Here is a 72,089-nt window from a genome sequence, read left to right on the forward strand (position 1 = left end):
CCAGGGCCAGTGCCCCACACATTCACCTTGGGCAACATAAAGGGGCTTTACAGCCCAGATGCTGCCTCCGATGGGGGAAGTTTGTCCTTAAAAGCTCTGAAATTCCAGAGAAGAAATTACAGCATCAGATTTTAGCCTTGCTCCAAGCACCCGGCTAACACTGCTCAGCATTACTAGATGTGCACACATACAGATGCACCCATACACAAAGGTTTGTATGGATATGCATACATACATGTAAACAGACATAAGCATCCATACATACTTATGCAAACCTGAAAAGAGAGAGAAATATACAAACATGCAGACATATACACTTAGAACAAGATATGTGTGTATACATAAAATGTCTATTTTAATACATAAAAATAGGTACTGATCTATATAGACCCACAAAAACAAAGATAAAAGTTAAGTAGACGTAGATGTCTACCCTAATAAAATCTCACTGGGCACATGGTTATACTATCATAAGGTACATCCATTGGACTACATGTCCAACAGCTTCAAAAAACAGAGAACCTAGGAAACCACACCCCCAGCTTTAATTCAGGCTCAAAGTCAACACTGACAGCCCAGAGTGGAAGGCAGAGTCAGGTCGGAGGAGACAGTGTCCCCAGGCTCTGAAAAGATCAAGCTGTCAGACATTTGCCAGCCCTGAGACTCCATGGTGGTGAACACTGGGAGTTAGTGGCTCTGCTGACCAGAGGGCTAAGCACAAGTGCTCTGTTCTCAGAGCTCTGAGCCCAAAACTCAGCTGCTCCACAATATGAAAAGGAATTTTAAGGAGCTCCTGAATGACCATGGGAGGAACCAGTCAAGAATGTGGCAAACTCCAACCTGATTAGATTCATTGAGAGGAAAAGAGGAAGCACAGATGTTCCTCTGGCCAGAGTCCACCAGGAGTGGTGGGTAGGGAGTGGCATGGAGGATGACTGGGGAGGATCATGATCCTGTGGAGTTGCTGCATTGCTGCCCCTGCTCCTGGGAGAAAGTTCTGCCTGTGACATTTATGCTGTATTTCTCCCTGAGACTTTTTTGATTCTGTAACACCCATGACTCACAGTTCCCAGATGCCTCCCTTCTGTCCCTTGCTTAAGGCTTATTGCCCCTAGGACCAGTGTTTTCAAGGACACCTATTGCCTCCTTCAAGATAATAACATCTGAAGACACCAGTCACCATCAAGAAAAATAAAAGGTTTGAAATGGTGGAGAAAATAACCAGTATTGTTGCCCTTTCGCTGAAAATTCAGCCTTAAATAATCTACATTGCATGTTATCTGGAGGTGCAAAAGGAATATGCCACATCTTGATACCCTAAGGTAACTCAAAGAGAATTGTCAGCTCTCAGGAACTCCTCAAGTTGTCTGCCACCATAAAAAATCATTTATGGGAGCCTTCCATTCAAATGTACCTGGAATGAGTAATATATCTACTACTAGGAGCTGTTACCACAAGGAGAGCTCGTGGAATAGATGAATTTTAATGGGTACTCCTTGGATCTCTCATTCAGCTGGGCTCCCAAAAATGAGTCAGCTCAAATTCCCGTCCTGCCCAACTGCAGATGGAGAGTCTTCAGGCAGAAAGCTAAACAACCCACCAATTACAAGGAGCTTGTGGCAGGATTATGCACCATGCAAGGGCTGGTTTGAAAGCCTATGATGTCCTAACCAACTTTGGGAGTTTCTGAATCAATGGAAGTGATGAAAGAGGCACAGGATTTTGGAATGGAGTTTGGCTCAGGAATTGGGAGCCAAACAGGGAGTGATATTTGAAATGCAAATCCTAGTGCCTAATCTGGAGCAGAGAGGGCTATAGGCCCAGATAGTCAATTGGTCCCTTCAAGTCGTCCCATGCCCTGCAAGTCCTCATGTCCACCTCTGCTTTTTCTTGTTCCTCCCACTCATATATCCCCCACACTCCAGTGTGGAATGACTTGGGGTCTGAAGGGTTCCCACCCATAAGATGGCGAACCTCCTGCTTCTCTTCCAGGTCCTCGGTTCCCGCCGGCGCCACCTGAAGCCCAATCACCCCTCGCCCCCCTCCCAATCCCAGCACCTAGCCAATAGCCACCAGCCCCGTAGAAGTGACACCTCAATCAAATCATGCCCCTTCCTATATAACCCAGCACCTTTCCCTATAAAGCAGAATTCTCTGGTGAATTGCTGCTGTGTGTCGCTTCTTTCCTTTCAGGGTCTAGGAACACATCCAGTGCTCCCCATTTCTATGGCTCCACACTTGCTGTTCCCTAAGCAGTGTCTCTCACCCTCTGTGTCTCACCTCCTGGACTCCTACACATCCTTCAAGTCTTGGCCTAAAGGACACTTTCTCTGAGTAACCTCCTTTGACCCACCTTTTTGGAAGTTAAGGGTCCTTCTCTGATCCCTTTGAGCACAACATGGGAATTTTTAGTTTCTTTCCAATTTCTCCAAGTAGACTATGTGAGCTTTTCAAGTAGAGAACAATATTTTATCTTATTATCTTTATCCTTAACAGTAGTATGGAGCCTGGTATGTAGCAGATGTATTAGCTGAATGCATGCAGGAAACGAGTGAATAAGAAGCAGCTAGAGTAGCAGTTAAGAGCACAGGCTTTGAACCTGGCCACCTGGGTTTGTATTCTGGTTCTGATACTTATTAATAGTTGGGCTCTGATAAATTCCCTTATGTCTATACTTCAGTTTCCTCATCTGTAAAATAGGTAAAATAGTAGGGCTGTTATGAGGATTAAGTGACCTAACATGTACAAAATGTTTAAATAGTGGCAAGTGCACAGTCAGCACTCAGTGCATGTTAACTATCATTATTACATCAAATGAGTCCAAATCCATTTCTATCTGGGCATTATCAGTGATTTTGAAGACTTCTCTACTAGGTCAGTGCAAGAAAAGAAGCAAGAAAGACTCTATTTGCCTTTTGGGTGCTGTAACAATCTGTCCTCTGGGGACCAAACGCCCCCTACTTAGGTTGAGTGGACTTTATTTACAAGGGCCTAGTTAATCAAGTCCATCTGTAATGTAAATGGACTCCTCATTATGCTAATGCAAGCACTAGACATGCAAATCCATAAGCATTTGCATGCCTAATGCAACAGTTCTTGTCCATCCTGTTCTGCTGCTATTTACTATCTAGTTTTTATGACTTATGGATTTCCAACCCTTTAAATTTATATCAGCACCGTGACATATCTGCAAGCAGCGACAGTTTTATGAGCACTAAAAAAGCTGCAACACACCACTACTAAATACTAATGACATAAATGCTGGCTGTAATGGCCCCTATTTTTATTACAATAGCAAACATCAATATATTGCAATTACCTCTGCACTCAAACCAGACCAAGCCACACTGTACAGGAGCCAGCCCAGTGGAGGAGTTGTGACCCACAGCAGAGTTTCTGGGTCAAGACAGTCTATAGGGCTAAGGAGCTGAGGTCAGCAACTATGGCAGGAATTTCCATGGAGAGTCCTCTGGGCCCAGAAGTCAAAGATTTGCATCAGGGACAGATATGCTCAGATGTTGAGGAGGGCCTCAGGTATTTCTTAGAGATGCTTCATAGCTATTGGCCCTATCATTGTGCCATCCCCATGAAAAGAATGTAGAGAATGGAGAAAAGATGTCAGGACTAGTAGGTCCCAGTCCCAACTGAGTACTTAACCTGCTGTGAAACTGAGCAAGTCCATTCCCTTTCTGGGCCACAGATTCTCCATCAGGAAGGGTGGAAGTGAATATCTCTAAATGTGCTTCCAGCTCTGACTTTCTGGGACTGACACTATGGAAAATTTAAGCCCAAGATGTAACCATTAATTTTCTCCAGAATGAAAATATATCCACCAGGACATTTTTATGCCTGGTTTTATAAGTTCTGATTTTGTACCTTAAAATAATAACACCTTGAATTTACTTTATGGTGTTTTCCATCTGAAACACTTTTCTGTCTGTTACGGCATTTATTCTCAGGGTCCCTGGAGAGTTGAGCCAGACAGGAATTCTCTCTCTATTGTGAGGATGGGGAAACTGAGGCCCACAAGGGGAAAGGGTTTGGCCAGTGTTTTATGGCACATCAGGGCCAACATTGGAATTAAAACCCATGTCTTTATTATTGCCCTTCTATTAAGCTATGTCTTTACCTCTCCAGTGATTACTCCTTCCAGAAACTGCAAGAATGACACTTTCTTAGTACAATGAGAAAGACAACAGAAAGGGTCCTTGAGCCAGCCCCTCCGCATTGCCTCTTCCCTAGGAAGCCTTCCAGTGTGGATTGGTTTATAGGATCATTATTTCCAGGGATACACAGTTAAGGGCAGGCTTGGGTAAGCAGTTGTAGGGTGCATCAGTTAAGTACATAGGGCATTTTCTGGGGGCAGAAGGCCTAGATGGAAAATACCTGATAATCAGAGGACAATAGGAGTGGAATGGGATTGAGAAGAAAAGATCAGCAAGGACAAATTGCCCGGTTGAAGGCCAGTCCTACTCCCAGTGCCATCTAAGCCGGGATCTCCTCTCGGGATGACATGAAGTCCTGTCAGCTCAGCACAGCAACTGGAGCAGAGAAGGTGCTTGACCTGTGTTTGCTGAGTTGCATTTTCAGCAGTAGAACTTTCGCTGACTGTCACTTGACTGAGGAAATTAAAATCTGTCCAGAATTAAGAGAAATCACTGGGACTGGCTGAATGGTGGTATTATGGACTGAATTGTGTTCTCTCAAAATTCATATATTAAATCCCTAATCCCCAAAGTGGCTGTATTTGGAAATAGGTCCTTTAAAGATGTAATTAAAGTTGAAGGGTAGGGCTCTAACCCAACATGAGTGATAGCTTATAAGAAGAGAAAGAGATGCTAGAGGTGCACGCACACACAGGGAAGACCATGTGAGAACACAGCAAGAAAGTGATCAGCGACAAGCCAAGGAGAAGCCAAACCTGCTGACACCTTGACCTGAGCCTCCAGAACTGTGAAGAAATAAATTTTTACTGTTTAAGCCACCTACTCTGTGGGGTTTTGTTATGGCTCTAGTTGGTCCCTCACACTAAAAACTATAGGAAAAAACCCCACACCAAATGGACATCTGTGTGTAAAGAGGCTGAGGATATAAAATGCCAGGGAAAGGCAGACTCATCTTCAAGGAAATATCTTGGATATCTCAAAATCCCATGCATTAATGAATAAGATACTGGGTAAACTGCCCAGTAAACTTTGGGTAAAGAGCATATAATAAAGAGATAAATAGTCCCAATGCAGGATATCTCACCAAACAAGTACTCATCCCAGCACCACATACTGGGGAATAGTCACCCTGGGTGTGAGCGTGTGTATGGTGGAACTTGAATTATATCTTCCCTTATGAGGTGGGAAATCCTCCACTAAAGGGTCATCTCTTAACATAAGACAGTGTTCTTCGGCATTCATTTAGCTGATTGACTGTAGATTTCTATATCACTTAGGACGTTTTGGTAGGCAGCAAAAGTAAACCCAGCCCACGTGACTTAAACCAAAAAGGAATCATATAACAAAGGGTCCTGTAAGTGAAAATTTCACAAGTCTAAGCATTTTCAGGCACAGCTGGAAGCCAAAGCTTCAGCAATATCATCGGGACGTGGCTTTCCTCTTTGCTCAGACCCATTTTCCTCTATGTTGGTGTGATTGCCATCAAGCTCCTCCCTAATAATCCCATAACACCTGCTAGTAGCTCGGAACTCATTTACTCTCTCATTTCATTGACTTCAATGGAACCACAGGAACAAATCACTATGTCCTTGGAAACTTGAGACTCTGATTGACCAGACCAGAGTCACATGCCCGGAAGAAGTGGAAGACTTGGCTTCACCCAGAGTACACAGATTACTGCCGGAGAGTAGGGGAAGGGGTACATCACCAACCGAAATATGAGGGCCGCTTTTTGTCCTCATATTTCTATTACCTTTACCAATGATAAAGTGAAAAGAAAGTTGGGTGCAAAACACAACCAATTTCCACTCTGACAGGACTTACTTTTGTAGGTAAATACCTGGTGATAAGTCCCTAAGAGTAAAAGGAGGAAAGGTAGAGGCACTGTCCAAAGAAGACAGATCTAGACAGATCCATCTGTTCTCAGTTGCATATGACAAATCCCCTCAACTACTGGGAAGATTATGCCTTTCCTTCAGGATCCAGCTCAAAAGTCACCTCCTGGATTTCTGGTTTCAGTTTCAGTAACAGGTAAAGAGTTTAGAAGTCATCACTCCCATCCTTACAAGATGAAAGCTAAAAAATACAAAACCCTGAAAAATCAATGTAATTTCTTGGACCCATTAGAGAATTGGGTTTTTGGGGCAAACTGATGTCCCAAAATCTGGGGAGACAGGCAAATACAGAGAAACACAGCCAAGATGAGCTTACTTGGAGCAGAAGCTAACAGTGTTATAACTGGTAGGACATTTAATTGGTAATTTTGGTGAATTGCTGGAGAATGAGTGTGAACCAAATCATGGGGGCCAAAGTTCTACGGATGCCCTTATACTTCCATGGGTTTTCAACTTCAGGAATCCCACCAGATTCTGACGGTGATGAGTCAAGACTAATCCCATGTGTTTCTGGCAAAGAGAAATTGAAAATAACATTTTGACATATACTCAGAGCATTCTCTATAACAAAGCCTATTCTGAAGTTAAAAGACTTTTACGCGAGTTTTATCTTGCAACTGCAGTGTCCTCTAGCCTCTCTCTCTCTCCTAAGGAAGAGTAGAGAAAAATAAAGGTAAGAAACCCTTGTAAAGGTCACAGCCCAGGGACTCAGGCTCACCAAAACAATGATATTTAATCATAAAATTATAGGAATCCCACCCTTCCCAGACAGATACCACCACAAAAACAGGCTCCAGCGAAATAATAGTGACCTATAGCTGAAAAAGCTGCAAGGCTCAAGAAGGAAATTCTAGGAAAACCAAAAGACAACAAGAGAGACAAAAACAAGGACACTAGAGGAATCTGAAGCCCATGGCACTTTTGCAAACATTAAACATAGACCAGCATCTAATCAGATTAATATAAAACCTCATACTAAAGGCCTATATACTTAAGTTCCTATTACCCAACATATGATGTGTGACTTTCAACAAAAAATTACAAGACATCATAAAAAGCAGGAAAAACACAGACTGTAGAGCCAAAAAAAAGCATCAGTACCAGACTCAAATATAACACAGATCTTGGAATTATCAGACTATAAATTTAAAATAATTTAATTAATATGCTAGGATCTCTTATGGGAAAAGTAGACAGCATGCAAGAACAGACAGGTGATGTGAACAGAAAGATGGAAATTCTAAGAAACAGTCAAAGGAGGTGCTAGAAAATAAATGAAGAATGCCTTTGATTGGCTGATCAATAAATTGGACACGAATGAGGAAAGAATCAGTGAACTTGAAGGTATGTCAGTAGAAATTTCTCACACTAAAACACAAAAAGAAAAAAGAAAGAAGAAAAAAACAAAATAGACTACCCAAGAACTGCCGAACAATTTCAAAAGATTTAACATACACATAATTGGAAAACCAGAAGGTGAAGAAAGAGAAGGGACCAGAAAAATATTTGAAGTCAAAAGGTTTGAGAATTTTCTAGAATTAATGACAGGTACCAGACTACAGATCTGGGAAGTTTCAGAGGAACATTAAGCAGGAAAAATCCCCAAAACTCTATGCCTAGGAATATCATATTCAAACTTCCAAAAACCAAAGAGATAATCTGGAAAGAAACCAAAGAAGACAAAAATCTTACCTATAGAGGAGCAAGGATAAGAATTACAGTGTACTTCTCAGCAGAAACCATGAAAGCAACATGAGAGTGGAGTAAACATTTAAAATGTTGAATGAAAAAATCTCACCAACCTAGAATTCTATATCCCATGAAATCATGTCCCAAAATTGAAGAAATAAAGATTTCCTCAGATAAGTAAAAACAGAATTTATTACCAGCACAACTGCTTTGAAAGAAATGTTAAAAGAAGTTCTTCAGGAAATAGGAAAATTATATAGGTTAGAAACTAAGATCTACATGATAAAAGGAAAAGCATCAGAGAAGGAATAAATAATGTAAAATCTTTTATTTTTCATATTCTTAATTGATCAAATAAATAAATGTTTGTTTAAATAATTCTAATAATGTACTGTATGTTTATAGCATATGGACAAATGAAATCACTGATAGTAATTTTATAAGCAATTAGTGGACAGAATTGGGAATTTTTTGTGTTATGGTAACTGTACTACCTGTGTAATGATATGGTGTTATTTGAAAGTAGACTTCAATTAGTTATAAATGTATATCGAAAACTCTAAGGACACTACTAAACTTTTTCTTTAAAAAGTATTTTTGATATACAAAGAGAGGTGAGAAAATGAAATCATATAAAATGCTCAATTAAAACCAGAGAAGGTTGGGGGTCGGATATTTAGGTAGAAAGAACAAATGCAACAAATAGAAAACAGGTACAAACAAAATAGATATTGATAAATACTTCAAATGTGAATGACATAAGTATACCAATTAAAAGAGATGTCAGAGTGAATGAAAAAACAAGACCCAATTGTATGTTATCTAAAAGCAACCCACTTTAAATATAAAGACATAAATAGGTTAAAAGTAAATTATTTAAAAAAGACATACCATGCTAACACCCATGAAAAAAAAAGACAATTTATACTCCAGAACAAAGAAAATCATCAGAGATAAAGAGGGAATTACATAATGATAAAGAGAATCATATAATTTCTCCAAAAAGACATAATCCTTAATGTGTATGCACCTAACAACAGAGTGTCAAAATACATGACCAAAAATGGATAGTACTGCATGGAGAAATAGATAAATCCACTCTTATAGCTGGAGACTTCAACATTGCTCTTTCAGTAATCAATAGATAACATCATCAGAAATTCAGTAAGAATATACTTGACCTGAACAACACTATCAAGCAACTTGATCTAATTGACATTTATAGAACACTCCATCCAACAACAGCAGACTATACATTTTTCTCAAGTTCAAATGGAATATTCATCAAAATATGCCACTATTTCAGCATAGAAATCATACAAAATATGTTCTCAGACCACAATAGAGTTAAGCTAGAAATCAATAACAGAAAGATAATTGGGAAATCCCCAAATACTTGGACATTAAACAACACACTTCAAAATATCACATTGGTCAAAGAATAAGTCTCAAAATAAATTTAAATACATGTTGAACTAAATAAAAGTGAAAATAGACCTTATCAAAATGTGTGAAATGCAACAAAAACAGTATTTAGGCAAAAATTTATAACATTAACATTTTATAAATTATAGTACAGATTAAAGAAGAAGAAAGATCTAAAATCGATAATCTAAGCTTCCACATTAGGAAACTAAAAGCAAAAGAAAAATAATAAAAATAGGTCAGAAATATATAAAATTGAAACAGGAAAAAATAAAGAAAAATCAATGAAACCAAAATCTGATTCTTTGAAAAGGTTAATAAAATTGATAAACCTGTAGTCAGGCTAACCAAGAAAAACAAGAGAGATGACACGAATTATTAATATCAGAAATAAAAAGAGATCATCACTACTGATTTCCTTGGACTTGAGAGAATCATAAAGGAATAAGTATGCCCACAAATTTGATAACTTGTATGAAACGGAACTATTCCTTGAAAGATGCAAACTATCAAAACTCATACAAGGAGAAACATAATCTGAATAGATTATCTATATCTATTAAAGAAATTTTATCGTTAGTTAATAGCCTTAAAAAGAAAGCACCAAGTCCAGATAGTTTCACTGGTGAATTCTACCAAAGCTTTAAGAAAATTTTTCTACAGTCTTTTGTAGAAAATTCTACAAATTTTGTACAATCTCTTCCAGAGAAAAAGAGCAGAGGAAATACTTTTGAACTCATTCTATGAGGACAGCATTATCTTAATACCAAAACCCAATAAAGACATTACAGGAAAACCGCAGGCCAATATCTCTCATGAGCATAGATGAGAAAATCCTCAACAAAATATTAGCAAATCAAATATAATGTATAAAAAGAATTATAGAATGCCAGTCAAATGGCATTTATTCCAGATATACAAGCCTGATTTAATATTCAAAAATCAAAATAACCCATGAGATCAAAATAACCCACCAACATCAATAGGTTAAAGAAGAAAAATCATATGATATCAATTGATTCAGAAAAGACATTTGACAAATTCAATACACATTCATGATAAACTCTCAGCAAACTTGGAATAGAGGTGAACTTTCTCAATTTGATAAAGGACATTTACAAAAATCCTACAGCTAACATCATATGTTGTACCTTAAATATGTATTGCCACGTGAAAAAACAGGGTGCTTTCCCCTTAAGATTGGGAACAAGGAAAGGATGTCCCTTCTCATCATTTTTATTCAGTGTTGTACTATAATTCCCAGCTAATGAAATAAATAAGAATAGGAAGTAAAAGCTGTACATATTAGAAAGAAAGAAATAAAACAGCTTTTGTTTGCAGGTGACATGTATTTGTGTATAGGAAATCCCAAAAAATCAATATGAAAACTTCTGGAACTCATAGGCCTGACTGCAGGTTACAAGGTTAATATTCAAAAGTCAATTCCTTTCCTCTATACCAGCAATGAACAATTAGAAATACCATTAAAATACCATAAAAATTAAAAACACAGTACCATTTAAAATACTGTTGGAAATATTAAATACTTGGGGATAATCTAACAAAATATGAGCAGTATCTATATGCATAAAACTACAAAACTCTGATGAAAGAAATCAAACAAGATCTAAATAATGAAGGAATATTACATGTACATGGATTGCAAGATCATGTTAAGATGTTGATTCTTCCCAATTTGATCTATAGATTCAATGCAATATCAGTCAAAATCTCAGCAAACTACTTTGTAGATATTGGCCAAGTTTTCTAAAGTTTATATGGACAAAGACCTAGGATAGATAATACCATACTAAAAAAAAAAACAAAGTTGGAGAACTGACACTACTCAATAAAGCAACAATAATCAAGACAGTGTAGTATTGGTGAAAGACTAGACACATAGATTAATGGAAAAGAATAAAGAGCCCAGAAATAGACTCACACAAATATAATCAACTGATCTTTGACAAAGAAGCAAAGCCAAGTCAGTAAAGAATAGTCTTTTCAACAAATGGTTCTGGGAGAATTGGGCATCTAGATGCAAAAGTATAATCTAGACACAGACCTTACACCTTTTCCAAAAATTAACCCAAATAGACCTATACATAAAGTACAAAACCATAAAATTTCTTCTAAAAATCACAGAAGAAAATCTAGGTGACCATGGGTTTGGTGATTAGTTTATAAATAGAGATGCCAAAGCACAATTCATGAAAGAAAAAATTGGTTATTTGGACTTTATTAAAATGTGAAACTTATGCTCTGCAAAAGTCATTGTTCACAGAATGAAAATACAGTCCACACTGAGAGAAAATATTTTCAAAACAAATATCTGACAAATACCTGATACAACAAAACTTGTAGCCAAAATAGATGAAGAATTTTTAAGTCTCAACATTAACACAACAAAACAACCAATTTTTAAATACACAAATAATCTGAACACATACCTCACTAAAGAAAATGTCAAATGGCAAATAATCATATTAAAAAATGCTCAACATCACTTGCCAATATTAAATTGCAAATTGAAACAACAATGGAGTACTATAGAACTATCAGAATGGCTAAAATCCAAAAAAAATTAATAATACCAAATCCTAATGATAATGCAGAACAAAAGGAACTCTGATTCATTGTTGGTAGGGATACAAAATAATGCAGCCATTTTGGAAGACAACTTGGCAGTTTCCTATTAGACTGAACATGATCTTAACCATATGATTCAGCAATTGCCTCCTGGGTATTTACCCAACTAATTTAAAAGTGTATGTCCACACAAAAACCTGTATGAAAATATATATAGAATCTTGATTGACTAATTGCCAAAAACTGGAAGTCACTGAGATGCCCTTCAAAAGGTGCCCTTCAATGGATAAGCAAACTCCTATGTCTATATAGTGGAATATTACACATCAATACAAAGAATGAGTTATCAAGCATGTAAAGACGTTGTACCTTAAATATGTATTGCCACGTGAAAAAAGACAGTCTAAGAAGGCTACATGGACATGCCCAATAATTCTAATTATACAACATTTTGTAAAAAGCAAAACTATAGAGACAAGAAAAAGTTTGCCAGGCACTGGGGGAGAAGAGGGAGGAGGGATGAATATATAAAGCACAGGGGATTTCTAAAGCAGTGAAACTGCTCTGTGTGATACTTTAATAATGGATACATGACATATTTCAACATAATTTGTTGTAGCCCATAGAAGTTTACAGTACAAAGAATTAACCTTAATGTATGAAGATTTTTTAAAAATTAGGATGTTGGGGGAATCACAGGAAGGAATACAGACTATGCTAAAAGAATCTACCTGTATTATAAGTGTATGGAGCAGCCTCACTGAAGAGAGTAGGGAAAAAAGGTGCCGACCTACGTAACTGGAAATGAGTGGAGTTGGTAAGACTAAAGGCAGAAAAAGCTTCACATAAGCACTGTACTCTGCTTGATACAGTTATTTCCTATAGGGGCAGCATAGGTTAATAATTCTGAATCCACTATAAATGTATACTGGGACTGAACAATTAAGTATATAGATGTTGGATGGTGGGAGCCAAATTTCTTAATGTTAAAGCAGAAATTTACAGGTAAGCAAGGCCAGAATGATCCAAATGATAATAGATTAGGTTGAACACATCGGTATGAACTCATCTTTAGTTTAATATCATAATGTATATATATTATATATAATATAATTTACATAATATTAATATATATGATATAATAATATATATTATATATATATATACACACAGATGGTTACATATAGAAATACTATAGCTGTGTATTACAGGTGGGTTAGTATACATACATACATTTTCTTGTTCTGGCAGCTGAGAGGTTCTAAAGAAATTCCACTCCAATAGCATTGAGCACACCTAGTGCCCAGACCTTGGTTTCTAATACTATTCTTCAATAAAGGAACCAGGACTCCCTGAAGAAATGGCGGATTCTAGGACTGGGGAAGGAAATACCCACGATGAGCCTCAAGCACCTTGTAGTGCCAAAAAAGTGAGGAAGTTAAAAGAGCAATTACATTGAAGGGGGTACATCAAAGAAACAGGGGCCAAATAAAAGAGCTCCTAATGGCCAAAGTCAGACTGATTTCAGCAACAAAATAAAGTAGTATTGAATTATAACACAAACTATAAAATAATATCCATCAGTCCATACTGATATAAATGAATGACTGAATAAATAAGTAAATGAGGGAGAAGAAACAAATCTCCCTTGCAGAAGAATTCCAAATAAGTCATATAGATATGTACTCACCTCTCAAGGAGTGCTGCACGTATTACCTTCCTTCCCAATACAGCAGGGCAAGGAGAGAGAGCAAGTTTATTTCGCCGTGGAGAAGCCGGCAAGCACTGCACCAGCCAGGCAACTACGGCTGCCATCAGTAGGGATGAGTCATGTTGATGGTACGTACCTTTGATAGAGTGTGAGGAAAAAGGGAGCTTTATTTCTGTGGTCTTCCTCCCCCAAAACCCATAATTCCACTCTAATCATGAGAAAAATATTAGGCAAATTCCAATAAAAGGATATTTTACAATACTTGAACAGTACTCCTCAAAACTGTCAAAGTCATCAAAAACAAGAAAAGTTCTGAGAAATGGTCACAGTCAAGAGGAGGCTAAGGAGACAAGATGTATTTAGTGGCATTCTGGATGAGATCCTAGAACAGAAAAAGACACTAAGTAAAATCTAAGGAAACCGGAAAGAAGCATGGGCTTTAGTTAATAATAATGAATTAATTTTTGTTCATTAGTTGTCGCAAACGTACCACTCTAACGTATGATATTAATAATAGAAGAAAGTGGTAAGAGTATATTGGGGAATTCTCTGTACTATCTTCTCAACTTTTCTATGAATCTAAAAATGTCCTAAAAAAATTAAGTCTATTAAAAACAAAGCAAAGACAACTTCTCCCTGAAGCCCCCTGCTTCTTTCAAGATCCCGTGGGACTTGCCACCTCCCGCTACCATGCACTGGCTGAATTTTCCCATGAAACCTCGCCTCTCCAGTCCCTTAGCCTCCCCAGAGCACCAATCCTGTCATCCTTGACTTAGTAAACCTGCCGTCATTTGAAAAATTGCATTTTCTGAAAACTGTTTTGGAGACAATAACCACCTGTGCTTATATGCAGATGTTCTGGTCTGTTCCAGAAACAGCCTGTCCTACTGCCATCTCCAGAGACCCTGCTGTTCACACTCAGGGCCCCACGTGTCCAGTGGACCTGCTACCTTTTCAGAGGCAGGGAACACACTGACCACTCCAGGACAAAGCTCTACACCCAGAGTCAGTTACAGCCCCTCTCCTTGTCCAGCTGTTCTCCACCTAATCTCTGGGGCTCAGGGGTCCTCTTTGCCTCAGTAGGGATCAGGTGCTTAGGATCAGAAAGTCTGCTTCAGTCTGGATTGTTTTCCTGAGACCGAAGCAGTGAAGTGGTTCTATTTTTAAAGCCCTTGGTTTCTCTCTGTCTTGCTGAGAAGGTGGCTGGTGCCACAGGATCCTGTTCAGGATAAATGCTCTGTCTTGTGCTATTCCCTCTCTCCTCTGCTTTTATGCCATTGCCAATACCAGCTTCCCTCTGGTGCTGCCAGGGGAAGCCAGGCTCATAATTTTTTCCAGAGAAGGCTTCAGAAAGAAAGAAATTAAGTTCCATCAAAGTGTCATTCAGGTCTGTCTGAGTCGCATGGGTGTTGGGGTGTAGGTGAGAGTAGCATAATGAGACAGCCCCTGTGCTCAGTGGTCACCCTTTCCTCTCCCACCCCCAACCACACCAGAGCACAGCCCCTGCTGGACCGCAGGCTTTATTATGTGACAGCAGGAACTAATGTCAGGTGAGGTCCATCCTGTCAATCACAGCAGGAACACACACATGCATGCTCGCGGGCATGAGAGAGAGAGAGAGAGAGAGAGAGAGAGAGAGAGAGAGAGAGAGAGAGAGGGAGAGAGAAATCACTGAAGTCTGTAACATGGAAGCACTTCCAAAGAGCTTTCCCTGCCTTGTCTCTGTGTTTCGCCTCAACCAGTTCATCTCTGCTCAGGGCTGTTGACCCACCTTAACATACATGAAGCCTAAGTTTGTTCCTCCAGCTCAGACATGTCCCCTGGCCTGCAACCCTGATCTCTGGCTGCCTATTTGACATCAGTGTCTCAAAGGAACTGCAAATGCAACATGTTCCAAATTGACCTCACAATCCCTCCTATGCCCAGATCTAGCTTTCCTCTCCAGGAGTGACAGTGTTGCCCATCCTACAAACAGAAATCTTGGAGAAATCAGAGACCACCCTTAGTACCCTCTTTCCCTTACTTCCGTGTCTTAATTCATCACTAGTCCTAACACTTTATTTAATTCTTCAATATTTCTCAGATCCATCTGCTGCTGTCCAACCTCACTGTCATTGTTATAATCCTAGCTGCCTTTATCCCCATCCCTGGATGGCTGTCAAAACATCACCACTGGACCACCTGCCTCCTTCCAAGCTTTTCTCCTCCCAGCAGCCAGCCTCATCCTCTTTTGCCCCTAAACTTGGGGTAACATTGGCCCTTCCAGTACTGCCACAGATCCATGATGTTTACCACCTTGGGGGTCATACATGTGCTGTTTCTTCTACCTGGAGTGCATTCCCAACCTTGGCCTAGCTCATTCCTAGTCACACTTCAGATCTCAGCTTGAAATCAGACTCCTTACAGCCCAGGCAGTTCCTTCACCACCTATCATTCTGTCATTATACAACTCTACATAATGGTTGGGCTAAGATATGCCTATTGGTTCAGGGGCAGGGATGTGTCTATTTAGTTCATACTATAATTCCAGCACCTGAAACAGTGTCTAGTTCCTAATAGGGGCCCAATAACTGCTTTTTACTTAAATTAATGGGTCCTCCCAAAGAAATAGGCTTTTATTATCCTGCTTTCTATCTATACAGCTCAGACACTCTACAACTTATCCATGTCACACAAATGTTTATAGCAGAGCCCGAATTTGAACAGGTCAAGTTGCCTTTAAAACCTGTGCTCCTGATCAATTATTTTGTCCTCACCTGTCCCAGGAAGTTCCTAAGGCATCTTTCCTCCTGAACAGACATTACCCACAGTGGGGGAGAGGATAACCATACAGAAACCTGAGCTAGAGGTTGTGGAAGAGATGTGCAAAAATCCCATGGAGAGAGCATTTGGATCACTGTCCTCTCAGCTTTCATATACCCACACCCTCTCCTTTTCGTCTTACCAATAATAACTAACATTGAACTGAGTATCTACTATATGCCTGGCACTATTTTAAGTGCTTAACATGTATTCATTTAATTAATCCTTACTGGAATCTTAGGCATAATCAATATCCCCTTCTTTCAGATGAAAAAACTGAGGCCCAGACAAAAACAAATAACTTGCTGAAAGCTACACCATGGATCATGGCAGACCTGGGATATGAACCCAGGCAGCCTGGCTTCAGAGCTCACACTTCTGGCTACACTTCATCCTAAGGAACTTTCTCAGCTGCATTGTCCAGCATTAGTGTGATGGACAGTCATGACACCCAGCCCACCTAGATGAAGTAACCCTCTCTCCACGGATGTTAAATGTTGAGCCTAGTGACACAATGCAAATTCTATTGCTGATAAATCCCAGAGGTAGACTCCTGAAGGAATTGCCACCAGTTCCTGCCCCTGAAACCCTCACCTCAGGGCTGTCTAGCTTCCTAGCTTTTCCTGAGCCTAGTTCTCCAGTTTCTGCTTCAATCCCATGGGCCTCCACTAAGCATATGAAGAAATTCCTCTTCTGCTTAAAACAGCCACTTTTTGTTCCTTACAACCAAAGTGTCCTAAAAGACACTTTCCAGAGCTCTGGGTTTAGGCTCCAATCAGAAGATTATGAACTCAGGCCTTTGATGTGCACCAGCAGGTTTTCTTACACTTGGAAATTAAGCTGATATCCTAACAAAAAGAATGCAGCAGGGAGCTCAGTCTGTCACAAGGACAGCTGTCGTTGCTGCTGGAAGGTGAGCAGGGGCCTCCAAGACCAGGTCAGGAGGGCCTCGGCTGCACAACCCAGGGAGTAGGGGAGGGAGAGAAGAAGCTGAGTTCTCCCAACTCAGGGGACAGGCAAGCCCAAGAATGGCAATGGTCAGGAAGGGACAGCAGGTAAGACGGCTTTGGCATTGTGAAGAACCAAACTAAAATGAGATGAGTCAGGCAGACATGCTCCCCAGCAGGGACAATTTATACCACAGCTCTGGTGAAGTCACCTTCATTACCAGCACAGAAGCCATGCAGAAACACCATGTGCTGCAATGGACTGTTACCATTAAGTGGAAGTGAAGGATGCAGTCACCAAACAGCCTCCCAAACATCCTATTGAGTCAAATGTGTTAGCCAGTGCCAACACAGGCAGGACACTCTTTCTCCTGCAAAGTGAGCTGACACTGTTTACACTTCTCAGATGATCTCCTTGGTATTAAAGAAGTAACAACCTTTGTATAATCAAATTTTATTATGGGAAATAATAAGTAACCCTGTTCTCCTACCACATTCTACTTTACCCTGAAAATCACACATTCCGGGAAAGATGAGATGCTGATTCAGCAGACTTGTATTCACTACCGCCATGCCATTAGCCCAGGCTAGCTGTTGCGAGCAAATGTTGGCAAAACTGGGCTGCACATCAAAATCACGTATGGGATGTATAACAATGCAGAACCCCCTGACCCAGCACAGAGCTACTGAATTAGAATATCCAGGGTCAGAAAGCAGCAAGCATACTTTACACAAGCTCCCAGGTGACTGGATCAGCTGACTCTTGGATTATTTTGAAGGTAGAGCTATTAGAATTTGCTGATGGATTATATGTTGGGTATAAAAGAGAAGGAGGAATCAAGGATAGTGCCAGGGTTTCTTGTCTGAGCTCCTGGAAGAATGAGGTTGCCATAAAGTGAGATGAAAAAGACTGGCAGGAGCAGATTTGGGGAGACTATCAAGGGCTCCACTTTGAATGTCATATCTGAGATGCCCATTAGCTATGTGACTGGAGAATTGGTGTAAGAGTCTTGGGACTGGGACTAGGGCTGGGCAGCCCTGACCTTCTGTGCTAGCTTTCAGTTTTAGTTTGGAAATCTAACCCCCCAACGCACATACAACACACATTCTTAATCATTGATGCTTCAATGAAGGGGACTTCATTCTCTGACTTCACAAGGGGAATAAGATTTAGGCCTGACTAGTCAGAGCCTGCATTGCCTTTCCACAGAAATTGGTTTAGAGATTGGCAGGTGATCCCTTCACACCAATGAGATGGCATGAAAATTTTGCAAAGACTCCTGGGACAGAGGATTTGAAGTAGAGACAATGAAAGGATTGGAGCTTCTGCAGCTACATTGTGACTGAGAGGAGTGAAAGGAGCTGAGCCCAAGAGAGCAGGAGACAGAGACCAAGGTACTAATAATCAAACTATGCCTGAAGCAATCTTTGTCTCTCTTACTTGCCATTCTGCTAAGTTAGCCACCAATAAATTCTTTTCCCAAGAAAAAGAAAAGTCCAGGTGAACCGGAATTTGGGAAAAACTGTGGAATGGCCATAGTTCTATACCATGGCTATTCAATTATGGTCTGTGAACGCACCACATAGAATTCTACAAAGGCTTAGAATTTGAAAATTCTAAAAAGCTTATTAGAATTGGAAAACCTTAAGCCCTAACCTAGATTTAAAGAATCAGAATCTGCATTTTAACAAGATCTCTAGATGATCTGAAAAGCAGTAAACATTTTTAGGCCACAAGGAGTTTATGCTCTTCCTGGGGAGAAAAGATATTTGTGATATAATTAATTAATAATGCCAGGGAATATGTACATTCACAAAACAATAATACCTACTATTTACTGTGCCCTTACATATGTCCTTCACTCTACTAAATCTTTCATAGCTATTACCTCATTAATGCTAACAGAATTAGATATCATTGCTCATCTCATTTTAACAAATGAAAAAACCAAAGCTCAGAAATAGTAAGCCCTTTATTTGAAGTCACACAGCCAAGAAACAGCTGTGGTGGTGGACAGTTACTGTTTTTGTTCACCTCACATGTATTCCCCTTCTTTGGTATAAGCTGGCCCACACCTGGCTCCATACCTGGCCAGTTAGGCCATGTTATTTCTCTGATCAAAGAGACTGGTTGTGGGAGTGCACCTGACTTAAGTCAGTCCAACATTCATCAGTTCTGGAATTTTTTTCTGGAGCTATGGTGAAAAATGTGTTCTCTTCCTAATGAGGAAACAAGGCAGATAAAATGTGGGCTTGTTGCTGCTGGAGTCAAATTGCCATCAATGGGGACCAAGAAACAGATCCAAGACAAGAGGCAGATTTCTGACAGCATTGCTTAAGATGCCTGGGTCGGTCACACCTGAATTCAATCATCCTTAGATTTTGTTTTGTTTTGTTTTTGTTTTGGAAGCCAATAAATTATTTTGGGAAGGAGATACCAGTGCCAGTTTGAGTTGTTTCTATCATTTGAAACTGTAAGAGTCCTGATGACTACAGCAGCAAAGAATCGAAACCAGCTCTGCTTCATTCAAAGCCTGTTCTCGTAACCAGTGTCCCCTACTCTGCCATGTAAAGAAGGGTGAAACCCAAAGGTCATGAACATTGACTGGGCCACAAAATGTTCACAGTGGTGTGGGAGGGAGAGGATTTATGCAAGTAAAACAGACAACCAAGCCCCTCATTCTAATTTTTTATCCTTCTCTGTACTATACACCCTTCAGCTGGGTGGTGGGCAAGTAGGCCCCTTTGTGGGTTTTTCTGTAGGATCTGTAGAACAGAGCTGGAGTTGCACATGCATGCAGTGCTTATCAGGCAAGTACTGCTGAACAAATGTTTGATTGACAACTCCAGGTTACCTGGATATTTCTGTGGTGGATATTCTGCAGTCTGAAGACACATGTCTTCTTTCAACAGCATTTTTTCAACTCATATTGCTGCCATTTCTACCCAAAGTGCTGCCTTCTCCGATCTTAGAGAAAGCCAAGAAGGTGCCTTCTCTCCTGTGCGTATGATTCTTCAATCTTTAGTTCCCACCTCACTGCCTATCTTTGCTCCAAGCAGAGTCATAGTTCCAGGAACAGCATCCTGCCTGCTCTTCACTCCTGCCTGCCCCAGACCAGATGTCCCTTTTCTCTTTCTTCTCTTCTTTTGGCTTGTCTGTTGCAAGATAACTTCAGTGGGAAAAAATTCAATAATTCACAGCTCACTTCTGTTTCCCCTATCCTAGCTGCATGGTCAGCTGAATTAAGCAATTTTAGCAATAGACATTAACAAGCAAAAAACCCATTCATTGGGCCTGCGGATGAGAAGAGAGCAACTTTTCCTGCCCCCATCCTTACATCATGGCTTCCCTCCTGCTTCCCCCCTGGGTGGGTATGACTTCTGTTAGATGACATGTTCAATGGCTCCCCTGTGCTCCTGAGGAGACCAAGGAGAGGATATCTCTGCTCTAATGGAACAGAAGCCCCAAGTTCTGGAGAACGTGACTGGATGGCTGGTTTACCACCGATTTGCTCATATATGAATCAAACCCCTACCATTCCAGGTTCTGTTCCAAACTCTGGGGATAAAGTGACATCTGGGACAGTCCAGATCTCTGACTCCAGGCAAGGAGAGAGGCAGTAAAGAAGTAAATAGATAAATGAGCACTTAGGAGCAGTGTGATAGAGCTCAACTGGTAATGAGGAAGTGGCTCAGGATTAGAGAGTAATAAAGGGTGGCCTGCTGAGACCTGAAAGAGAAGGAAATAGCCACACAAAACATCAGGGAATGGAAGACTATCCTTGCCCCAAAAGATCAACATGTGCCAAGGTTTTGAGATCAGAAAAGAGCATGGCATATTCTAGGAACTGACAGAAAGCTAGACTAAGCTACCTCTGCATTAGAGGAAAGCAATAGAAGACGAGCTTGTAGAGGTCATCAGGAGCCAGATCACAGAGACCCAGCAAGCCCCAGTAAGGACCCCCAATGCATTGTGAAGGCATAGGGTGGCTTTAGGCAGAGGATTCATGAGGTGTGGTTTGGTTTATGTTTGAGAAGCTCACTCTGGCTACTGAGGGGAGAATGAATTAATGTAACATGTCACGCTAGCCACCAGATGGCTTTTTCTGTGGTCTGGGGCTAGAATGCAGGATTCTGGAGACAATTTTAAGCTGGAAACTCACACACATAGACGCCAACTGCTATTCAGAGAATGTTGCATTTCATAGGCTTCTAGTTGGAATGGGACCCTAGAATTAGGATAGTTTCACCCCTGGGGGAGCAGGCTTGCTTCTGCCTTCAGGCTAGACCCCATCTTCTTATGACAGAGACAGGGACCCACGCAATCAAGGAAAACAGCTGCAAACTTCACAACCTCAAAGGGCACCACTGTCACTCATATTGATGTAGGAGATTATTTAGGCCCACAGGCTGACAAATCTGCCGGGCAGGTTCCCACTTGGGAAACATCAAGAGCCCAGAGGAGAAGGAAGGAAAAGCACTAGACACTCAGATGCCATGTGAAGGATGAGCTGTAAGCCTACACCCATGGCTGAATTGGTAATACCAATGTGCCCTCTCCCTTGGCATCTGCAGAATAAGTAAATAATCCATTTACCTGAAATGAACTCCTTCAGAAAGAGAGAAAGAGAGGGAGAGAGCATTTGGAACATTGCTGAGCCCTAAACTGACCAACTTTGATCCAGATGAGTTAGTAAAATAGCAGGCTTCTCATCAACTGCCTATTTGGAGCCACTCAGTCATTATAAAATAATCTGAACTTCTCAGCAGAAGTATACATTGAGGAGTTTATTCTTGAGTCTCTCAGAATACAAAGGAGAGTCTATCCAGTACCAGATCTGGGCAGGCACACATTTCCTTTTAAATAAGGAGAAAGAGATGCCCAGTTGTCTTTCCTTTGTTAATAATTCCCTCTTCTCTTTTTGAAGGTTTCCCTGAAAGTAGGCAGCAATTTCTGATGAAATTGAAGAAAAGGCTCTTGGAGCTTCACCTGAGTAAGCAGGTTGCTGCTGGCTGGCAGAGCATTCCAGAAAATTCTTTGTTGGTCTGAACTCCCAGCTGGACACTGGATCTGAGAAAGGAGGGGTGGTTTGGGGAATCCTTGATCTTCTTTAGAAGAAACTAACTGAGCCTACTGTACCTCCATAGTCTGCACAGAACCCAAAGTTCTATAGGGATTTCAGAGGCCATTCTGTTTTCAGAGCAAAAGAGACCCCATGGCTAACCAGAAGCCAGGGCCTGCAGGGGAAATACCAGCTCCCCTTTTGGCCAAGACATTGTGTGACAACTGCTCACATCCTGTCAATGTGCTGACACCATGGGAACCTCCTGGGCTTCACCAGCTGATTGGCAACATCACCAGGGGCTTCAACGCCACCTATTACCAGAGACTTAATGGCTTGATCCTGGATTAAACAACCAACCTGAAGCATGTTATTAGGTGTTGGGATAAGGAGGGTATTCCTGCTGTTTAAGGAAAATAAAATATGGTCCCTGCCCTCTCAGGAGCTGACAGTACATTGGGATGGGGGGAGCAGTATGCAAGGACAACTTGTGTTACCAGGTCAACTCAGACAACAGGTACAATTCAGTTCCATTTTAAAATAAGTGTGGCTCTTCAAGAGATTTTGAGAGAAGCACAAAGCCAGTATGCACTCCAGAATCTCACAGTTCAGGGAGTCCCATTGCCAAAGTACTGTAATTCCTCATTCATTATTCATTCAGTCAGTCAGTTATTCAAGAAATACCTTTCATGCTGACTCTATTCTAGGCAATGTGTGAGTCACTGAGAATGAAATTGTAAATAATTCTAAAACAAGGTAGATACTTTACAGAGCACCTACCAGCCCTGACACTGTGTGTAGCGCTGGTTATACTGTGAGGAGCAGCAGATGAGAGCCAACCCTCAAGAAGCTCAGTGCCAAGCAGAGTTATAGTCAGGGTGTGATCTGAATAAGAGTGTTCAGGTGATGAGAAAAGATTGAGGTCCTGATGGATGGGGATCAGAGAAGACTTTGCAGATGAAGTGGAGCTCAACAACGCCCTGAAGGTCACATTGGAGCCTGCACAAGACAAGCAGGGGTCAATTTCTGGTCCCTTCCCCTACAACCACTTCCCCGACCTCTTCAGAGTTTCGCATGATGAACAAAGACCTCCACAGCTCTGGACTGTGACCACGCAACTGGAAGTATTTTCTTTATAATCACGAAATTCTCCTTCCTGACTACACTGTGTATTCTCACTGCTGCCTGAAGTAATTTCCCAGTGAGAAAACCTAGCAACAAATCCAAATACCAACCCATATATCTAATTCTGGTCTCTCCCTCACTGTCCCTGTTTATGCTCTCCCAGGGTCAAAGGAGGGTTCCTTGGGGACAGGCTGAGCTCAAAGTGAAATAAGAAGAGGTGAGAGCAACTGCAGATGCCTGGGAAGGCTTCCCTGCCTAGACAGTTGTCTGGGAGCACTTCCATGTCAGCATTCCTGTTGATGATGGGAGTGGGGGGATTCAGAAGTCCAGGAAGTTCCCCCAAAGGGTAGTTTTATTGGCTGAGTCTATGTCCTGCAGTCATGCCTGGCACTATTTGGTATCACTCATGACACCACCACAGGACACCTGCTCTGTGCCAGGCACCATGGGAGGCACTGGGCCAAGCAAGATGAGCAGTATGCAGTTCCTACCTTGAAAGCACTTGCTGTCTTAAGAGACACAGACATGCAAACAGGACTCATGCCATAATGGGAAAGCATGCAGACATGACAACAGAGAAAATTCATTGACAGGGATGGATGCAAACATAGGGGTAACAGAGATGGAGATGAAAAACACTTAGGGGTCTCATAATTGATTGGAGAGGCTGGGGAGATGAGTGAGCAGGGAAAAGGAAGGTCACAGGGCTCTAATTATACCATTCACTTGCCTTGTGTCTCACGCCCTCTTCAATTTCAGTTTGCCCATCTGTTAGATGCAGGGATCTACCCAGATGTTCCCTTATGTCCTGCATCTGTGATAGCGTGATGCACAAATGTTCATTGCTCCTCACTGTGGCCACCATTTATTCATACCTACTAAGTGTCAGGCAGTGCTGAGCATTGTTTCTACCTTTTATAAACCATTGTTCATACCTTCACAGCCACCCTGTTGTGAAGGCATTATTGTCCCCATTTGAAATATGAGCAAACCGAGGCTCAGAAGGAATGTGACTACATCTTCAGTGAGAAGTCCTGAGCAAAGAAATCAAGAGACCTTGTGATCACCCCAGGAAACCTTTTCTTTCCCATTGAATTGGCTCTAAGGGAGGTGCACCTGTGCTTCCCCTCCTGGATTGACCTCGCAGGTGCAGGGCAGCGCTGGCTTCAGGGATTATGAGTAACAGGTTTCACTGTTTGGTTGGAGAGCCAGTGGAGGTGACAAGGACTCTGCCAAGTACAGGCTGGAAGGTGGATGGCTAGATAGGGGAGGGAACGGCTTAGACCCACAGACATGTGGACTAGAAAAGTAAGATAGCCTGGAGAAAACCCTAGATATTTTCTAGCCCACCCTTTGCACTTGGGAGCTGAGGAAAATGAGGCTCAGACTGGGGAAGAAGGCAGTCTCAGGTCGCACACCGTCCAAAGGCCGCGTGCAGGGCGTTCATCTGCAGCTCAGCGTCTCTCACCCTCCACTCGGTCCTCGGGGCCCTGCGACCCCGCCCAGGACCCTCGGGAGCATCCTGCACCCTTCGCTCCACTCCGCACTCGCCGCCACCACTACTCCCAATTAAGGCGACAATTAAGGAGCCTGGTGGGGCTCCCTTTCCAACTGCGTAATTATTCTCTCATTAGGAGCTGATTAGCCCAGGCTCTGAGCACTCGCGCTCCAGCGCAGCTTGGAGGGGGCTCGCTAGCGTCTCTGCAAAGGTGGAAGCCGAGGCGACGGAGCGAGCGAGCTGGGGAGCCCGCGCGGGACCTAGCGCACCTCTGCACCGTTCTGCAGGCAGCACAGACCAGTGACTTCGCTTCGCCAGGGATCCAGCGCAAGCTGGAGGCTCCCCGAAGCGCTGGGCGCCTCCTAGACAATCAGGGTCCTCGAAGTCAAGCCTGGGCTCGTTGGCCTCCTAGAAACCTCCCTGAGTTCCCTGAACCACAACTCTAACACAACCTCTGCCCTCGTGGATCTGAGGGGCAGGAGAGGGAGGCAGTGTGGTAAGAGAGACCACTCCAAAGAGGAAGACAGGAAGAGGTAACAAATCTATCTGGGATGAGGAAAGATTCCAGGAGGAGACGACATTTACTGTTGAGGCAGGAGATAAGGGAGTAACCTAGGTGACCTGAGCAAGGGAGGAGTCTTTCAGATAGTGAGGTTGAATTGGGGGCGGTATTGGGGGCTGGAGGGACAAGAGGGGAATGGTCCTGGAACCCCTGAAGGCCTTTTTCTGATGGGGTTTATTTGTGCTGAAAGGAGGCGGCAGGGCTAGATCTGGAAGGGCCAAGAAAGTTGTAGCATTAAAGGATGCCACTGTGAGGTGTGGGTTTTAGAATCTACTCCCTCTCTGCAGCCTCTGGATGGAGGCAGAGATCTCTATCCCTCTCAATCCCCAGCATACTAGTTAGTCTCTGGATCCCTCCCACCTGGAGCACTATTTTGAGATGTGGGTTGATTCGCCTGCCTCTGGCAGAGGTAAAGGTCACCTGTGCCCCTGAGGTGAGGGAGGTGGCCCAAGTGCCAAGTACCAGGCCTCAGTGAGGCCTCCAAACTCCAAGGTCCACTGGGGAGAAAAGTCCACATCCCCACCCAGGCTCATGGGAGATGGGCCCACACCAGCAAGCTCTCATGGGAGAGCATGCTGCTGTAGGCTGCCACTACCTGGGGGAACCCATTGCAGAGAGGAAGGAAGGCCCAGCCCCAGATGTCTCCCTTCCCTGCCAGAGCCAAACAAAGCTTGGTGAGACGGCTAGGAGGGGGTGGGGAACCTTGGGAAAGCAGTGCCTGTGCTGTATGGACAGGACGACTTCCCAGAGGAGACAGCCCTTTAGGTGAACTGCTTAGATCCCCAGAAGAATAGGATCTTGAAAAGGAGAAGAGGAGACAAAGTGCACTTCAACTTGAACAAAGAAACAGCAGGTGAGGAGGCATGAGGACAGTAATGAGGCTGGGTTCATCAAAAGGGAAGGAATCCGCAGGTGAAGGAAGATGGAGCCAAACGGAGAAGGATCTTCAATGCCAAAGTCAGACCTTTAGGGAGGCACGGGTCTCCTCCCAGGAAGGGGCCCGCTGGAGCTAGAACAGAATCAAGGGATAACTTCCTCCTGTGTGTCCCATTTGGGGCTCATTTGCTCTCCTCTGTATTCCCTTTCCAGGCAGCCCCAGAGCAGAGGCTCAGAGAGAGCCCAAGTTCCTGGATGCACAAGCTTCCCCTTCCCCTTCCCCCCAGCCTCAAATCTAGCATTCAAGAGACGGCCCTCGGAAGCCAGATAAGCACAGCCCACAACCAAGACTCACTAAATCCAGGCATAAGAACTGTGGGCCGCTGGTCAAAGGACAGAGAACAGCTGGAACCTCAGAGCAGGAGGAACTCCTGGATATGTTTAGATTCCTCTCTGCCTTTATACAGATGGGCAAACTGAGGCCCAGAGAGGGTACTTGCCAAAGTCACCCGGCTGGAGCATAGCCTGGTGGTCCCACAGCCTGGGCAGCTACCCTGGTGTTCCCTTTCTCAGGGAGAAGGGTGACCATCCACCCCCAAACGAGTAGGCTCCCAGTTTGTTCCCGGTGCGGCTTCCTTAGGTGGTGGCTACAGGATGCGCAGGGCCCACAGCCCTCACCTAGGAGCAGAGTGCTGGATGCGCAGGGCCTGCAAGCCTACTGGGCTTGCTCTGTGCCTGCAGAGCAGCTGGACAGAGCTGGTTCGGCTGGCTGCCAAACGCTCCATTCAGCTCTCCCTAACCTCTGCCTCCCAACCAGAAGAATGCTGAATTTTTTTTGAAAGAATAGTTTTTCTTTTTAAGTTCCTCCAGAGCTCCCTATTACACCCCATCTCCATTTCCCTGGGGACTGGGGTCAGGGTAGGGGAATGAACCGTGGGGCAGGAACCTTAAAGCAGTCGGGCCCAGTTCTTATCCTTGAAGTTCCCTACCTGTCCTCTGCAGAACCCCGCTGGGGTTGCAAAGCGGGTCTGGCAGAGACGCGGCCCCCAGGTTGTACTCGGAGGAGAATCAGAGCCCGAGTTTCAACCAAAGCCGCGTGTTCAGTGAATCTCTAAATCAGACAAGCCGCAGAAATAACGAGAACAGTTTATTATCGTCTTATTGTTAATTCCCGCCCCCCTCCCCGCTTTCCTCCACTCTTCAGGACCTTATTAAATTCATCCCTGATTCTCGAGCCAGGAAAAAGCTTGTAAAAGGACGGGAGCCAGAGGCGACACCCAGGCCTCGGTTCTCGCACCAGGTCCTCAGCATCCCAGCCTCCTTCTTGGGCCAGACCTCCTGCTGCCAACACTACAGGGTCAGACTTCCAGACTTAAAGAAGTCGTTTATTTCAATTTTGCTTTCACATTATGTTCCGATACAATCAAAACTCCTGGACGATCCTCTTGAATAAAAGTCCTGGGATGGGCTCAATCACAGAGAGCCTGAGTAATACCGCGGGCGGACTCTGGCTTCGGAGGCGGCGGTACAAAACACGCTGCTTCGGGGACTGTGGAGCGGACGATTGGAGAAATCCGGGGCAGGGGCGTGGGAAGCTTGCCGCTCAGAGCAAGCTCATTCCGGCTCCTCGAACTGAGATTATTCCTAATTCATTTGAATTTCGGAACACCCAAACTTGATTTCCATGCCGGGAGCCGCGCCTGGCCTGGAAAGATATCGGCCAAATTCCTTACCGTTTGCGCCAAAATGGGGAGCACAGGCGAATGCCGGGCTGGCTCTAAGCCTGGAGCAGGAAGGAGCGCAGGCCGACTTCGCAAAGAATCCCTCCCGCCCTGGCCTTTCTCGGGTTGCAATTTACCAAGTCTTCTGCACCTCAGCACCTCACCCTTCCGCACCCCGCCCCCAAACCTCGTAGCTGGGGAAGATGTGGAGTTTAGAAAGCTGTTTCAGAAAAATAAAAGTCCCACTTCAATTTTATTCAATTGAAGCAAAATTAAATCTTAGCTATTCACACGTATGTTACAGAGGACAAGGAAGCATCCGGAAGAACCTCCTGGCGTTTAGTGGAGCCACAGAACACGAGGGCATTGACAAGCATCGGAACATCAAGCAGCCTTAGATTTCACGATCACTCCGAATAGGACATAGAAATACGGAAATACAGCCAGTTTTCACTGGGAACAGTTCTTCGTGTACAAATGATATATATTTATACATATATATATTTATTTTAAACCAGTCACCACTAAGGTTGAGTTCTTTCTCTGCTAACAAGCAGCCACGGATACAAAGTATCTTCAGCTAATTAACCTTTGAGCAGTGTTTTAAGAGCAATACTTGCCAAATTAAAATTACCTCCCCCATCCAAAACAAAAACAAAAACACCTTATCCCCTTCTCCAAATTAAACATGGGGAGGTGGGAGGGGCATATTAGATTTCAGCAGATGTAAAGATTCAGAGGGGGACTGAAGAGGAAGATATTTCACATTATACAGTGAAATACAAAGTTTCCTTTATATAAATTGTAAGGGAACATGAAAGTGGGTAAGAAACAATGACAACGCAGTCTCTCTTTCTTGGTTACCGCAACTGGAATGGGGGAGGCGAGTTTATTTTTCGAAAGGAGAGTGCGCAGAGCTAAGCGGAATTTACTTCTCCTAATGAGGAATCGGACCAAGTTTTCCCACCGCCGGCGCACAACGTTTACCCGGATACAGCTGGGCTGGGGAACAAGTAGGAAGTTTCAAGTCGTGCCGCTTTCTCGTCCTCTAAATTTCGGCCTCTTTCTCATTCCCCCTCCTGCCTTCCTCCTGCCTTCGCCCTCTCCCTGCCTGCATCCCGGCGATGAGTCAGTCAGAGGGGGAATACGAGGAATCCGGAAAAGGTCGAGTACTTCCAGCCTCCCATTAAGTTTCCCCGCTCCAGCTTGAGGTATGCTCGGTCGCCTTTCTCCATCTGGATAAGAACTCCGTTGCTGGCGGCCTCCCGGGTCACGTCCTGGTCACCAGCAAAGGCTGAAATCACCGGCCATCCGTTTAACATGAGGCTCACCTAGGAAACAGAAAGGCCCGCTTCAGAGGCGCTACGTAGGCGGGTACCAAAGCGGCGGCGGAGACGCGAACATTCGTGGCTGGGCTAACTAACAGCGATAAAGGCCTGGAAGCTTTGTGACTGGAGAGTGAGCGAGAGGAAAGGGGGCTTTGCAGCTTACTGCAGAGGGTCCAGTGGGGCGCAAGATGGCCCATCTGGACGATAGGCAGGGTCTGCCCCCCAAATGGGAGACACTTTTTCCTGGAGCGCGCCCAAGTGAATTCCGACTGCATTCTTTCTTTTATCCAGTTTAATGAACCCGTAGGTGGCTCAAGTTACCTGAGACCTTCGGCTTCCCCTCCCCCCAGCCTCCAAGGGAAACTCTGGCAAATGGAGCTTCTGGAAGACAGATAAACAAAAACCCTGGCTCTTCGGGGTCCTAACTGTCTGAACAGCAGAGACACAGTGGAGAAACCGGGCAAGGCTTCCAGTTGAGAAATCTCGCCAAAGCTGCACTCTGTGCTTCCTCCCCAAACCCCAGGTTCAATTCCTGTCCAAGATCCAGCCGCGCCGCCACCGCCTGGTTTTGCCCTCGCGTTGGCATCAGGGCCAAAGGCCCAGCGCCCTCTCCCCAGCGGCGCTTTCCACCTTTTGTCTCCGCCCGAAGGAACCTGGACACCTTTAGAAACTAGGAGAGACGGTGAGTGCTGGCCTTGACAGGGCTGGAGCCCTAAGGGAGCAGCACTACGCCTCCTCCCTTCTCTTCCCACCCATTAACAGCTTGGGCTCGGCGCTGCTAGTTCAAAAACCCGGAGTCGGTCCCTTTAGGGACGCCTGGAGGCCCCCTGCCTGTGGTGCTGAAGGCAAGCGCACGGATGTCTTCAAGGCTTCAGAGCTGGGACAAGGGATGGGGTATACTGTCCGTGATTCTGATGGCGAGGGTTGCGGAAAGCTTCTGAAGCGGCAACTGCCTGTGATGCTAACCTCAGCCGCTAAGGGAAATCCCTGGAGTCCCGTAAGAAAGCGAGAGAACCTCTTTGGAGGGGCAAGAAGGCAGAGGCAGGAAACTCCGTGTCTGGGAAGGGGATCAGGTTCCGAGAGCGGGCGACAGGGAAAGCCCAAACCATAGAACCGTGAGGCCCGGCTACCAGCCCCTCCCAGCAGCCCCGGGCACATGCAGCTGCCCCTTCTATCTCCCACGCCCACAGGGCAGCTCACTCCTGTAGCTAGTAGCCCCCTACTGGGGCCGGGGCCTGGCCCTGAGGCGGCGGCTGACCTGGATTGTCTGTCTGTTGTAGACTTTTACCACGTGGAAGTTAAAACTGTAGATCCCTTTACGCGGGGCGATGAAAGTGCTGCGTTCTGAATCAAAGTTGTTCCCGATGTTCACTAGTACCTATAACGAGACGGGAACGAAGGGGAGTAAGCAAGAGTCAGTCCCGAACTCTTGTCCCCAAGCCTCCGCAGAGACCTTGGAGAGGAAATAACATCTATCCACTTCTCATCCACGCCCGCCCCCCACCAACCCATTCTGCATGGACCACTCACCTGGTCGAAGTAGATGATCATGGTGCGATTACTCATCTCGGACGGCTCGTGGTTGGTGCTTCTAATGGCAGAGAAAGCCACCTTGGCGCTGCCGGAGCGCACAGAGATGCCCAGAGCTGTGCCCGTGGGATCAGACGTGGGGTTGGAGTCGCACACCACCAGGCACTTGCCCTCCAGCACAATGGGCTCCGTCTCATTCTGCCCGCGGACTGGGCCCGCCAGCCACGCAGCCCCCAACAGCAGCAGCTCCACGACGCCCAGCATCGCGGCACCGGCGCCCACCCCGCCCCCCACCCCGGGGGCTGCCTGCGCCAGCCGCCCCCCCCCCTCCCCAGCCTCACTCCAAAGCCCCCTCCTCAGTTCCGTGCGCAGCTCTGCCGAAGCCGCTCTGAACGCTACTGCTCTTCCTTGCACTCCTGGGCAAGAGGCCCCCCGCGCGATGCTCCCGGAGCCCCGCCCGGACCTCAGGGGTACCGAGGCTGCTTAGCCGCACTTGGATGCATAACCGCTACCGCACCGTCCCCGCTTGTCCAGCTGCCTCCTGCCCGTACCCGCCGCCGCCGCCGCCGCTGCTCTGAATTATTGATGCAGCCGGCGCTGCAGCCGGAACGGGCGGAGAGCGCGCGCCGGGCACAAAGGCGCGGATCGCGGCCTGGCCCCACCCCCGTCGCCTCCCTAACCGCCTCCCTTCACAGCCCCGCCCCCGCACCGGCAAGGCTCCGCCTCCCATCCAATCCTGGTGCGCCGCGCTCCCCATCGAGCCAATGGCGGCGCTGTCCGCGCGCGGCCACCTGACCCCGGGCGCAGTTGTTATTAGGCGCGGTGAGGCGGGAGGCGCGCGGCAGCAGGGTTGGGCTCTGGCTGGGAGTCGACTAAGGGAGTGAGGGCCGGGAGCGCGCGCGCGCGCGCGCGCGTCCCCACGCCCGGACTGTCCGCCGCGGCTCTCTTGCTTCCCGCCTCCTGCCACGGTCTTGTTCAGCCCCGTCAGCCCTTCCGCCCGCCTCCCTCGCCGGCCCTCAGGTAGGAGGCGGCGCGTGCGCCAAGAGTCGGACCAGAATCGCAGGGCACCTTGAGGTGTCCGCGAGTGGGCGCGCGGGGGTGGGAGAGGAGCGCCCCCCAGCGGGCGCAGACGCAAGGGGCAGCCGCTGCGCGGGTGAGCCTGGGCCTAAGAGCTATCTGGGCGGCCCAGCTTCAGGGCGCGTGCGTGAGCAGCGGGGCGGGGCGGGGTGTGCACCGCGGCCTCCGCTGGAGGTGCACGTGCAGCAGCCGGGAGCCAGCCACGCCGCACTCTGGGTCGGTGTCTCCGCGCCCACTTTCCCGGGTCACGGCCACCAGGACCAATGTAGGAGGGCCGCCCTCGCCTGTCTCTCGAATCTCGCGCTCTGCAGTCCGCGGAGTCGGATTGAGCGTGTATTCATTCATTTGTTTATTTGTTAATTTATTCTGCATAGATCTTTGCATGCGTACGAAGTGCACGGCACTAGACCAGGCGCAGAGGGTGCCGTGGTGAGCAAAAACAAAGCCTGCCGTGGTGCCTCCTGCAGTACAACGGCGTCTCAGGGCATTCTCACATCCCTGATGCCATTTTTCTCTTTTGTAATTACACTTTGTATTTTGCATGCGTACTTTTTTATTTACTGTGCACCTTTACTCTGAGTTTTATCCATGTCTACCTGCATATCATTGCCTTTAGTGCAGACACCAAATCTTGTTATTTATGGGCGATTTTTCATGGGGAATGTTGACCGTAAACGAATTTACCCCTTCATGCGCTTAGAACTTTACACATACATGTAGTCACAAACGTGAAAAGAGAAAACAGCCCTGCTCAGTGGCAGAGAGATGCTGCGGAGATGGCAAGAGGAAGGGCGCTTTCCAGCCCTGGATATCGAAAGGCTGAGACCTGCAGGATGTATATGGGCAGTTAACCAAGTGGAGGTAAAAGGGCGAGCGGACCTCTTCATCAAGTCCAAAGCAAAAGCGCCGGCTTGGGACCCGAAACAAGAAGCGGGTCGGGATGAGGCTCACCCGGGCACCTGACGCTCTGGTCACTACCAGGCGACCTTGAAACTGCGTGCTCAGCGGAACCAGAGCAGATGTGCTCGAGCCAGGGAATCTGGAGAGAGGAAGGGCGCGGACCTACAGCACCTCCATTCGGCCTCCGGGTTCGCTGCCAGCGGGGGTCGGTCTCCCCAGGGTACGCTTTTCAAGCCGCGGGGAAACCTGCCTTGGAAACCTGCCAACAGCCATGTCTTTCAGCTTTTCAACATCCTTTGTTTCTTTGAAACTGATAACCGTTTAAAGAATTACCCGGGGGCACCCTAACTCCGACTCCTTCCTCTTTTCAGAGGCCTGCCAGGGTCACTGGATTCACCAGGAGAAAGGGTTAGAAAGAGACAACAATTTTACTTTAAATTAAAATAACACAAAAATATTTTTTCAACTCAGATTTTTTTGAGACATTCCCCAGAAAGCGTTGCCAGCTGTGATTACACCTAATGTGAGAGCATGAACTAATTTAAGAGGTGAGAGCTGAATAATGAGACTGCACCCAGTATAATGGCCAGGACTGCCAGCTCCAGCGATGGAGGGTCCCAGGAGAAACACCATGTAGAACCAATGGCATACTGTACACAGTCATCCCCAACTATTTATTGAGTGCTGGACCTATCTGGGGAAAACCTGTTTTCATGGAGCTCACAAGCAGCACTGAGATTACCTGAAGAAACATGGTTGCCAGCCACTTCCTCTTTTCTTCATGTGAGGCTGTGGCCAGCAATGCCCAAGCCTGAATAGCAATTTGTATGCCAGTGATTCTCCACCTTAGATTTCCATTCTCACCCTGTCTGCAGCCCAGACCTATCATTCTGAGGGCTAGTTGGATCTCTTTGCTAAAATGTCCTGCAGGCATAGACCCATATTTTGTTTCCTTCCTTGCCTCCCAATCTCTGCCCTTCATTATTTTCCTATCCCGACAAGAGCTACATCTACCTAGGGGCTTCCACACCTAACTTGACTCCATCTTTATGTCCTATGTTTGAGGCATTCTCATAGGCAGCCCTGTGATAATGAGTTCAGGGTTCATCATCTCTGGCTGGGGCTACTGCCGGAGACTCCTAATTTATCATTCCAGGATTAGTACAAGGATTACCTCTGGCTCTGCTATATACTGTCTATTTTTGTTCAATTGATGAATATCTATTGGGTGCCCTGAGATACGTGGCTTCAACTTTTCTCCAATGTAAGTGAGAGTTTTGTGGCCGCCATATTTCATACTGATCACTCCCCTAGCATTCCCCATCCCTCTTCTACATAGTAAGTGTTCCTAAAATAATGTTAATTTAATGTTAACAGATAGGTGTTTTCCTGAATTGTGAGGATTAAATGAGATGATATATATGAGGAGGAAAATCCATTAGAAATCCATAAAAAATCCATAAAAAAGCAGTCATGTTTATTTTTAGGGTTGTCACATTGTTAGACTCAGGATTCCTTTAGCTGCAAGTAACAAAACTAATTCAAAGTGGCTTAAGTATAAAGGACTTTATTTGGTTAATGCAAAAAGCCTATGGAGTAGGTTTTGCCAGTTGTATGGCTGGATCCATCAGTCAAGGTTATCAGGATCTGTTTTCTGGTTTCAGCTTCATTTTCAGACAAGTTATTTCCATATGTAAGCCCTTTAAAAGCTCCTACCAACTTAGTCCTAGCAAGAAAGAAAAAGAAAGTACTTCTTTTTTTTTTTTGCAGTATTTGCAGCAAAAGTCTCAGGACTCTTCTTACAGGAGCAGTCTGAGTCATTTGCCCCTCTCTAAGCATGGAGAATGGGCTGTTCTGATGGTTAAGGTTGGTTCAGGTGTCTTCCTGTAGAAAAGGGTTTGGTGTTAGTTCCGAATTGTCTAGTTTAGTGAAGTTGTCCAAAGGAAAATTGGAGAAGGGATGCTGAGCAGGCAGAAACAGCACATTCTACCTTAGTTCTTCTTAAAGGGTCAGTTGCATTATATTTCACCCAAAAAGAATGCTGATGAAGACTGATACAGTAGCTAAAACAATAGATGTTTTCTGTCTTGGTCCTTTGGGATCTTCAAGACCTCAGCTAAACATGAAATCAGATACAACCAAACGTTGATGTTACTTAAGGGTATATATGAGGAGGAAAATCCATTAGAAATCTCAAAAGCAGTCATGTTTATTTTTAGTGTTGTCACATTGTTAGACTCAGTATTCCTTTAGCTGCAAGTAACAAAACTAATTCAAAGTGGCTTAAGTATAAAGGACTTTATTTGGTTAATGCAAAAAGCTTATGGAGTAGGTCTTGCCGGTTGTATGACTGAATCCATCAGTCAAGGTTATCAAGATCTGTTTTCTGATTTCCGCTTCATTTTTCAGGCAAGTTAGCTTTGAAGTCTGAATGCATTTCAAATAGTAGAACTAGGTAAGTATAAATTGTTAAGTGTAAGATTCTATTCTGAAAGATTTCTTTGACAATATTTTTTAATTGATTTTTTTTTCTCTTCATTTTTCAGGATCTTAGAAAGGTGAAAATTTCATTTCTTGGTGAATAGGTACCTAAAAATCTTCATTATTCATCAATTAATGAAAACATGAAAAATTTGATAAAGCCTGAAAAATAAAAGGATTGAGTTAATTCATTTCTGAAATTTAAGACTTTAAGACTTTTTCAGGTGTTGAAATACTGGTAAAGTATTATAAAACCATCTGTCTGAAGCTTCTAAAATAATGTGCTGTTGAGATTTAGGGAACTACAAGATTGCAAGTAATGAATTTATACTGTTGTTGTTATAGCCTTTACCTGCTGCCCTAAATGCAGCCTTATGTTTTGGTGAAGTCAGTCATTTATTTCCCCTCACTGCATTCTGAATTTCCCACCACATTGCATTTTGAGAAATGAATTTAACAGTGATCGTGATCCCTCCACCCCTGACCCTGGGAAAAACAACAACAACCCCCTATTGTTGTAATAAGAGAGCATGTTCAGGAAATGGGAATATTTTGTCACAGGATATGAAATAAAGCCATCCTTTTATTAAAGCAAAATGGATTCTCTAATATTTATACACATCAAATAGTATTTCATCAAAGGCCTAGACAGTACCATTCCCTAGTATTTAGTTCATTTGCCCATAAAGCAGAAAAGCTGTTTTGTTCTGAAGACTTAAATTTAGGATTTCAAGGGCCAAGGTCATTTGAAATTAATGCTTGGATCTAGACTATACAATATGGGAATGATTCTAAGTTGTGCAAAATATAGAATAATATTTTAACTGTCGCCAAAACATTGGTCATCCTGGGCATGTTATTTTTTTTTTTTGCACTTGCCCATTTTAAATGCAGCATTTTTGCTGCTTGTTTAAAAAGCTACATTACAAAATGAACTTTGTAATTGGACACTTTTATTAAATGCAGGATTACTTTTTAATGAAGGCCACGTTTGTGGTTTTCTTTAATTCTTAAAAAAACTTTGATCTTAAAAAAAGATATATTTAAAATATCTTCAGCTCTCTGTTAATCTATCTCATCATGCATTTTCTTAGCCTCTGTTCAGAAGGAGAAACTCTTTGTCTTCTAAATTGAGGGATGCTGGCATCATTTTTAAAACAATGCCTTGAATCTGCTGTGGTATGTGCTGCTAGAAATTTTATATGAAGCTGTTATTCAAGTAGATGATATTAAGGTCAAAGGGGAAAAAAACAAAATAACCATACAGAGTGGCTCTTGAGAGAAAAACCACATAGGTAACATCAAACACTAGTTGGAATTTTTCCAAGAAATAATTATCTGTGTGCCTTTGGAATGGTTGATTATGGGGAGAAACCAAGGTTTGGCCAATTCAGCAAACATTTATTGAGTACCTGCAATGTGAAAGATACTGTTTTAGGGCCTGTGGCTACTGCAAAGATGAATCCCTGCCCTCCAGGAATCTGTTTAGCAGTAATCAGAGATGCCTGCCTGGAGAACATCCACTGACAGCTCTTCTAGTTCTACTCAGAAGGCTTCTTAGTAGTGGTACTACCTAAATTCTTACATGGTAGATTTGATTATACTCTGTATTTGTTTACATTTACCCTGTAATCAGAAGACATATGAAAATTGCACACACATATAAAATTAATGGATTCGAGAACATTCAAACAAATATTTCTGGTATATACTTCAAATGCATTTGACATCAAAGAAACGGTGAGTGTTGTCATCATCTGTGGGGGCCTGGATTTAACATTTGGGAAAAGTTATCACTAAATTTAATAGGGAACTTGGGGACATTTCCTGGATCTTGCATTTACTGACAATTGTGTACACTTCCCACAGTTCTGACCACTCTCAGAATAGAGTCTTGAAGTCTGCTTAACTGGAGTCCTTGTTGAACTACAGACTTCTGTGTTACCAGAAGGCAAACAAAAGGAAGAATTTAAATAGAATTTGAAGGGGGGAAACACAGAAGAAAAGGGTTTTTTTGTATTTTTAAAACATTATTTTCCCCAAATGATATTTTCTGGTAGACTTCTTAGAAATTAGTTCAGAGGAACATGTTGATCTTTACCCCCCCCCCGGGAAAAAGCCTTAGTGACAGTTACATGATTGAGTTCCCTAATGCGTATGCTGCCCCACACCCCTCCCAACTGAGCCATTCTCTACTTTCCTCTTCCCTGTTTTTGACCCTGAAAGCTGACTCCTAACAAGCTTCTGGTTTTGGCCAGTGGAGGGTACCAGCAGGGGATCAGAGAGAGTGGAAGAGAGAAGCTGGGATATTTATTTCTTCCTCCTCCTGCCCTGCTTCAGTGCACGTAGTGTGAAGCAATAAACCTGAGAAATCTCTGGCAGTGGCTTCCCTTTGCAGGATTCTAGTTCCTACACAGTGGCCCCTTCTGGGCTCCAGCTCTCACTCCAGTAACACTCTTTGCTCCCTTTGAGGCTTCCCTCTGAGAATGGGAGGTTTGCTGGTCTCTGTTCTCAGCATCTCATGTTGATTCCCCTGACCCTGCCAACACCTCTGTAGGTTGTCCCTTCATTAAAATCTCTTCATTTGAATGATCTGAATTTAATGCTGTTTCCTTCTGGGATCTCAGTGATATACTGATATCAGTACAAAATCTTGCTTCACCTTCAGAACCAACAGATTTGATAAATTTAATCCTCATGTGGAAACTAATGATTGATTGTATCATAGAAAAAATCACTATGAATTAAACACTAATTTATTACAAATTCAGATTGGCTGCATGGCATTACCAAAGATATATTTCAAACAAAACTGTTTATCAAAAGTTTTAAAAATTAACTACTGTTAAATATAATTATACTGTTTTCAGAAGGTTAAAGTGAATATAAGTATTTTTTAAAGTAGCAAATGTGAAATTTATAAGTAAACTGCTTCCTATACACTTGCAGCACAAGAATATATTAATATCTTGAGAAAAATACAGTATTATTTTGTGAACTCATAAAGCTATTTTCAGGTTTTAAAATATGAAAACCTTGCTAAAATGTGTTATTGGGAAAACATAATAATTACTGCTATTCAATTTTTTTAAGCTTGTAAACGTTTTATTTGTTCATGTTCTCAACAAATAAGGATTTTATTGTTATCATATAAAATACATAATGTTTTAGATTTTAAAATAACAGATTGAAAGTCAGCCACAATAAAGTATATTTCAATACATAGGTACTAATGAGGGCATCCTTCTTGTCTATTCAATTTTACCATCCATTTCTCTCTGCCTGCCTAGTATTGTTTGAGATCCTTACCAAAACAGTACTAGGGGCTATTTAGAAAACATAAAGCAATTAGAAAGTAATCTTTGACAGGTAGGCTCTCTGTAAGTGGCAAGCAAAGTTAGGATAAATTCAATAAAAATATTTATTCAGTCTGGGTAAGTTATCCTCTGGTCTAAAGGAACAAGCTGGTTTGAATTCCTATTCTGGCTGTTGTGGTATCACAGTGCATATTGTAATCAGTTTAAGTAATTATAAATGTACTGAAATATATCTACGGTTTTGTCACCATGTTATACAATTTCTTGAAGACTTTCTTCTGTGCTCACTTACTCTGAAATTTGGTCTCAATATTTAATGTACCAGGAGTATCAAGATGATAGGGCTTCATTGAAGAGACTACTATGGGCTTTTTAGAAAAATAAAGATCAGAAGTTTGGGTCTTTAACCTACAGTGTCTTTTTTTAATTGAGATATAAATGACATGTATTATAACATAATGATTCAATATTCATATATATTGAGAAATTATCACCACAATAAGTCTAGTTGATATCCATTATCCTACATGGTTACACATTTTTTTGTGTGCGATGAGGACTTTTAAGATCTACTGTATTGATAGTATTTAAATTTACAATATAGTATTATTAACCGTAGTCACCACACCATACATTACATCCCTGTGAGTTATTTATTTTATAACTGGAAGTTTGTACCTTTTGACATCTTTACCCATTTTGCCTGCACTGCTGCCCACTCTGGGGTGTCTTGAACCTTAATTCTTAAAGTCAAGTGCCTACAGCTTACAGACTGAGGCCCATGGAGGGTAAGTTCCTCTGAAACAGTCCGCGCACCATAGTGGCTCTGTGTAGGCTCTAAAATCCGAGTGCGAGGGTTAAAATCCTGTGCCTGCGCCTGTGCCTAAGTGAGCCCTTTGATAAACTGTATAAGTCTGTGTTCAGTCTTACTTATCAGCAAAGTAAGAATAATAATTAAAGGCTGATTCTAAGGACGGACTGAGGTAATCCTTGTGATCGGTCTGAACCTGGCCTGTGCTCTTCCATCCATGAGAGCTGCTGCCCTCCTGCTCCTGAGTGCCCAGAATCAGAACCCTGGGTGCAACCTCCACTGCCCCATGCTTGGTCCAGACGCATCTTGAGGTCGATGAGGTACTCACCTTGCTCTCGGCTGGTGGATTTTCTTCTCCTGCCACACAGTTCAGTCAGTAACGTCTTTGTTTGACTTTAGTAGATACATTCCATTGAAAGTCCTCATGCTTTAATATAAATTTAAAACATATTTATGTACCTCAATAGCAATATACATACCACTGGCACAGCTTCACAAACACATCATGCACTCTTTTTTCAATATTCATTCAACTAATGTGTATCAACTACCTACTATGTGACAGGTATTTGTTGTGAGGACCGGGGATACATCAGTGAACAAAGCCAGCAAAACTTCCTGTCCCCTATGGAAGACATCTGATTCGATTTTGGGGCAATGATGTTCTTCTCATTATGAATTTTACCACTGTAGTATTAAGTTAAATCATCCTCATTTTATTGATGCACACAATTAAGAGACTATAGTTTTTTTTGCTGAAACATCCTTAAAAAGATACCTCACAACTCAGGAGTTGGCTTTTTTTTTTTCTCTTTTTAATGACATTAAAAATTTTTTTGTCATTTTTATCTTGGAATTTAATTGGAAAAACAGCAACATTTAAATTTTTCTGTGATCATTTCCATTTTTAAATGTAAGTGACCTCAAGGACTGTGAATATGGCTGCCTATAAATGAAAGGTGAAGGTGATTACACCACATTGCCACATTGCATCAGTTGAGAGTGGTTTGCTTGCTTTTAGCCTATGAAAAGTTTTTAAAATAAATTTTAACGTGCCTTTTAAATATTCCTTGTTTTAAAGATATTCCACATTAAAACATGCTGAGAGAAGAATTTTGTATCTGTGGGTGAGGTCAAAATTAAGGTCCATAGAGACTGTTCTTTTGCCTGTGCCTTCCTTTCCCGCTCCTTCAGGTCAATGTCTGTCTGACCCTAAGGTGCACCCTTAGGCTCAAGAAGTGTATGTGCACGTCCCCTCTGGAGGAACTTCAATTTTCCCACTCCTATGACTGCATTAATATTTTTTGTATGTCTTTCCTCACAACTGAGTACTCTCCTCCCCACCCCCTTGGGGAACAGGGAAGGAAGGCTCTGACACTGTGCTTGTGTAAACATAACTGAGAGCTTTCCATGTCTCTTGCGTCTTCATAAGTGATTCTTTGTATTATGCTGGGACAGTAGTTCTTTAAATAGAATATTCTCCCAAAGAAATCGTCCATGATGCTGAGAGTACACCTTGCAAAAGGTGAGCCTAGAATATAGGGTGCATCCTCAGCAGTGCCTAAGGCTGAAGTGAAGGCTCTCAGAAATATGGAAAACAAATTTATAGCCATACATTAGAGTAAGAATCACAAAAACAAAGCTGCCATTACCTATGGAGGAAACGAAGAGCCGCCACGCGAGTGCAGACGTGAGCTCTGAAGATGAAGCTGTTTGCAAGGGCTCTCATTTGTTCCAGAGAAACCCACTTGCCTATTTTGAACCACTTTTCTTTAGAGCATATGTCTCACTGTGCAACCAAAAGGGTGTTTATATCCTAGTCACTTGGCAAAAATTCTGTCATTGCTTCAGCGAGATCCATTTTAAGCCTGAAGCATAGAGCTGGTAAATAGATGGGCTTTGGTAGTCTGAAGAAATGACCCTCCTGCAAATTTAGACAGCTTTTTTTTTATTCCCATAATATTGTTACTAGATGGGACTAATAGAGGTCTACAACAATTCGGTCATTCTCAGTCCTTTGAAATGAGAACATTTGTTTCTATTCAATGAGATGAGAAAAATTGGGGGCTCTTTATGATATTTCCATTGTGCACTGACTGAACTATTTCTATTCAAACACATTTCCTCATGTATTTGAGACAATTCCCAAATGAGTGCCCTTTAAAAGTCTATTTGATATTAAATGGGAAGAAAGTAAGATGCAAAACTGTATTTAGAAGACATATTTATAGAAGATGACAGGTAGAGTATATGTCAATATGTTAATTGATTATTATGTTTGGTTAGGATTATGATTTTTTTTACCCTCTTTGTAGTTTGGTGTTCCTCCACTCCTAAACTTTAATGAACATATTTTAATACATTTTTCTTAAATACCTAAAAAAGAATTTCCCTTTAACAATATTAAAATCCACACAATGTTCATTCGTGCTATCAAGGCACTTTTCACTCTTCCTTAACCTTGCAAACCACACATGACCATGCTTAGGGAAGTGCCTCTCAGACAGCTATGATTTGCATTCATCAATAAATCATCCATGATTAGAAATAGAATTCTTTTCTTCCCAACACAAACACCTCTCTTTCAAAAGTAGTTCTCTTTTGTGAATGATGTTTGACGTCTTAGAAACTAAGCTAACCTTTATTATGTGCATTTCTCTAATCAAAGCACTGTTTTGTGGAGTGGATTCAAGGTTACATGTTTAAGAAAAGCATTAGGTTAATCCCATTAGGAAAATTATCTTTTTCATAAGCCGTAATCATTAAAAAGACCGTTAGGAGCCTATACCAGTCTGTATAGCTGGCTGGAATTAAGTAGTATATTTGACAATTGGCAGTTCAATGCAATAGCCCACATTTGTACAGAGCTATCTATTTAAAAACCAATAAACTTTTCATAGACAAATATATATTCACCTGAATATGAGGCTTTCATATTTTTCTTTGTCAAAATATAGCCCGGCAGAGGTAAACCAATGTGCCCAAGGTCATTCACCTGGCAGAGGTGGGATTATTTCCTGTCCCTCAGCTCTAAAATCCTAACCACTTTGTCCTGCAACGTTGCCCCACTTAAAAGACACTCCTGCTGAATCCGGTGATGTTGATGTGGTGTTTCTAGCTGGGAGTCAGCGTTTATTAATTTTAAATATGAACATTTTTTTCCTATCAAGCAATGAAGTTTAGTTTCAAATTTTTCAAAGATTATAAACCTTTCTCTCTCCCTTTTTTTCTTCATTTTCCTCTTTTGTCCCTAAATAGTGTTCCATATATATTACTGCCAGAAACAGATTATTGGCATTCATGGTTTGCTTTTCCATGCCTTTTAATCATTTTTACAGCTGTTCTTTTGACAACAATTATATTTCCACTTTTCAAAAATTGCTACTAAGATGCAGAGAGAAAAGAGGAAAGCAAATGAATAAACTACGAGCAATTACAAAAGTGATACTTTTTTGACCTGACATTTTGAGAACTGAGGAGTAAAACCTTATACTGTTACTGTACTTCTTTTTAATAGCTAGGTTTTAACCTTTTTCACTGGATGAAGGTAAAATTCACATGCCTTAAACCTGGTCACCAGAAAATGATTAAGGCATTTATTTTTCTAACTGTTACACTACCCATATTTTTTAGCTATAGGAAGAATGGTTACTTTGTACCAAGTTACATAATGGTGTAGATATATACAATTTATCAATATATCCTTTTGCAAAACTTACACTGATAATATACTGAGAAGTAAATTGACACTGTGCAAAGTGAGTCAGTGAGCTTAAATGTATAGATTATATTCACTGCTCTTACCAGTTGGAGATTTAACAGGATTTGATGACCTAGTGAGTTTATGATGAATCATTTCTTTGTCATTTCAAAGATTTAAGTTTCAAAATTTTTTAAATCTCATTTTTGAGATTTTAAGTATCTCAGATATGCTATTAATGTTTATTTCTCATTACTTAAGAAGTCCTTTATTCTGTTGCCCCCTTTCCACCCACCTTTTTTACCTACCAGTGTTCTTTTCACAGTTGCAAACTGATTGGCTTGACACGTCTAAGACACCATTCAAAGCACTTCATCGTATAAATACCAAGCTCATTTTCCTAGATGTTTTGAAAAAATAAAATATGACCTTTCCTCAAGTGGTGTGTTCAGATTAGTAATTTTGGAAAGTGTCATTGATTATTATATCATATAGACATGAAGTCCCTCAAAGATCATGTTTTGTTGGAGAAACACCTAGACACCCAAACTTTTAACCTAATGAACTTAATAAATTTTAACAGTTAATAATGAATTTGAAATGTGTGAGACTTTGCTTAAACTGTGTTTGTTTTATTCTTGTTCTCCAAAATGCATCTGCTTTGTATTCATATTATGTTAGAACCTTAGCATGAAAGAAGGTGCTTGAGAGGAGAGCATAGGAAAGCATTCTTTAACAAAAGTCACTGTAGTCACATTTGTGTGTTTAGTTTATAATTTTTATACATTTTTTGTTTATAATTCTTAATATTGATTCAGCCATCAAATTACTTGTTAACAAACTCTGTCAATTAGAAATATACTCAGCCATTTTTTTAACAGATTGAAAGCAGAGAGGAAAGAAAATGGCAACGTCTTTCATGTTTAAACCAGAACTTGATAATGAAAAATACCTAGAACAATGTCCTCTATCTTCCACCCAATGTTTCTTCACCAAATAAATTTCAGCTTATTTTTTGAATTCTCTGACAAAAGGCACAGTGTTATAGTGAATGGTTTTAATATACTTTGAAGAATGGCACATCTGTTGTGTAGTCAGTATACCAAATTTAGCCTCTTAACAAAACAGAAAGGAGACCTTACCAACCATAAAAATCTAGTACATGGTAATCCAAAAATCCAAGGAAATACTTAATCTAGTAACTAGAACTAAATGTTAGGCCCCATGGCAGCTCAGCTTCCACTAAGCAAGTTTTTTTTTATTAAAGTATGATTGATATACACTCTTATGAAGGTTTCACATGAAAAAACAATGTGGTTACTACATTTACCCATATTATCAAGTCCCCACCCATACCCCAATGCAGTCACTGTCCATCAGTGTAGTAAGATGCCACAGATCCGCTATGTCCCTTCTCTCTGCTACACTGTTCTCCCCATGATCCCCCACACCATGTGTACTAAACATATTACCCCTCAATTCCCTTCTCCCTCCCTCCCCACCCGTCCTCCCACACTGCTTCCCTTTGGTAACCACTAGTTCATTCTTGGAGTCTCTGAGCCTGCTGCTATTTTGTTACTTCAGTTTTGTTTCATTGTTATACTCCACAAATGCAGGAAATCATTTGACATTTGTCTTTCTCTGCCTGGCTTATTTCACTGAGCATAATGTCCTCCAGCTCCATCCATGTTGTTGCAAATGGTAAGATTTGTTTCTTTCTTATGGCTGAATAGTATTCTATTGCATATATGTACCACATCTTCTTTATCCATTCATCTACTGATGGACACTTAGGTTGCTTCCATATCTTGGCTATTCTAAAAAGTGCTGTGATAAACATAGGGGTGTGTCTGTCTTTTGGAATCTGAGAAGTTGTATTCTTTGGGTAAATTCCAAGGAGTGGGATTCCCGGGTCAAATGGTATTTCTATTTTTAGCTTTTTGAGGAACCTCCATATTGCTTTCCACAATGGTTGAACTAGCTTAAATTCCCACCAGCAGTGTAGGAGCATTCCACTTTCTCCACATCCTCACCAGCATTTGTAGCTCTCAGACTCTTCGATGCTGGCCATCCTTGCTGGTATGAGGTGATATCTCATTGTGGTTTTAATTTGCATTTCTCTGATGATTAGTGATGTGAAACATCTTTTCATGTGCCTGTTGGCCATCTGAATTTCTTCTTTGGAGAAGTGTCTCTTCATATCCTCTACCCATTGGTTAATCAGGTTATTTGCTTTTTGGGTGTTGAGGCATGTAAGTTCTTTATGTATTTTGGATGTTAACCCCTTGTCAGATATGTAATTTACAAATATATTCTCCCTCATATTGTAGGATGCCTTTTTGTTCTGTTGATGGTGTCCTTTGCCCTACAGAAACATTTTAGTTTGATGTAGTCCCATGAGTTCATTTTTGCTTTTGTTTCCCTTGCTCTAGGAGATGCGTTCAGGAAGAAGTTGCTCATGCTTATATTCAGGAGATGTTTGCCTATGTTGTCTTCTAAGAGTTTTATGGTTTCATGACTTACATTCAAGTGTTTAATCCATTTTGAGTTTACTTTTGTGTATGGGGTTAAACAATAATCCAGTTTCATTCTCTTGCATGTAGCTGTCTAGTTTTGCCAACACCAGCTGTTGAAGAGGATGTCATTTCCCCCATTGTATATCCATGGCTCCTTTATCGTATATTAATTGACCATATGTGGTTGGGTTTTATATAAGGGCTCTCTAGTCTGTTCCATTGGTCTATGGGTCTGTTCTTGTGCCAGTACTAAATTGTCTTGATTACTATGGCTTTGTAGTAGAGCTTGAAGTTGGGGAGCATAATTCCCCCTGCTTTATTTTTCCTTCTCAGGATTGCTTTGGCTATTCGGGGTCTTCGGTGGTTCCATATGAATTTTAGAATGACTGTGTCTAGTTTGTTGAAAAATGCTATTGGTATTTTGATAGGAATTGCATTGTATCTATAGATTGCTTTAGGCAGGATGGCCATTTTGACAATATTAATTCTTCCTATCCATGAGCATGGGATGAGTTTCCATTTATTGGTATCTTCTTTAATTTCTCTGAAGAGTGTCTTATAGTCTTCAGGGTATAGGTCTTTCACTTCCTTGTTTAGGTTTATTCCTAGGTATTTTATTCTTTTTGATGTAACTGTGAATGGAATTGTTTTCCTGATTTCTCTCTCTGCTAGTTCATTGTCAGTGTATAGGAATGCCACAGATTTCTGCGTATTTATTTTGTGTTCTGCAACCTTGCTGAATTCAGATATTAGATCTAGTAGTTTTGGGGTGGAGTCTTTAGGGCTTTTTATGTACAATATCATGTCATCTGCAAACAGGGACAGTTTGACTTCTTCCTTGTCAATCTGGATGCCTTTTATTTTTTTGTGTTGTCTGATTGCTGTGGCTAGGACCTCCAGTACTGTGTTGAATAGAAGTGGGGAAAGTGGGCATCCTTGTCTTGTTCCCAATCTTAAAGGAAAAGATTTCAGCTTCTCGCTGTTCAGTATGATGTTGGCTGTGGGTTTATCATATATAGCCTTTATTATGTTGAGGTACTTGCCATCTATACCCATTTTGTTGAGAGTTTTTATCATGAATGGGTGTTGAATTTTATCAAATGCTTTTTCAGCATCTATGGATATGATCATGTGGTTTTTGTCCTTCTTTTTGTTGACGTGGTGGATGATGTTGATGGATTTTCGATGTTGTACCATCCCTGCATCCCTGGAATAAATCCTACTTGATCATGATGGATAATCATTTTGGTGTATTTTTGAATTTGGTTTGCTAATATTTTGTTGAGTATTTTTGCATCTATATTCATCAGGAATATTGGAAGGTAATTTTCTTTTTTTGTGGTGTCTTTGCCTGGTTTTGGTATTAGACTGATGCTGGCCTCATAGAATGAGTTTGGAAGTATTCCCTCTTCTTCTACTCTTTGGAAAACTTTAAGGAGGATGGGTATTAGGTCTTCACTAAATGTTTGATAAAATTCAGCGGTGAAGCCATCTGGTCCAGGGGATTTGTTCTTAGGTAGTTTTTTTCATTACCAGTTCAATTTTGTTGCTGGTAAATGGTCTGTTCAGATTTTTTGTTTCTTCCTTGGTCAGCCTTGGAAGGTTGTATTTTTCTAGAAAGTTGTCCATTTCTTCTAGGTTATCCAGTTAGTTAGCATATAATTTTTCATAGTATTCTCTGTGTATTTCTGTGGTGTCTGTAGTGATTTTTCCTTTCTCATTTCTGATTCTGTTTATGTGTGTAGACTCTCTTTTTTTCTTGATAAGTCTGACTAGGGGTTTATCTATTTTGTTTATTTTCTCAAAGAACCAGCTCTTTCATTGATTCTTTCTATTGTCTTATTCTTCTCAATTTTATTTATTTATGCTTTAATCTTTATTATGTCCCTCCTTCTACTGACTTTGGGCCTCATTTGTTCTTCTTCTTCTAGTTTCATTAATTGTGAGTTTAGACTGCTTATATGGGATTGTTCTTCTTTCCTGAGGTAGGCCTCAGTATACTTTCCTCTTAGCACAGCCTTGGCTGTGTTCCACAGATTTTGTGGTGTTGAATTATTGTTGTCATTTGTCTCCATATATTGCTTGATCTCTGTTTTTATTTGGTCATTGATCCATTGGTTATTTAGGAGCATGTTGTAAAGCCTCCAAGTGTTTGTGGGCTTTTTCATTTTCTTTGCATAATTTTTTTCTAGTTTCATACCTTTGTGGTCTGAGAAACTGGTTGGTAGAATTTCAAACCTTTTGAATTTACTGAGGCTCTTTTTGTGGCCTAATATATTATCTATTCTTGAAAATGTTCCATGTGCACTTGAGAAGAATGTGTATTCTGCTGCTTTGGGGTGTAGAGTTCTGTAGATGTCTCTTAGGTCCATCTGTTCTAATGTGTTGTTCAGTGCCTCTGTGTCCTTACTTATTTTCTGTCTGGTTGATCTGTCCTTCAGAGTGAGTAGAGTGTTGAAGTCTCCTAGAATGAATGCATTGCATTCTATTTCCCCTTTAGTTCAGTTAGTATTTGTTTCACATATGTAGGTGCTTCTGTGTTGGGAGCATAGGTATTTATAATGGTTATATCTTCTTGTTGGATTGACCCCTTTATCATTATGTAATGTCCTTCTTTGTCTATTGTGACTTTCTTTGTTTTGAAGTCTATTTTGTCTGATACAAGTACTGCAACTCCTGCTTTTTTCTCTCTATTAGTTGCATGAAATATCTTTTTCCATCCCTTCACGTTTAGTCTGTGTATGTCTTTGGGTTTAAAGTGGGTCTTTTGTAGGCAGCATACAGATGGGTCTTGTTTTTTCATCCATGCAGTGACTCTATGTCTTTTGATTGGTGCATTCAGTCCATTTACATTTAGGGTGATTATCGATAGGTATGTACTTATTGCCATTGCAGACTTTAGAATTCATGGTTACCAAAGGTTCAAGGTTAACTTCCTTACTATCTAAGAGTCTAACTTAACTCACTTAGTATGCTACTACAAACACAATCTAAAGATTCTTTTCTTTTTCTACTCCTTTTCTTCCTCCTCCATTCTTTATATATTAGGTATCATATTCTGTACTCTTTGTCTATCCCTTGATTGACTTCGGGGATAGTTATTTTAATTTTGCATTTGCTTAGTAATTAGCTGTTCTACTTTCTTTACTGTGGTTTTATTACCTCTGGTGACAGCTATTAAACCTTAGGAACACTTCCATCTATAGCAGTCCCTCCAAAATAGATTGTAGAGACGGTTTGTGGGAGGTAATTCTCTCAGCTTTTGCTTACCTGGAAATTGTTTAATACCTCCTTCAAATTTAAATGATAATCTTGCCGGATTATGTAATCCTGGTTCCAGGCCCTTCTGCTTCATTGCATTAAATACATCATGCCACTCCCTTCTGGCCTGTAAGGTTTCTGCTGAGAAGTCTGATGTTAGCCTGATGGGCTTTCCTTTGTATGTGGTTTTATTTTTCTCTCTGGCTGCTTTTAACAGTCTGTCCTTCTCCTTGATCTTTGCCATTTTAATTACTATATGTCTTGGTGTTGTCTTCCTTGGGTCCCTTGTGTTGTAAGATCTGTGGATCTCCATGGCTTGAGAGACTATCTCCTTCCCCAGATTGGGGAAGTTTTCAGCACTTACCTCCTCAAAGACACTTTCTATCCCTTTCTCTCTCTCTCTTATTCTGGTATCCCTATAATGCAAATATTTTTCCGTTTGGATTGGTCACACATTTCTCTCAACATTCTTTCATTCTTAGATATCCTTTTTTCTCTCTGTGCCTCAGCTTCTTTGTATTCCTCTTCTCTAGTTTCTATTTCATTTATCCTCTCCTCCACCATATCCAATCTGCTTTTAATATCCTCCATTGTGCTCTTCAACAATTGAATCTCTGACCTGAATTCATTCCTGAGTTCTTGAATATCTTTCCGTACCTCCATTAGCATGTTAATGATTTTTATTTTGAACTCCCTTTCAGGAAGAGTCATGAGGTCCATGTCATCTTTCTCAGGGGTTATATTAATTTTACTCTGTACCAGGTTCCTTTGGCATTTCATATTTGTGTGTGGTGCCCTCTAGTGTCCAGAAACTCTACTCTCTGGAGCTGCTCAGCCCCTGAAGCAATGTCGGGGGTCACAGGGGAGCGGTACTGGTGCCTGTGGAGAGGAAAGAGCTGTTCCCCGCTTCCCTGCTGCTGTGCCTGTCTCCACTGCCTGAGCCAGTGGGCCGGTCACACAGGTATAAGCTTTTGTCCCAGAGCAGCCGGATATGGATCCCTGCTTTCCACAAGTGGCTGGAATCTCAGTCTCTCCAGGAATTCTGCCTGTCTTAGCTTTCCAACCCCGAAATCACGACAGTATCATGAAAGCACCATGGCATGTAGGTTTGTGTTCTAAGAGCAGATCTCCAGAGTTAGGTATTCAGCAGTCCCAGGCCTCCACTCCCTGCCTGCTCAGTTTCTCTTCCTCCCGCCGGTGAGCTGGGGTGGGGGAAGGGCTTGGGTCCCACCAGGCCACACCTTTGGTACATTACCCTGTTCTGTGAGGGCTGCTCTTTTCTCCAGGTTATGCAGTCTGGCGCAGTCCTCTTTCCTGTTGCTCACTCAGGATTAGTTGTATTAATTATATTTTCGTATTACATGTGATTTTAGGAGGAAGCCTCTATCTCACCTCTCACGCTGCCATTGTCAATCTGCTCCACTAAGCAAGTTTTAATAATAGGGTAAACCCCCTATATCCAGCGCAAAGAGAAGCATACCTGTTTACATATCTAGATCATTAACCTTTTATGTTCTGACCTTAGACCTCTGAAAGGGTTTAGGAGTATTACAGGAAGCAGAGTTTATTTTAAATGCCTTAAACATCCATGTAATACTCTACACTTTAGATATTGCTTTTAATAGCCAATGTAGTAGTACTAAGGACCATGCTAAATTCTCTATGTCCATTGTTTCACTTAATCACTGGTATGATCTTAATAATTTTTAAAATCTCATTTTACAGATGAGGAAACCAAGCATGAATAGGTTGCCCTGGGGCCCCACTGGAATGTGTTGAGCAGGGAATTCATCCTATTCAGTCAGACTCCAGAGGTTTTGCCCTTAACTATTATGCAACACATCTTACCCAAGCATGTGTTATCTGAACGTCATAACCAACTTTATGATGTGTGCATGATGGATAGAATTACTGCTGTTTCACAGATGGCAGAACTGAGGTCCAGAGACTTCAGGTGACCTATTCCAAGTTACAGGGTAGTGAGCAGTGGGACTGGACTGCTGGCTCTACATCACATGGCCTGTCCTATACCTGTACAGACACTCACATTTTGACACTAGGGAGGGTCTGTTGTATACATTGTGTTTTTGGTTTGGAATGAAACACTCTGTGGATCTCTCTCATGATCAGTGGCCCCTCTAAACTGCTCCTCCCAGCCCTCCCCCACCCCTGCCACAGGAATAGCATAAGTTACCTTTAAACATGGCATCTCTTTGTTCTCACCCCACCCTCAGAGCTACAGTAGGTACAGCTGGCCAAACATAAAAGAGGTGTTTCATCTTGGTCATCACTACCTTCTCCCTTTTCCGGCTTTTATTTGACAGGGATATTACTTTCCCACTTAGTTCATTAGTGCCCTTATGTTCTTAAGCACCGCCCCACCATAAAAATAGAATAGGGGCTGTGAGTCATTTACACTTTAGCATGAATGTGCTTGCTTTTTATCAAGTCTTCTTATGTCTAACTCTTTTTCTCTAACTGCAGAATGAAAGTCTCTGGACTATCTTCACTTCCCCCATAACGAGAATGAGTTGGACATTGGTCTAGACATCAGAAGACCCCCAGAGACAGTTGAACTGTGGAATTATTTCAGATCAGACATTAGGTGCAGCTTCTCCCAAACAATGAGGCTGTAAGTCCATGCTCACTCACTTTTCCCCTTTCTGCTTGATCGAGGTGAACTCTTTGCCCTCCACCCCCTTCCAACTAGTCAGGAATCCAGAGAACATTCTTCATTCTTCCAAGGATACCCAGATACTATCTTATCTTAAGGATGTATCAATACATTCATTTTAGTATTCGCTGGAATCTTGCCTCAAATCACTGCTCCTGACACAGAAAGGATAAAGTTTTTTCAAATCTGGTTGCTATCATTTGATTTCCCTGCTATTCATGAGGCTATCCTTCTGGCTGTGGGTAATATGATCACATGTCCTTTCATCTTCCTGAGGCCAGGACATGGTGACTGAGCTGCCCTCGGCAGCAACACAGAATTATAGCACAGCTTTTCTGCTACCTGCAAATGGCTGGTATCTAGGATTTCTTTGTGTGTGTGTGTGTGTGTGTGTGTGTGTGTGTGTGTGTGTAGTAGGAAGGCCCAAAGAGGTAGAAGGGAATGCAACAGACTTTCAGCCCCATCGCTGGAGCAGTACCTTATTTTCAATTCCTCCAGAAGCTGATGTGGAGACAAGGATGTAAGTGCAAATGGCTTATTTGGGAGGTGACTCCATGGAGTTCTGTGGAAGAATGGAGAAGTGAGGTAAGGAAAGGAAGACTGGCAAAGGATCCATTCATAAGCCATTTAGCACTGTGGGCAGCCCATTGAGGAACTGTGAGTTAGGGTGGAATACGAGCCTCAGCATCACTGCCCTTGCCCTAGGGGGTTACGGGTGAAGATTTATTACCAATTCCCTTTAGTCATTGGTGAGAACTTTGGGGTGGAGGTTGTTGATTTTCCAACAATTTAAATGTACTCCTTTGGGTCATAGTGGCTTTCTTTACTTTCAGAAAAATCCTTCAGGCAGAGGCCCAGCTATTAGAGTTAGAATACATTGAAGTGGTCCAAGGGCTGTGGGCAGAGCACCCATATGCTTCTGTTTCAGATGTTCAGGTGGTAGAGGGAGTGCAGAGCCATGCCTGCTTGAAACTGTCTTCAGTAAGGATTTCTGTAACTGCATTGAGGATTAAATTATTCATATCGTCAGAGAAGCCTATCACCCCTGATGGTTATAGTAGGTAGGGAGAATTAATAACTAAAGGGAAAAAATGCCAAGCAGCTGGTTTGGCTGAACATCAAAGACTCTTGCTTTACTTGTCATTGATACAGACTGCTTATTATTAGTGTCTGATTACAATGCTGAATAATAATGATTATGCATTCATTAAATACTCATCTGATTAACTTTGTCATAAAATTTATGACAATATTAAGTTTCATTCACATACTCAGCTTTCATAATTTATTGCTTATGTAACATGGTTAAGACTTAAAAAGAAACCTCCAGGATACTGTTGGTTTGATGACTACATTGTCTATGCTTGTGTCTAGTTTCTTCATTCATTTGGAATGTTCATGTTACATGGTAATAGTCTCTAACTCTGCCTCTAGCGCTGCCAATAGCAAAGCAGTTTCACTTACCTAGTTATTGTGGCTGAGAGGATCACACTCTTCTTGCTGTGAGCTCTTTTGCCATTTATTATTGATTAATTCAACCTTTATTTGACCCCATCATGTAACATTCATTGTGCCAGATGGTGTGGTTTAGGTATGGATTAGAACCTGATTCTGTCCTCAAAGATCTCATGGTCTAGTAGAGAATCATACTACTTTATAGATGATTGTTCAAGAAGGGAGCAAAAATGAATAAAGGACTAGGCATCTTCTGTCTCCCTAGGTGTGGAATAATAAAGCTGTTCCTGTATTCAGTTTCCAGAAACCATCCTATATCTAACAGTCATCATTTTGTGCTTTCAGCAATGAGCAGCATTATAGGTTAGTACTCCATGCATGGCCTTCTTTTTGTGCTGGCTGAGAATTTCATAAATGAAAGCCATTCACTGGTAAAATGTAAGTTTCCTAGCACCTTTTTAGAACCCAAGTCTAAAGATGTCATCAAACCCAGGTCCACCCATGTTTTAACAAAAAGCCAACCAGAAGAACTTTATACAACAATGACAGAATGATACTAAGAATGGGGCCTAGTATCATGGGAGGCATAGCCAAATATGTTCTTGAAATTTATAAGTTTACATAAAGAAAATGTATCAGTTAGCTAAACTTGTTGTTGTCATCTCTCAGAATTACATTTGGCAGAAGAAATCAGGGTCAGAGATGGAGTGGAAAAAGCAGAAAAAGGGCCAGGGGACACCTTCAGTAGAACAAAAAGGCATCCTACAGTATGGGAGAATATATTCATAAATAACATATCTGATAAGGGGCTGACATCCAAAATATATAAAGAGCTCATGCACCTCAACAAACAAAAAGCAAATAGTCCAATTAAAAAATGGGCAGAGGATCTGAACAGGCACTTCTCCAAAGAAGAAATTCAGATGGCCAACAGGCACATGAAAAGATGCTCCACATTGCTAATCATCAGAGAAATGCAAATTAAAACCACAATGAGATATCACCTCACACCAGTTAGGATGGCCAACATCCAAAAGACTAACAGCAACAAATGTTGGAGAGGATGTGGAGAAAGGGGAACCTTCCTACACTGCTAGTGCAAATGTAAACTAGTTCAACCATTGTAGAAAGCAGTATGGAGCTTCCTCAAAAAACTCAAAATAGAAATACCATTTGACCCAGGAATTCCACTCCTAGGAATTTACCCTAAGAATACAGGAGCCCAGTTTCAAAAAGACATATGCACCACTATGTTTTTTGCAGCATAATTACAATAGCCAAGAAATGGAAGCAACCTTAGTGTCCATCAGTAGATGAATGGATAAAGAAGATGTGGTACATATACACAATGGAATATTATTCAGCCACAAGAAGAAAATAAATCCTACCATTTGCAACAACATGGATGAAGCTAGAGGGTATTATGCTCAGTGAAATAAGTGAGGTGGAGAAAGACAAGTGCCAAATGGTTTCACTCTTCTGTGAAGTATAAGAACAAAGCAAAAACTGAAGGAACAAAACAGCGGCAGAATCAGAACCCAAGAGTGGACTAACAGTTACCAAAGGGAAAGGGTCTGGGGAGGGTGGATGGGAAGGGAGGGATAAGGGGGGAAAAGGGGCATTATGATTAGCACACATAATGTAGGGGGGTGCACACGGGGAAGGCAGTATAGCACAGAGAAGACAAGTAGTGACTCTATAGCATCTTACTATGCTGATGGACAGTGACTGTAATGGAGTATGTAGTAGGGAGTTGATAATGAGGGGAGTCTATAATGTTGCTCATGTAACTGTATGTTAATAATACCAAAAGAAAAATGGTCAGGGAGAAGGCTAGTGTTAGTTCTGGGGTCCAGTGACCTCCCAAGTTCCTAGTGTGGGTCTGGTAGTGGACTCGATAAGTAGTCTACATCACATTTCTACCATTTATACCCTAAAATGAGAAAGAGGTTACTATGGAAGGAATTTAGATAGCTTGCTTTTCACCCTCCAAAATAATTAAATTTTCCTAACTGCAACCTAGGAACATCCTAGATGATCATGCAATTTAAGGCTCTCCTTACCCATAGCAAGTAGGATAGCCTCATGAATAGCAGGGAAATCAAATGATAGCAACCAGGTTTGAAACAACTCCATCCTTTCTTCATTAAGCAGTGATTTGAGGCAAGATCCCAGCATATAGTAAAATGAATGTATTGATACATTCTTTTTTTTTTTTTTTTTTAATTATTATTTTTTATTGAAGGGTAGTTGACACACAGTATTACATTACATGAGTTTCAAGTGTACAACACAGTGGTAGAACATTTATATACATAATTCTAGGTTCCAGCTATCACCCTACCAGGCTGTTACAATATCTTGACTATATTCCTTATGCTATACATTACATCCCGGTTACTAATTTATTTTACCATTGGAAGTCTGTCCTTTTTTTTTTTTTTTTTTTTTTTTTTTTGTGAGGGCATCTCTCATATTTCTTGATCAAATGGTTGTTAACGACAATAAAATTCTGTATAGGGGAGTCAATGCTCAATGCACAATCATTATTCCACCCCAAGCCTAATTTTTGTCAGTCTCCAATCTTCTGAGGCATAACAAACAAGTTTTTACATGTAGAACAAATTCTTACATAATGAATAAGTTACATAGTGAACAGTACAAGGGCAGTCATCACAGAAACCTTCGGTTTTGCTCATGCATTATGAACTATAAACAGTCAGTTCAAATATGAATACTCATTTGGTTTTTATACTTGATTTATATGTGGATACCACATTTCTCTCTTTATTATTATTATTTTTAATAAAATGCTGAAGTGGTAGGTAGATACAAGATAAAGGTAGAAAACATAGTTTAGTGTTGTAAGAGAGCACATGTAGATGATCAGGTGTGTGCCTGTAGACTATGTGTTAATCCAAGCTAGACCAGGGCAATAAAACATCCACGTATGCAGAAGATTTCTCTCAGAACGGGGGGGTGAGGTTCTAAGCCTCACCTCTGTTGATCCCCAATTTCTCACCTGATGGCCCCCCTGCGACTGTGCCTGTCTTAGGTTGTTCCTCCCTTGAGGAATCTTACCCGTCTCTGGCTAACCAGTCATCTTCCGGGGCCATACAGGGAAATGTGAAGTTGGTAAGTGAGAGAGAAGCCTTATTGTTTGAAAAGGTTAGCTTTTTACTTCTTTGCATATTTATGCCCTGTGGCTTCTATGCCCAGCATTTGTCTTGAGGTATCTTTACCACTTGGAAGAATTATGATACTCGGTAAATTTGATATGAGGCACGAATTCTATTTAAGGGTTGTAATTAGGAAGGAAGAAGAAAAGCTATAGAAGTAGCAGGCGGAAGAAAACATGGGAAGATTGATTATTTCTTTGATATATCTTCTTGTAGAGTAACTTCAGCATGTATAGGTTTTAAGCTACTACTTAAATTGCACACACACATTAACATAATAGGAGTATAGTTACATAACCAAAGCATATCTGTAATTACCAGCCATCTGCAGTGTAACCAAGAAAACCAGTTAGGCACCTTAGGCATTTGTGAAAACTTATCTATGATATGGTGGATATTGTCCAAATGAACTTGAACAGTCTGAGAGAAATCAGACAAATTAAAACAACCCATTCCTGGGGACTGTTCACATGCCATATGTTCTTTTAACAATAAATAGTTTGTAGTTGTAAGACTTTGGAGCGCTACAATTTGCACTTCTCCAAATTCTTGGTTGAGTTCCAACAGTATAGATCCAGTCCAATTTTGTTGTTTTACTGTATGCACAGGCCAGCTTAGATATCTCCTTCCTCATTCCCATGGCAGGTCCAGGAACTGGTGGGATGAGTGCATCTACAGCTGTAGCAGTGCGTGGATCTTTGTTGGGGTTTTTTGATGATCATCTTCTGGCATGAGTCTTCCAGAGGGTGCAGATGTTGGAAGTTCTTTTTCATATCGTATCTTAGTTCATTTTCGCGGTAGCCCAATTAGGCTTTGATCCTCTGTATAAACACAAACAGACCCTTTGCCTACACTTTTATATGCCCTTTATACCCTTGTGTAGAACTCGTTGGAGGTTACCACACAGGAACTGCCCTTTTTTTTTTTTTTTTTTTTTTTTTTTGCTATCACTAATCTACACTTACATGACGAATATTATGTTTACTAGGCTCTCCCCTATACCAGGTCTCCCCTATAAACCCCTTTACAGTCACTGTCCATCAGCATAGCAAAATGTTGTAGAATCACTACTTGCCTTCTCTGTGTTGTACAGCCCTCCCTTTTCTCCTACCCCCCCATGCATGTTAATCTTAATACCCCCCTACTTCTCCCCCCCTTATCCCTCCCTACCCACCCATCCTCCCCAGTCCCTTTCCCTTTGGTACCTGTTAGTCCATTCTTGAGTTCTGTGATTCTGCTGCTGTTTTGTTCCTTCAGTTTTTCCTTTGTTCTTATATTCCACAGATAAGTGAAATCATTTGGTATTTCTCTTTCTCCGCTTGGCTTGTTTCACTGAGCATAATACCCTCCAGCTCCATCCATGTTGCTGCAAATGATTGGATTTGCCCTTTTCTTATAGCTGAGTAGTATTCCATTGTGTATATGTACCACATCTTCTTTATCCATTCATCTATTGATGGACATTTAGGTTGCTTCCAATTCTTGGCTATTGTAAATAGTGCTGCAATAAACATAGGGGTGCATCTGTCTTTCTCAAACTTGATTGCTGCATTCTTAGGGTAAATTCCTAGGAGTGGAATTCCTGGGTCAAATGGTAAGTCTGTTTTGAGCATTTTGATGTACCTCCATACTGCTTTCCACAATGGTTGAACTAACTTACATTCCCACCAGCAGTGTAGGAGGGTTCCCCTTTCTCCACAGCCTCGCCAACATTTGTTGTTGTTTGTCTTTTGGATGGCAGCCATCCTTACTGGTGTGAGGTGATACCTCATTGTAGTTTTAATTTGCATTTCTCTGATAATTAGCGATGTGGAGCATCTTTTCATGTGTCTGTTGGCCATCTGTATTTCTTTTTTGGAGAACTGTCTGTTCAGTTCCTCTGCCCATTTTTTAATTGGGTTATTTGTTTTTTGTTTGTTGAAGCGTGAGAGCTCCTTATATATTCTGGACGTCAAGCCTTTATCGGATGTGTCATTTTCAAATATATTCTCCCATACTGTAGGGATCCTTCTTGTTCTGTTGATGGTGTCTTTTGCTGTACAGAAGCTTTTCAGCTTAATATAGTCCCACTTACTCATTTTTGCTGTTGTTTTCCTTGCCCGGGGAGATATGTTCAAGAAGAGGTCACTCATGTTTATGTCTAAGAGGTTTTCGCCTATGTTTTCTTCCAAGAGTTTAATGGTTTCATGGCTTACATTCAGGTCTTTGATCCATTTTGAGTTTACTTTTGTATATGGGGTTAGACAATGGTCCAGTTTCATTCTCCTACATGTAGCTGTCCAGTTTTGCCAGCACCACCTGTTGAAGAGACTGTCATTTCGCCATTGTATGTCCATGGCTCCTTTATCAAATATTAATTGACCATATATGTCTGGGTTAATGTCTGGATTCTCTAGTCTGTTCCATTGGTCTGTGGCTCTGCTCTTGTGCCAGTACCAAATTGTCTTGATTACTATGGCTTTATAGTAGAGCTTGAAGTTGGGGAGTGAGATCCCCCCTACTTTATTCTTCTTTCTCAGGATTGCTTTGGCTATTCGGGGTCTTTGGTGTTTCCATATGAATTTTTGAATTATTTGTTCCAGTTCATTGAAGAATGTTGCTGGTAGTTTCATAGGGATTGCATCAAATCTGTATATTGCTTTGGGCAGGATGGCCATTTTAACGATATTAATTCTTCCTAGCCACGAGCATGGGATGAGTTTCCATCTGTTAGTGTCCCCTTTAATTTCTCTTAAGAGTGACTTGTAGTTTTCAGAGTATAAGTCTTTCACTTCTTTGGTTAGGTTTATTCCTAGGTATTTTATTTTTTTTGATGCAATTGTGAATGGAGTTGTTTTCCTGATTTCTCTCTCTGTTGGTTCATTGTTAGTATATAGGAAAGCCACAGATTTCTGTGTGTTGATTTTGTATCCTGCAACTTTGCTGTATTCCGATATCAGTTCTAGTAGTTTTGGGGTGGAGTCTTTAGGGTTTTTTATGTACAGTATCATGTCATCTGCAAATAGTGACAGTTTAACTTCTTCTTTACCAATCTGGATTCCTTGTATTTCTTTATTTTGTCTGATTGCCGTGGCTAGGACCTCCAGTACTATGTTAAATAACAGTGGAGAGAGTGGGCATCCCTGTCTAGTTCCCGATCTCAGAGGAAATGCTTTCAGCTTCTCGCTGTTCAATATAATGTTGGCTGTGGGTTTATCATAGATGGCCTTTATTATGTTGAGGTACTTGCCCTCTATTCCCATTTTGCTGAGAGTTTTTAACATGAATGGATGTTGAACTTTGTCAAATGCTTTTTCAGCATCTATGGAGATGATCATGTGGTTTTTGTCTTTCTTTTTGTTGATGTGGTGGATGATGTTGATGGACTTTCGAATGTTGTACCATCCTTGCATCCCTGGGATGAATCCCACTTGGTCATGGTGTATGATCCTTTTGATGTATTTTTGAATTCGGTTTGCTAATATTTTGTTGAGTATTTTTGCATCTACGTTCATCAGGGATATTGGTCTGTAGTTTTCTTTTTTGGTGGGGTCTTTGCCTGGTTTTGGTATTAGGGTGATGTTAGCTTCATAGAATGAGTTTGGGAGTATCCCCTCCTCCTCTATTTTTTGGAAAACTTTAAGGAGAATGGGTATTATGTCTTCCCTGTATGTCTGATAAAATTCCGAGGTAAATCCATCTGGCCCGGGGGTTTTGTTCTTTGGTAGTTTTTTGATTACCTCTTCAATTTCGTTGCTGGTAATTGGTCTGTTTAGATTTTCTGTTTCTTCCTGGGTCAATCTTGGAAGGTTATATTTTTCTAGGAAGTTGTCCATTTCTCCTAGGTTTCCCAGCTTGTTAGCATATAGGTTTTCATAGTATTCTCCAATAATTCTTTGCATTTCCGTGGGGTCCGTCGTGATTTTTCCTTTCTCGTTTCTGATACTGTTGATTTGTGTTGACTCTCTTTTCTTCTTAATAAGTCTGGCTAGAGGCTTATCTATTTTGTTTATTTTCTCGAAGAACCAGCTCTTGGTTTCATTGATTTTTGCTATTGTTTTATTCTTCTCAATTTTATTTATTTCTTCTCTGATCTTTATTATGTCCCTCCTTCTGCTGACCTTAGGCCTCATCTGTTCTTCTTTTTCCAATTTCGATAATTGTGACATTAGACCATTCATTTGGGATTGCTCTTCCTTTTTTAAATATGCTTGGATTGCTATATACTTTCCTCTTAAGACTGCTTTTGCTGTGTCCCACAGAAGTTGGGGCTTAGTGTTGTTGTTGTCATTTGTTTCCATATATTGCTGGATCTCCATTTTGATTTGGTCATTGATCCATTGATTATTTAGGAGCGTGTTGTTAAGCCTCCATGTGTTCGTGAGCCTCTTTGCTTTCTTTGTACAGTTTATTTCTAGTTTTATGCCTTTGTGGTCTGAAAAGTTGGTTGGTAGGATTTCAATCTTTTGGAATTTTCTGAGGCTCTTTTTGTGGCCTAGTATGTGGTCTATTCTGGAGAATGTTCCATGTGCACTTGAGAAGAATGTATATCCCGCTGCTTTTGGATGTAGAGTTCTATAGATGTCTATTAGGTCCATCTGCTCTACTGTGTTGTTCAGTGCTTCCGTGTCCTTACTTATTTTCTGCCCAGTGGATCTATCCTTTGGGGTGAGTGGTGTGTTGAAGTCTCCTAGAATGAATGCATTGCAGTCTATATCCCCCTTTAGTTCTGTTAGTATTTGTTTCACATATGCTGGTGCTCCTGTGTTGGGTGCATATATATTTAGAATGGTTATATCCTCTTGTTTGACTGAGCCCTTTATCATTATGTAGTGTCCTTCTTTATCTCTTGTTACTTTCTTTGTTTTGAAGTCTATTTTGTCTGATATTAGTACTGCAACCCCTGCTTTCTTCTCACTGTTGTTTGCTTGAAATATGTTTTTCCATCCCTTGACTTTTAGTCTGTACATGTCTTTGGGTTTGAGGTGAGTTTCTTGTAAGCAGCATATAGATGGGTCTTGCTTTTTTATCCATTCTGTTACTCTGTGTCTTTTGATTGGTGCATTCAACCCATTAACATTTAGGGTGACTATTGAAAGATATGTACTTATTGCCATTGCAGGCTTTAAATTCGTGGTTACCAAAGGTTCAAGGTTAGCCTCTTTAGTATCTTACTGCCTAACTTAGCTCGCTTATTGAGCTGTTATATACACTGTCTGGAGATTCTTTTCTTCTCTCCCTTCTTGTTCCTCCTCCTCGATTCTTCATATGTTGGGTGTTTTGTGCTGTGCTCTTTCTAGGAGTGCTCCCATCTAGAGCAGTCCCTGTAAGATGTTCTGTAGAGGTGGTTTGTGGAAAGCAAATTCCCTCAGCTTTTGTTTGTCTGGGAATTGTTTAATCCCACCGTCATATTTGAATGATAGTCGTGCTGGATACAGTATCCTTGGTTCAAGGCCCTTCTGTTTCATTGTATTAAATATATCATGCCATTCTCTTCTGGCCTGTAGGGTTTCTGTTGAGAAATCTGACGTTAGCCTGATGGGTTTCCCTTTATAGGTGACCTTTTTCTCTCTAGCTGCCTTTAACACTCTTTCCTTGTCCTTGATCTTTGCCATTTTAATTATTATGTGTCTTGGTGTTGCCCTTCTTGGATCCTTTCTGTTGGGGGTTCTGTGTATTTCCGTGGTCTGTTTGATTACTTCCTCCCCCAGTGTGGGGAAGTTTTCAGCAATTATTTCTTCTAAGATACTTTCCATCTCTTTGCCTCTCTCTTCTTCTTCTGGGACCCCTATAATACGGATATTGCTCCTTTTAGATTGGTCACACAGTTCTCTTAATATTGTTTCATTCCTGGAGATCCTTTTGTCTCTCTCTATGTCAGCTTCTATGCGTTCCTGTTCTCTGATTTCAATTCCATCAATGGCCTCTTGCATTCTATCCATTCTGCTTATAAACCCTTCCAGAGTTTGTTTCATTTCTGCGATCTCCTTTCTGGCATCTGTGATCTCTTTCCGGACTTCATCCCATTTTTCTTGCGTGTTTCTCTGCATCTCTGTCAGCATGTTTATGATTCTTATTTTGAATTCTTTGTCAGGAAGACTGGTTAGGTCTGTCTCCTTCTCTGGTGTTGTCTCTGTGATCTTTGTCTGCCTGTAGCTTTGCCTTTTCATGGTGATAGGAGTAGTCTGCAGAACTGGGACGAGTGACGGCTGGAAGGACTTCCTTTCTTGTTGGTTTGTGGCCCTCCTCTCCTGGGAGAACAGCGGCCTCTAGTGGCTTGTGCTGCGCAGCCGCGCGCAGACAGGGTTTCTGCTTCCTGCCCGGCTGCTATGGAGTTAATCTCCGCTGTTGCTGTGGGCGTGGCCTGGCTCGGGCAGCTACTCCAAAATGGTGGAGTCGCGTTGGAGCAGGAGCTGCTGGGAGGCTATTTATCTCCGTAAGGGGCCTCCCTGCTCCCTGCAGCCCAGGGGTTAGGGTGCCCAGAGATCCCGGATTCCCTACCTCTGGATTAAGTGGCCCGCCCTGCCCCTTTAAGACTTCCAAAAAGCACCCGCCAAAACAAAACAACGACCACAAAAAAAAACAAGAAAAAAAATTTTTTTTAATTAAAAAAAAAAAAAAATTTTTTAATTAAAAAAAAAAAGGTGGTCGTTCGTTTTTCTTTATTCTCCGGTGCCAGCCTCAGGCCTCTGCTCACCGGTCTTTCTGCCCTGTTTCCCTAATATTGGGGTCCCTGTCCCTTTAAGACTTCCAAAAAGCGCTCGCCAAAACAAAGCAGCAAAAAAGCAAAAAAAAAAAAAAATGGTCACGCGCTTTTCTTATGTCCTCTGTCGCCCAGCCTCCAGTGCCTGCTCACTGTTCTTGCTGCCCTGTTTTCCCAGTATCGAGGGCCCTGCACTCTGGCCCGGATGGCTGGGGCTGGGTGTTCGGCAGCCCTGGGCTCCGTCTCCCTCCCGCTCTGCCTGCTCTTCTCCCGCCGGGAGCTGGGGGGAGGGGCGCTCGGCTCCCGCGGGGCCGGGGCTTGTATCTTACCCCCTTCGCGAGGCGCTGGGTTCTCTCAGGTGTGGATGTGGTCTGGATATTGTCCTGTGTCCTCTGGTCTTTATTCTAGGAAGGGTTGTCTTTGTTATATTTTCATAGATATATGTTGTTTTGGGAGGAGATTTCCGCTGCTCTACTCACGCCGCCATCTTCCGCCCCCTGATACATTCTTAAGATAAGATAGGATCTGGGCATGCCCCTTTCTCCCTGCACACCAACCTGTCTACTTGATTAAGTCCCTATATTAATAGGAAATTTTGCCTCCTAGCCCACTTCTTCATGGTAAAACTTCAAGACAATCTTGGAACCTCCTTGGCCTCCACACTCATCAGGGGAGCACCTCCTCACTTGCAAGCCTTTAAATGTTTCTCAAGTCTCTGCCCTTCTTAACATCATAGTCTCTGCTGTCGTCATAGCCCTTTGTGAGACCAAATGTGTTTCTTCTATTCTTCCTCTTCTCAACCCATCACCCAGAGCCCATGGCAGTGCCTTCTCTGCCTGTCTAGAGAATGAAGTTCAGGCAGTCGCAGCTGGTCCTTGGCTCACTTTCCCAGCTTCATCTCCAATGTCCCTTTGCTCTGTCCTACTCCATCCCTCTGAGCTCACCTTCGTTCTCTGGACATGCCAAACAATTTTACACTACCATTCCTTACTTATACTTGTCCCTCTACCCAGCTCACTATCCTTCTGAAACTTTCCAAAACCCTCCCAGGCAGAATGAATCACTTCTGCATCTGTACTCCAAAAGCTAAGGTTCCATTATAGTGTTTATCATATTGATTCTGGTTATTGTTGATGTTAATTAGCTTTGTAACACCTAGCACAGTAATTGAAACAGTAGATGCTCAAACATGAATTTATTTTTAACTTTAAATGAGATGATGGCTTTAGGATGCCAGAATCTTTGGGTCAAAAAGATTGGCTTGATTTTTATATCATGCACAGTTTTAGTTTCAAGTTATAGAAACAATGCTGGCTCATTCAAGCAGGAAAGAGATTAATTGAAGGCTGTTGTGTTACTTACAGACTTTCTGGGAGGTCCTTGGGGACCCCAGCAGCAGGAACAAAACATAAAATCTCTGTAGGGAGCCATCTTGCTGCCACTGTGGGGTGCAGGTTCCACCAGATGCACCACCCACACCCCAAACCTTGCGCTAGACGTTGCTGCTCCCTCTGGAAACCAGTGTAGCTCCTAGTGCTGCTGCCACCCCAGTGAAATGCATTCTCTGCAGTCCCTGATTTCCCATGTTGTGTCAAGAGTCAGACTCCATCCCTGTAGTTGAGCCTGTATCACATGTCTGAGCCCTAGCTGCAAAGGAGGCTAGGAGAGTGAGCATGTGGCTTCCTTGGGATGGTTGGTGTCTGTCCCCATCAGAAGCCATAAGGCAGGGAAATCCCCAGACAAGAAAGCCCACATGTGTGTGGGGCTGGGGGGAAGGGATAGGTGTTAAGAAAGGTGCAAAAAGAATGACAAATGTCCACTAGAACTTTCAGGATTCCAGGAACCTAATTAAGAGCTTCCTTTGATGGCATATCTGAGTCTTAACAGAAAAAATACAGAAGCCAGCATGCTCAAATTGGGTGATTGGAGAATTGAGTAAAGGGGATCTACAAAGGATGGGCAGGGTGTCAGAGGGAAAGCACAAGGACAGTGCAATACTCCAGGACTTGTTACAAGGGCAGGGAGTCATTACCAAACCTGGAGAAAGAGTCACCAGACAGGAGCCAAGACTATGTAAAAGAGACAGACCAGCCCCAGGCAAGCCCTCAAGGAGAGAACAAGAGTTGTAAATGCCCAACTCTCTTCCTTCCCTCCTATGAAACCTTGCTGAGACTCCCACATCACAACTAGAAGCCAGAGTGCCAGGGAGTGTTAGACTGTTCACACTGTCAGTCTCCTGGAACACAGAGCATGTTAGGAAGAGGGGAGAGAATGGATTTGGAGGAACAAATAGAAGATATGCAGCACATGAGGCTTAATCAATATGTCACCAACATTTTTCTTTTTGTTTTATTCAATATCTCCTTTGGGGATGTCACTTTACATTTTCAGCACCCCAGCCTACAAGATTGATGATCTTAAGGTGTCCTCCTCATATTGAGTTTAACGAGATTCTATTTCTCCCGTTTGCTATTTAGAAATGCTCTGTTGTATGGTTCAACAGTCTGCACCAGTAGAGGTTAGCAAATGCCAACCAGTACATTTTTTTTCCTACACAGGCTTGAGAAAAAAGGATGGGACATGTGACTTGAGCATACACATAAAGATTCTCCCTTTTCAAATCCATGCAGATATCCTCTCTCGGTATTGTCTCAGCACATGAGGTTTCTTGCTGCTCATCTCTGCTTCCTTCTCATTAAGACCTAGCCTACTAAAGAAACCAGGTTTAAGGATTGTCATTAAAATGAGCATCATGTCATTATCAGCAGTTATAAGCCTCCCATGGATTCATACAATATAACCTTTCAAAGTATATGGTAACTTGTGCAAAATAACCAGTTGCTGGCTATTTACACTGGAAAAAAATACCATGGGGCTAGCTTCATCATTGTTTTCAACTGTATTATGGGTTCCTTTGCAGAATTATGGAAAGCAATTATTTTCCATCCTCCCAGAAACCTCTAGGGGAATTGAGGTAGATCATAAGGTATTTAGGTAAGAGAAGAATATCTATTTTTCACTTAAAAATTACAATAATAGAATTCTTACTTTTAAATAGAGCAAAGACCAAAAGTCACCCTTTCTCTGTGTTCACTTCCTCCTTTGTGTTAACGTAATAGCATTAACACAGCATGTCAGAAAAAGATTTTTTTCCAACATGTTATCACAAGCTCTGTCCACAGGGTGTGTTGAGGGTGGGGTCTTGAAACATCACTTGCTCTGCTGCTCTTTCAAAGCCCAGAAGCCCTTGGGTCTCTGCACACTGCTGCCTCTCACTTTGTAAGAAGAGAAGCCATTTGTACAGCTGCAAACTTTGGCTGTGTCACATGCAGCCCCTTACAAGGAGTTCCTGAGCTCCTTCCATTCATTTACTTATTTTAAGTGCTAATTGTATATTTCTGATTTGCCAGTTTCCTACCAAAATAGATATTTGCTTCATTATTTTTTTTAAAGTTTGGATGAAGGATTTTTACCACTAATGAATATTTTAAATTCCTAGGTATGATTTTTGGCATTTATAGACATCAAATGCCAAGAGTATTTGCTTGCCAAAAGCAGAATATGTACACTTCTGTTAAAAAAAGGTGTTCAGGAAATGAGTATGGTGATATTTAATGTAAATATAAGAAATACTTGTTTCAAGTATTATAGCATACATATTGAGTGTTTTACATGTATTTTAAGAATGTGTTAACAAAGATTTTGAAAGCTGCTCATGCGCTTCATCCTGCAGGAGATACTTCCTGACCTATTCCGCCCTGGCCGTTCTCTTCTTTTGACTTCTGGATCACGTGGCGTCAGTATCTCTTACTATAGCCCATACTCATCTGATCCCAAGCCCTGTAAATGGGCTGACTCTTGGGTATTAGGCTCATCTTATCAGGTTCTAAATTCCTGGAGGACAAGTTGTTTCAGGCTGAGACAGCTATTCAACTGAGTTCCTTGATCCTCCCTTCCATAGCTGTCCTACAAGGTCTGAAACTTGTCTTTTATTCACAACTGTGACAAAGTATCAATGCTATTTGACCAACACTCACCCCTGGCAGCTGTCTTTATTGCCCATAGTTTATTGCCACCCAAACCTACAGATTTTACTTTCTAAAATCATCTCGGAAATCCATCCACTTTCTTAGACCTTCTTTATCAAATCACCATTCTGTCTCACCTAGATTACTAGGAAGCCTTCTAGGTGGCTCCCTTCATCCACTCAGAAGCCCTTTCATCAGTTCTCTGTCTCTGTCTTCTCTACTAGACAATTAGGACCATGAGGCCAGGCATCAGCTCCACTTTTATTCATGATTGTCACCCCAGCACTACATCTGGCATATTATAAACTCTCCATAAATGTTTATTTTTAAAAAGAAGAAAGAGGAAAAGAAAGGCCTGAACAGAAAGAAAAACAGAAGTGAAAAGAACAGAAGAGTGAACAGAAAGGAGTGAACAGAATAAGCAAATAGGAAGTTGAAAGGTTGTTGAAAAGCCAGCTTGGGCTGCTTACTTCTAAAATTATTCAGGGGCATCCACACTTACTACCTAAAATTGCTTTCTTGCTGTTACTATTTTACTGTGGAATTTGCTAAAACCAGTTTCTTTTAATATTTTCCTTTGGGCTACATGTCATGTATAAAAGTACATTTTTGTCATCTGGATCCTCTTGCTTAGCCTGCCTCAAATACCCTAATGCCTGCTGGATACCTCAGCCTGGAACCTCCACCAGCCAACATGTGCAATATTTACATGTGCATTTCAAAACCAGTTTGTGTAATGCTCAACTTATTGTACCCCCTACACCTGCCCCACAAAAGCCCTGATCCTCCTTCTGAACTTATGACTCAAATTAATGGCTCTATATCCCACGAAGTACCTAGATTCCTTGCTCACTTACTCCACATCCAGTCAACCACACAATCCTACTGATTGGTCTTGCACATACCTTGCCCACTGTTCATTCCACTGCCACCTTCCTAGTGCAGTCACTTATTTTCTCTCACCTGAAGGGTTACAATCACCTCTTAATTGGCCTTGCAGTCCCAGATTCAGGCACCTTCAACCCCTCCTCCTGTGTATTATTACTCCTACAGTTCTATATCAACATACAAATCTTTTTTTTTTAATGTCACTTTCTGTATAAAATTCCTCAATGACTGGACATCACCCTTGGGTTAACAGGAAAATGTAACCTGGCATTCAAGGTCTTTTATCACTCCTCTCTTGTCTTGCCAGTTTTATGTCTTGTTACCGCTTGACTACAATCACGCTGAGCTGCTCAGGATCCCTGCACCACTCACATGGTGCTGATGGACACCCTCATACTTTTGCACATACTGTTCCCTTGGCCTGGAATGCCCTCTCCCCATCCGTCTGGTAAACTTCTCACTCAAAAAGTCCCATTTGGTCAACACCTTTGTGAAGGCCCAGCCAAACATACAAACATAGTCACTCCCTCCACACTTGCTGTGTTCCTTGAACAAGAATGGGCATGAGATCTGGTTGGAGGCTACAGAAATGGTCCAGCAAGAAGTGGTGGTGATTGAGAGTAGGGTGAGAGCTGGGGGGATGGAGTGAAGATGGTCTAGGATTTACTCTAAGTATAGAGTTTTACTGAACTAGGTGTGGAGTTTTTTACTGAACTGCAGGCAGATTGAATGTGGGAATGATAAAAGGGAGGAATACCGGAGGAAATAGCCTCTAACCAGAGGAGGTGGCTACAAGAGCAGGAACAAAATTACAAGGAAAAATCACTCCCATGCCCATCATACAACTTTAGTAATTAACTCCTAGCTCAATCCTCTTTACACCTCCTCATACCTCCATTCACTTTCTCCTCACCACTTCCCACCTGCACAACACATGCATTCAATAATTTTGAAGCAAATCCAGACAACTTATAATTTCATCTGTAAATATTCTAGCCTGTATCTCTAAAATAAAAGGACCCTTTGAAAAACAAATAATTGCAATACCATTATCACTCCTAAAAAACATTAACAAAGAAATAATGCGACAAAAAATCAATAGTGTGTCTTCATGTCATCAGATATACATTTAATGTTCACATTTTCCTGAATGTCTTGCTTTTTTAACAACAGATGTTCTATTTGTTATTGTCCTTTGTTTGTTTTAGCCCATATATTGGATTCAATGCTATGTCTTGTATATCTCTTTTAATCCTTTTTTATTTTTTATTTTTCCAATTTGGTTGCTGTTGGCGTTGTTACTGTTGAAAAAACCTGGATGTTTGTCGTATAGTGTCAGGATTCCACTGACTTCATCCCCTCCATCAGGAAGTTTATAATGTCTATAATACCTATTTTGTGATGTTAACAGCCACTGATGTTTATTGCCTATATCCATTCATTTATTAGGGCACAAAAAAGGGCAATATTCCAATTCTATTATTTCTTTATTTATTAATTAAAATGTTCTCTAAAGAGAAAATCCCCCTCTTCACTCTTTTGGTTACCGTGGGGTATATAGTACAAGTAGGGAAAAGGTAAATGCTTTATTCTTCTCTTTACATGTCAAAATAATGAGTTGTTTCCCTGGCATCTCCCAAAGGTGACCAATGAACATTTGTGCTGTTACTATTGTTTTATTGTTAATGTTATTAACAATTTACAGGTTAAATATGTTTTGTGTGTCAATCGAAGATATTGTATTTATTGATATTTCAATTGTTCTATCTTTGGCCAATGGAAACCTGTTCAAGTTGGCTCTGAAATTTGACATGACCTGAATTCTCTTTGATAACCTCCTTGCTTTCTGGTATGTTACAGGCTCATCTTGTATATGTCCTTCCCCTGACCTGGAATCAGACATTTCTCTTGGGTTCCTTTCAGTGGGGAGTGTTATTTAAAGACCACAGTCTGGGTGGTGTATTCATCACTTCTGAGTTAATTACTGCTTATGGTGGACAAAGGTAGAAAATGTGTGTGTTTTCTTAAAAAATGAAATGATTAATCCATTCTGATATGTCCAATTCAAATTCAGGACAGCATTGTTTTCACTTTACTTTATGAATCTTACCCCCATGAGGTATCTCCTTTCTCTTACACTGAAAATCCCAATTCTAAATAATCCTAATGTAATTACGAATTTGCTATATCCCATACTACACACAATCAGCCTCAGAGTAATTATACAAAAACTACAATCTACAATATGATTAACAAAAACAATTAAGGTTTTTTTCTCTTTGTCCTTAGGGTATATCCCACCAGGGACATAAAATCAAATTACTGTATTTTAGAGTCACTTAGAATAGTTTCTATCTGTGTGGTTATACTGCACATAGTTAGGTTACTTGTTTTACTTTGCTTTAAGTTTTTAGTAGTTCATTTAAAATTTGTATGTTATAATTATAAAAATATTTACATGGCTGCAAAGTAAAATCTATAAAACAAGGTATATTCAAAGTCTAGCTTTCCTGTGTTCATTTTCCTCCCTCTTCCTATATACAATCATTTTTTAAAATATGGTTTATCCATTTGCTTTTTAATGTGACACAATGTCTACATACTTATATACCTTCTGTCTCCGTTAGATAAACAGGGACATACAGTAAACACTTTTCTTTTCCTTGTTTGTGCTTATTATATCCTGAAGATTACTTCTTGGTAACGAATACAGCCTTTGGATTGGGCTTCTGGTTCAAAGCATTAAATTAGGACAGCAAACAGGTTTTATATAGATATCAGCAGATTCTCATTGCTCTCTCTCATGTGCCCTATCTAATCTGCCAGAATATAATTTCAAAATCCAAAATCTGACCTCTTCTCACCACCCCTGCTGCCGTTACCATGTCCCAAAGACTATCACCGGTGACAGAGATTATCTCAATGGCCGCCTCGTGTTGTCCTTACTTCTGCCCTCCCTCAGCTCTGGTCTGTTCTCAGTACAGTAGCCATCATGAGCCTTTGAAACAGAAGTCAGATCCTGGCACCCCTGTGCTCACAACCACCCAGAAGATCCCATCTCAGTCTGAGTGGAAGCCAAGTCCTCACAAGGGCCAGCTGGTCTCCGTGCGCTCACCACTCACCCTCCTCGTCCCTCCTGGCTCTGAGCTCTCTGCTCCCCATCCCATCCTCACTCGCTCCACCTGGCCTCTGCTGTGCTCTTGCTTCAGGGCCCTTACACTGGCTGTTACCTCTGCTTGGCATGCTCTTCCTTCTAATATCTGCAATGTTCCTCTCTCACCTCCTTCAAGTAATTGCTCAAATGGCATCTTCTCAGTGAGCCCTACACTACCCCCTTTTAAAATGTAATCAGACCCCTCCCCAACTTCAGATTTCCTGTAGCTCCTCCATTTATTCCACTATACTTATCACTTTCTATCATGCTATATAATTTACTTACATATCATGCTTATTGCTTGTGTTCTCCACTCGAATATAAGTTCTACAGGGGTAGGGATCTTTATTTTTTTTTGTCACTGATATATCCCTAGTGCCTAGAATAGTGCTTGACACATAGCAGTAACTCAATAAATGTTTGTTAAATGAATGAATATTCTCTCAATTTCAGAGGAAAAAGTTTTCAAACTATGACCCAAAATTATTTAAACATTCAGAGCTGCACTGACCATCTGGCCTACAGGTGAACAAGGATCTTCTCCCAGCGTCCAGGGCATTGTTTCTTCCTCTACCATGTCCTGATGCTCTGGAAGTGAGAGATGATGTGGTCCATGTGGCATTTTCCTACTGTCAGTGAGAGGGCTGAAAGATAATAATAATAGCTTGCTATTTACATGATGCTTATTATGTTAATATTAGCTTTACATATATTAAATCATTTAATCCTTACAACAATCCAATGACCAAGGTTTTATGATTTTTCTCATTTTAAATATGAAGCCAGAGACACTATTAAATAGGTAAAGAAATTTGCTTATGGCCTGGTAGTTCATAAGTGGTAGAGATGGGGCCAGGATCCAGGGAGTTTGTTTCTAGAATCCATGCTCTAAACCAGTGCCATCCAATAGAACTTTCTGTGATGCAAAACATATTATAGCTAGCTGAAAAATATATAGCCTCTAGCCACATGTGGCTAGTGAGCATTTGAAATGTGGTAATATGACTGAAGAACTACATTTTTAATTGTGTTTACTTTT

At 41.8% G+C, this 72,089-nt stretch overlaps 2 protein-coding genes across 2 annotated transcripts; both read right to left on the reverse strand.

Moving 5' to 3' along the window:
* Nucleotides 1–27,712: 27,712 nt before the first annotated feature.
* On the reverse strand, nt 27,713–31,229 carry CBLN1 (cerebellin 1 precursor). The gene is made up of 3 exons (XM_036880778.2): nt 30,928–31,229; nt 30,656–30,775; nt 27,713–29,400 (listed from the first exon to the last, which is right to left on the reverse strand). Exons 1-3 carry the CDS (start codon nt 31,189–31,191, stop codon nt 29,203–29,205), a joined length of 582 nt encoding a protein of 193 aa, XP_036736673.1. The 5' UTR covers nt 31,192–31,229; the 3' UTR covers nt 27,713–29,202.
* Nucleotides 31,230–31,435: 206 nt separating this feature from the next.
* On the reverse strand, nt 31,436–32,388 carry LOC130680972 (POLG alternative reading frame-like). The gene is made up of 2 exons (XM_057492867.1): nt 32,162–32,388; nt 31,436–32,072 (listed from the first exon to the last, which is right to left on the reverse strand). The coding sequence occupies exons 1-2, from the start codon at nt 32,386–32,388 to the stop codon at nt 31,436–31,438; spliced, it is 864 nt and encodes a 287-aa protein (XP_057348850.1).
* Between the last annotated feature and the right edge of the window lie 39,701 nt (nt 32,389–72,089).

This window comes from Manis pentadactyla, chromosome 15, assembly GCF_030020395.1.
Source record: "Manis pentadactyla isolate mManPen7 chromosome 15, mManPen7.hap1, whole genome shotgun sequence".
Taxonomy (NCBI): domain Eukaryota; kingdom Metazoa; phylum Chordata; class Mammalia; order Pholidota; family Manidae; genus Manis; species Manis pentadactyla.

Coding starts and splice junctions, on each gene's coding strand:
- CBLN1 (XM_036880778.2), bottom strand. CDS start 31,191: ATGCTGGGCGTCGTGGAGCTGCTGCTGTTGGGGGCTGCGTGGCTGGCG. Junction 30,776..30,927: donor TGATCATCTACTTCGACCAG/GTGAGTGGTCCA, acceptor GTCTCGTTATAG/GTACTAGTGAACATCGGGAA. Junction 29,401..30,655: donor ACAACAGACAGACAATCCAG/GTCAGCCGCCGC, acceptor TCTGTTTCCTAG/GTGAGCCTCATGTTAAACGG.
- LOC130680972 (XM_057492867.1), bottom strand. CDS start 32,388: ATGCAAAGATCTATGCAGAATAAATTAACAAATAAACAAATGAATGAA. Junction 32,073..32,161: donor CACCTCCAGCGGAGGCCGCG/GTGCACACCCCG, acceptor TCACCCGCGCAG/CGGCTGCCCCTTGCGTCTGC.